Source organism: Bidens hawaiensis, unplaced genomic scaffold (assembly GCF_021521415.1).
Source record: "Bidens hawaiensis isolate Kalapana, Puna unplaced genomic scaffold, B.hawaiensis_p1.1 tig00419462_1, whole genome shotgun sequence".
NCBI lineage: Eukaryota > Viridiplantae > Streptophyta > Magnoliopsida > Asterales > Asteraceae > Bidens > Bidens hawaiensis.
In genome coordinates this window covers 1-72089 of record NW_027504870.1, presented here as the reverse complement: position 1 = coordinate 72089, position 72089 = coordinate 1, and the positions used below count along the sequence as shown (strand labels likewise).

At 39.4% G+C, this 72089-nt stretch overlaps 1 protein-coding gene and 1 pseudogene across 1 annotated transcript; one reads left to right on the top strand and one right to left on the bottom strand.

The window, feature by feature from the left end:
* Nucleotides 1-10184: 10184 nt before the first annotated feature.
* On the top strand, nt 10185-10754 carry LOC143608934 (uncharacterized; the record flags this gene model as incomplete). The annotated part of the gene is made up of 1 exon (XM_077083828.1): nt 10185-10754. A coding segment is annotated over one exon (531 nt), but the record flags the coding sequence as incomplete, so codon positions are not given.
* Nucleotides 10755-61796: 51042 nt separating this feature from the next.
* On the bottom strand, nt 61797-68495 carry LOC143608937 (pleiotropic drug resistance protein 3-like; annotated as a pseudogene).
* Nucleotides 68496-72089: the final 3594 nt, after the last annotated feature.

Sequence of the window (72089 nt, the reverse complement as noted above, 5' to 3'; positions counted from 1 at the left end):
TGCTCATTTCACAAGTTTCATGGAATTGTATGATTTTTACGTATTATATCAAACTGTGGGAATCTCACCAGCTATGTTCATAGCTGACTTTATTTTATATATATGCTACAGGTGCAGAGATATGAGGATGAAGGTTAGAAGACACATAGCATGCTTATAGGATATTCAAAGAATAACTTATCGTTTCGTTTATTTGTTTGTTTACAACTTGTATTATTTTATAAACTTGTGTTACATGATGATTTAAATGAAATAATGTTATTATGGTCACCTAATAGTGTCACATGTGTTTGAGCAATCTGTACGTCACACGCAGGCGTTTCCGCTTTAGCCAGTGTGTTACACTAGTCGCGACGGCAAGTATTTACAAAACTAGTCGTGACGACTAGTAGTTTACAAAACTGGTCAGCACAATTATTTTAGGCTAATAAAATTTCAGGGACGGGTATTTTGAAGCACTAAATTTGGTTTTACTAAAATTGTAACATTTCGGGTTTTTACCTATTCGTACTTGTATTCGTTTTATCGATTTGTGAACCTTTTTCGGATCTTAACTCTTAATAATATGAAGCATTTATAAGTATTAAAGTTTTGCATGTTCATTTTATACCTTTTACATTTTACTTGAGGTTCAATATTAGCCAAATATCAAACTATAAGGACCATAAGTGACAAAAATCAAAACCCTACCCCCTTGGTGCCAAAAAAGGCGTAACACAAAATTCGTAATTGTTTTCATCAATGACATTTTGATCTACTCAAAATCTGAAAACGATCACAAAGAGCATCTACATACTATCCTTGACCTTCTAAGGAAGGAATAGTTGTATGCCAAGTTTTCCAAGTGTGAGTTTTGGCTTAACTATGTTCAATTTTTGGGCCATATTGTTAACGACAAAGGTATCCATGTCAATCCCGCAAAGATTGAAGCCGTCAAGAATTGGAAAACACCGACTTCTCGTACTGAAGTTCACTCTTTTCTTGGTTTGGCAGGATATTACCATAGCTTTATTCGTAACTTCTCGAAGATTGCGTTGCCCCTCACTGCTTTAACTCATAAGGGCAAACCTTACGAGTGGGGGTCAAAGCAAGAAGAAGTCTTTCAAACCCTTAAGGACATGCTTTGCAATGCTCCTATTCTTTCTATTCCCGAAGGTAGTGAAGATTTCGTTGTTTTCTATGATGCTTCTAACCAAGGTCTCGTTGTGTTCTCATGCAACGAGGCAAGGTTATCGCGTACGCTTCGAGACAACTCAAGGTTCACGAAAAGAATTATACGATACATGATCTAGAGCTTGGTGCTGTCACATCGCTTTGAAGATTTGGAGACACTATCTCTATGGTACCAAATGCGTAGTGTTTACCGACCATAAGAGTCTCCAAAACATTTTTTATCAAAAGGAACTCAACATGAGATAACGTCGTTGCGCCGAGTTGCTTAGCGACTATGATTGCGAAATTGGCTACCATCCCGATAAAGCGAATGTCATGGCCGACGCTCTTAGCCGTAAGAAACAAGTTAAATCTGTATTGCTTACTTGTATTCTTGTTCAGAATGATCTCGAAGAGCCTATTCTTAACGCCCAACAAGAGTCCGTCACCGAAGGCAATATGTATGATGAGATGTCGTCTAGTGCGTAATCTTAATTGGAAACTAAACCCAATGGTTTGCTTTATTTTCTTAATCATTTATGGATTCCCGATCGTGATAATCTTCGCACATTTATTATGGATGAATCTCATAAATCACGATATTTTGTTCATCCCGATGCGGAAAATGCACGTTGATCTTCGTTCCATCTTTTGGTGGCCCGGAATGAAGAAAGACATTGCTCTCTACATTGCGAAATGTCTCACGTGTTCTAAAGTCAAAGTCGAGCATCATCGACCTTTTGGTTTGCTAGAACAACCTCCCGTTCCCGTATGGAAATGGGAAGATATTTCTATGGATTTCATTACTAAGCTTCCTTCTACCCAAAAGCAACACGATAGTATTTGGGTAATCATTGATCGTTTGACGAAATCTGCTCATTTCATTCCCATCAAGGAAGCATATTATGTGGATCAATTGGCACGCATTTATGTTGAAAAGATTGTTTGTCATCATGAGACTCAGTTAACCATTATCTCCGATAGAGATGGTCGTTTTACTTCTCGTTTTTGGAAGTCGCTTCAATTAGCCTTGGGAACTCGTTTGGACCTCAGTAATGCCTATCATCCGCAATCTGATTGTCAATCTGAGTGCACGATTCAAACTCTAGAAGATATGTTGAATCGTGAAGATATGCTTCGCTGATGTGTCCTCGATTTTGGGGGCAATTGGGATGTTCACTTGCCACTCATTGAGTTTTCGTATAACAATAGCTTTCACTTTGGCATTGGTATGGCACCTTTCGAAGCTCTTTATGGCCGCAAATGTTGATCTCCAATTTGTTGGAATGAAGTTAGAGAATCTCAAATTACTAATCCTGAGTTAGTTCAAGAAACGACTAATCATATTGCTCAAATTTTAGAATTTACTCGCTGCTCGTAGTCGTCAAAAGAGTTATGCAGATAAACGAGGGAAACCTCTCGAGTTTAATGTTGGTGATCGTGTTCTTCTTAAGGTATATCCAAGGAAAGGTTTGGTGAGATTTGGAAAGAAAGGAAAGGTATCCCCTCGATTCGTTGGTCCATTTGAAATTCTTGATCGTGTTGGTTCCGTTGCTTATAAGCTTAAACTTCCTTCTGAACTCTTGAATTTTCATTTGTTATTTCATGTATCGAATTTGAAAAAGTGTCTTGCCGAGGGTAATTTTCAAGTACCGCTCGATGAAGTTCGTATTGATGAGACCATGCATTTCATTGAAAGACCCATTGAGATTATGAACCACAAGGATAAAGTTATCAAACGAAGTCGCATACCGTTAGTCAAAGTTCGTTGGGAATCGAAGCAAGGAGCTGAGTTTACTTAGGAATGTGAAGATCAAATGAAGGAGAAATATCCTCATCTGTTCACTACATATAATTCTCTAATTTTCGGGACGAAATTCCCAAAAGTAGGGGATACTGTAACATTTCAGGTTTTACCATATTCGTACTTGTATTTGTTTTATCAAATTGCGAACCTTATTCGGATCTTAATTCTTAATAATATGAAGCATTTATAAGTATTAAATTTTTGCATGTTCATTTTATACCCTTAACATTTTACTTGATGTTCATTTCTTGTTTTAAGCAAAAAAGGTTCAATATTTAGCCAAATATCAAACTACAAGGACCATAAATGACAAAAATCAAAACCCTACCCCCTTGGTGCCGGGGCACCGCACGACGATAGCCACCATAGGTGGCCGCACAGCGCTATGACCTACTATACAGATTTGGTTCTTGTTATTCTTTCCTAGTTCGTTTTTAGCATTCAAATCGCTTATTTTTGCCATAAATCGAGTGAATTAAGGTCCAAGAAAAGGAACATAACTAAAATACATGTCCATATTCATAAACCCTTTATCAAGTACGAAATCTTCTGGTTATTATATTGATTTCATCATTAATTGCATATTCAATTGCTTAAACGAGTGAATTAACCATAATTGGTTCGTTTTAGTGTTCCCTATATAAACAACTCGTTATAACCTGCCACAAACTTCACCTAAACCCTAAGAGAGCATCCTCAGCTGTCACTCTCCTCTGTCCCTCATAAAACTCTTCGGTTTAGCCATTTTTCTTGAAGATACAAGCTTAATTGATTGACTTTGCTTATTTTTGAACCTTTGACTCTTTGTTTTGGTTGATTCTTCCACTTTCTGGGTAAGTTGTAAACTAAGAAATTGTTCATACATATTCCCTATTCAATAACCTTCAATCACTTTCCATGGTTGAAGGGTGTTGACTGGTCAATTTGATTAAAACCCGTCAAAGGGCAAAACAGTCAACAAGTTTAACTAACCGTTTTCTCATGCTTCTGGTAAAAACCGATGTTCGGTCCAGAAAACTTTTATTCTCATAACAAAATTTTAAGGTTACTGCCCAAAACTCGACTTCCGACTCGCTGTTTAGATTATGGTCAGTACCGACTCGTTTAAATTATTAAATTTAACATAACTAGAGTTCTACTCATCCGCTTGGATTGATTCCAGCGGCAATGAGTTTGTTTTTGCTTATAGTTTATAATCTCAAAGTTTCAGGTTCTGTTGGTTTATCTTGTTTAGCACGTTAACGGACGATCGCTTATTTTCATTCTTAATTTTATTTACTTGCCTTTGATTTAAGGTGAGTTTTGTCATTCTCCTATTTTACTATGTTTTCAAACATTTTTGGGGTGTATGTATACTTATTACTATTTCGTATTATATTTATATCTTAAACTAGCAAACATGATGTTGTGTGTGATTAACTGAATATACTTGTTACTTGATTACTTGTTTATTTTATGCATTCGAAGAGGTCCAACATATTCTCATTATAGTATGATCATACGATTATCATAGTAGCCGGCGCCCGATTTGCTTGGCAATGGTCAACTGACACTTTACTTGCTCATGGTTTGGTTATATTTACCGCAATTTATTACGTTTTGCTTATCTTTCATATTATTATATATCATTGCAAAACTGGTGATAAATCTCACTCAACTTTATGTTGACAACTCTATTTTATTTTCTACGCATATACAGGTATTCACTTGACTTGAAGATCGAAGTTGGACACTTAAAAAGACTTTAGGGTTTTAAACGAAGACAATTTATTTTAAGTTATTATTTGGATTAAAGTTGTTTGATTTTGGATTATTTGTTTTATTTGGATGATGTGTTCTTTTGAATGAAATAATTTACTTAATAGGTATTGTCACCTTTATTTATGATAGTACATTTGAGCTGTGAACAATCACGCTCACAGCCCTAGCATTTCCGCCTTATGTTGGGGTGTGACAAAAACCAAATACACCGTTGAGACGTGTTTTTTATCTACGTGTCGAAATAAATTTTATTCAAAACGGAGCAAGTAAAACAAAACCTCAATATAAATTTAACCCGCTAAAACTTATGTCCATACGTAGATAAAAAAAACGTCACAGCGGTATATTTGGATTTTAGTAAAACTTTATATTTTAAAAGTTATAAGAGAAAAAGTAAATGAGTAAAATTATATATAGTAATATAATATTAAGAAAGGTACAAAACATTTCACAAAAACCAGCCCGACTATTTATTTACCTAAAATAGTCGTCTCGACAAGTTCAGTGCTTCAAAATACTTGTCCCGACATCTTTAGAGCTTCAAAATACTTGCCCCTGAAATTTTCTTGTCCTAAAATAGTCGGCACGACCAGTTTTGTATACTACTCGTTGACACCAAGAATCTAGTCATCACGACTACTTTAAAATACCTATTTCTGTAATTCTTTGCAAATGATACCTAAAACTTGAAACTTGTATTTGAAAATATCTATTTAGGAATTTTTCTTTTTTTAAGCACTGGTGTATTACACGGTATATATCCTATATCCTAGTATAATAGTACAGTTAGATTGTGTAACTCGCCAATTTCGGACCCGAAAACCCAACACATTTAAAAAAAAATTTATTAATCGGACCCTCGATATTATTATAAGGACGAATTCTCATTGTTTATATTACCATGCCCTTATTATATGTATTTATGTTACGAGGAATGATAATTATCATAAACAAAATTTTAAAGTATTCATATGTGCACTTTCAGCCCCTAGACTATGGTTTTTATATCTTTTGAGCAAGCGGAATGACTAAGGACTAGTTTTCAAAAGTTTTAAAACTCCTTTTCCTCCCATTTCCCTCTTTCCCGATCGTTAAGCCCAAACACCCTCCTTCCTTTTGATTTTGACCCTCAAATCAAGCCAAGAATCACCGATTTAACCTCGTATAATCGTTAATTGATCAAGCATGCTTTCAATAAACGATTTAATTGTGTAAATGACAGCTAATTGACACCAATTACTCCTTAATATGAATCGCGGCTGTTTTGACCTCTAAACCCTATAAATACACAATAATAACTCAATTAACTCGTCATACACCATATCTACATCATTTCGAATCAAACCCCTAAATAAATTTTAATCCAGATGCTGTTTCAGATCAAGTTTAGGAATGTGTTCATGCCATAAGCCCTTAGTCCACGTTCTCCTTCGATTCGACTCCTTTCTGGTAATTTTTTTCTGCTTATTGATCGGAATCTTATGCTTAACGAAAGCCCTTTGTCAATTTAGATTGAAAAAGGGCAGTCGTGTTTAATTTGGGATTGAACTAAATTAGGGTTCTTATCGAATGGGTCGTCATGACTATGTGCATATGTATTATTATGATCGTTTACTTACTCAAGTTAGACACTGGCGAGATGTCTTGTGCAAAGTTTGTAAAAGCACAGAATAAGCCTAGGGCGCGAGTTCAACCCCCAGGCCCGGTTTTTTGATTTATTATTATTTATTTATCCTTTATTTCTTTTATTAATTTATAATCATATTACAAACATTTTTTATTCGTTTATCGAACCAAGCATCTTTATCGTGTAAACTTTTACGGGTATGAATACATGTACATATATATGTATGTATATATATGTTATATATATGTATATATAAATATACATATAATTCTCGATTAAACCTATTATAAATAAATAAATAAACTAAACTAGTTTTACGAACCGATGAATACTAAACTTTCAACATTAATTTTTCATTTAAACGTTTTAATATATATATATATATATATATATATATATTATACTTATAAATATATATTTTTGCTTTGCAACTAAATAAATAATCTAAGTTGTTTTTACTCGTTTGAATAAATCAATCATCCCCAAGCTTTTAAAAACGAGATCTTTGGTTTAATGTGTGTGTGCCTGTGTGTGTGTGCAATATTAAACTGACGATTGATTATTTTAAAAATCAATATATAACTTATAATAATATTTAAATTTTTTACGTCTTAACTCGACTTTTATAAAATATATTAAACGTCTTATCAATCCCAAATCCGTTATAAACTCTCACCTTTCATGTCTTGTTCATCGCACGTCGTTAGATTGTGTATTTAATTATAACTTTAAATTAGGACAAATCGTCAAGACTCATCGTGGAACTAACTAACCGCCTTCTCGTTACCGCTTGCCTTATTTTAAATGTAAGTAATCACATCCCATTTTTCCTATTTTTGTTTTGGGGGACTATGCGTACTAAGCTATTTACTATTATTATATTATTTCATTCAAACACAATTACATTATTTGCGTGGTTTTTATATTGCTCGATTAATTGTTAATTGCTATATGAATTATGTGTTTACTTCTTTTATGGTTGGTTGGTATCTCATCCTCATCCCCATCCTCATCCTCATAGTATGATCATATGCCGTCCGAGTAGACATGTCCGAATCTAATGGCATGTTCGAAAAAAACACATTTGTTTACTTTTATTTTTATGTTGTTTATTGGTTGCGAATTCGTCCAAGTAGACATGTTCGAATCTAATGGCATGATCGAAAAGACACTCATACTTGTTTATATTAATTGATGCTATTCACATACTAAAGGAATTATTTAGTTCTCATTATTATTATTATTATTATTATTATTATTATTATACTAAACCATGGTTACTCGCTCAACATGTATGGTTGAAAATTTATCTTTACGCATAATGCATGTTGTTATAGAAAGTTATTTGAAGTGAAGACGTAGATTTGGACTTTAGGCTAAAAATTATAAAAGTTTAAATGTTGTTGTAATTTCTCTTGTTTTAAATACTTTGTGTACTTTGATATGAATGAAATAAATTAGATATTGACACTTATTATTATTATTTTAGTGTCTTTGAGCTATGATACAAATTATGTTGCGCCGGCATATTCCGTCATAGGATGGGGTGTGATAGATTGATGGAACATACCTTCTTAAAATATAATGAGCGATTACATCAGTGGTGTAAAATATGACAAACTAGTAGTTGACCTGGCGTGTTGCGCCGGGCAGTTAGCAAATCCAAACATGCTAAGATTAGGTACTTAATTGAAGGTTAAGTGTCTTTGAGCAACAATATATGATTTTATAGTACTTTATTTCCGATAATTGTTACTAAAAAAGCTTGTGACTGGTAGGTTGTTGCAAAAGATGGTAATGCAAGCGCTCTATTCTGTGGCTGCAATAGACCGTCAGTTTTTTGACAATAATCCAGCGTGTAATATTACTTAAGTATTGACGCCAGTGACGATTGCGTGGTCATCACATTTATCGAAGTCCTTTGAAGCTCTGATATGTTTTTCTTCCTGTAATAAAACAAACATGATACATCAAAATAAACTCATAATCATTGAAATTATTTAAAACTAATCTAAGTCACTCTTACCTGAAAAATTGAGTCTATCCCATCTATATCAAGCTCTCTCATCAGCTAATCGATTCACATTTACCCATGATCTGAGAAAATAGAAGTCAGTTGCGAAATCAAACTGCTTGCTTTTGTTGCTTGGCTTTGTTTAAAAATTTCACTTTTCACAAAGAAAAAGAATTGTAAAATCAAACTCAAATGCATATGATTTTCCAAACATCTTGTGTCTTTAGGTGATAATGCAAACAACTATCATATTAAATAAAACCAAGACTAAACAAACTGATTCTAGCAACAGTCAACAATCAATCCAGTTTTCAACCAAAATAAACGCACAACTGCTCTGTAATAAATTGCAGCCCAAGCAACTTGTTTTACATATAATACGAAGTTTTGTTCAAATAACTTTCTTTATGATCTTACAGAAAACTCTTTAGGTCACTCCTATATTTTACATTAACTAGGCTTTCTTTTATTAAGTCAATTTTCATGTTTATGATACTTTCCAACATATAAATATCTTTAAATTTTTTACTATATTTGTAACATGCACCTAAAAATATTCATTTATTTAAAAAGGGAGTTGCTGTTCATACACCCACAAGAGTTTTAGAGAGGGTGTGTGTAAAAGAAAAATTGTATGTAAAAAAGGTGTATGAATAGCAAAAAGAGTGTTTGAATAGACATGTCTCGATTTTATAGTATATCTTTATATTCTTTAATTGAAATAAAAATATTATTTTTCCGACCCGTATATCACACACGTATCTAATCTAGTAGTATAAACACACATCATTATTTCCTCGTAAAATCACACATCATTTTAAATGTTAATGAAATAGATTGACAACATGTATGGTATTGGACGATTGATCTGAGTTTCCTTCTTTAAAAGATTTTGTGAAGAAGAAAAAAGGGATTTTGTTTAATCCAAATTCAATAATTCATAACTTTTTCTAGTAAATATACATTTAGTGCGGTGATTTTCCCAAAGACTTTTGACTACTTTATACGAGTCCTTTATTACATACTTTGCATCATCTTCTCTTTCATCCTCAAACTCACACAACACACCTTCTCTCTCTCTCTAAACTCAGTTGGCTGTTAATGGCGTCATGTGCTCTAAGAGTCTCTATACACTGTGAAGGTTGCAAGCGTAAAGTTCAAAAGATCCTTCAATCTATTCCAGGTATATATTCTATTCTTGTTTTTTTCTTTTTAAATATTTTTTGTGTGAATGTTTTATAATAGTTTGTTAAATGCTGGTTTTATTTATTACAGGGGTTCATGGTATTGAGATTGATAGAAAGTATCAACGAGTTGTGGTCACCGGAGATGTGTCGCCGGAGAGTTTAGTCAGGAAGTTGGTTAAATCAGGGAAGCATGCCGAGATATGGCCGGAAGAGATTCCTCGTCAGGGTGCCCTAAAAGTGGCCGCTCAGGAAGAACTTGCCGTCTCCGGGAACGAACTCAAGCCGCCGGCGAGTAAAACGGAGGTTCCGGTGGTAGATAACTCGAAAGCTGGTGTTTCTGTGGCCCAAGTTCTGGCGGGTAGTGGTGGCCGGAAAGTTATAAAAAATGGTGGTGGCAGCAGCGGTGGTGGTAAAGTTAAGGAAGGTGGCGAGAAAGTTATTAAGGAAGGTGTCGGGAAAGTTAATGACGGCGGTGGCGGTGAAGCCAATGGTAGCAGTGGTGGTGCCGAAAAAATTAACGGCGGCGGCGTTGGTGGTGAAGTTAAGGAAGGTGGCGGTGGGGGTGCCGGAAAAGTTAATGGCGGCGGCGGTAAAGTCAACGAAGGTGGCAGTGGTGGTGGCGGGAAACTTAACGGCGATGGTAAAGTCAAGGAAGGTGGTGGCGGGAAAACTGAAGAGAATAAACCGGAGACCAGATCAGCCGGTGATCCAGCTTCTCCGGTGGCGGCTGAAAAGAAGGAAAAAAAGACCGAGAATGACGGCGGCGGAGGTGGTGGTGAAAAGAAACAAAAGAAAAAGAAAAAGGAAGGGCAGAATAGTAATTTAAGTTTAAACAATATCGGAGAACCATCATCAAGTGCTCCGGCGGCGCAAACTACAACCAGATCTGCTAATCAAAGCCCTCCACGTCATCACGGTTATGGATATCCGGCACCATACCATCATCACATGCCGCCACCAGTGTACACGGTGAGCTACAACACGGCGCATCCTCCGGTAAACAGCTCCTATTATGCGGCTGCGCCACCGCAATATGCGTATTCGCATTTTGGTCCACCACCTCCGCCGGCAAGTGTACCGTCGGATTATGGTTCGTATACTCAACAACCAGTGGATTCGTTTGAGATGTTTAGTGATGAAAATCCAAACGGTTGTTTAGTCATGTGATTATGTTTAATGTTATGTGAGGATTAAATTTTGCAGTTATAAAACCAAATATTAAGTTTATGATTTAAAATGGTGTTTATTTTTTAAGTATACTTATAGACATATTTAATTGAGTTTTTAGTATTACGTTTAATGTGATGTGAGTAATATGATGGTAAGGTGTTGGTCTTATCTAGTAACAACTATGTTTCAAGCCCGTCGAAAATTTTTTCAAAAAGGTGTAATTTAAAAATAGAATTAGGTTAATGAGTTGGTAAAAAAAAAATAAAGGAAATAGGTTAATCCGCGATCCCTAATAGCGGTTTAGGGGAAGTGAAATATGTAATCCGTCATTGCAAAAACGGCTTATCTAACCAGCTCTAATCCGCCTGGAAACCCATTTCACCCCGTTAACCAGCGTTAGTTTTAACAAACCAAGCTAACCCTTTATCCTAGTGTTTTTAACTTATACTGAATTTTGAATAGTTTTATAAAAGTAGATGTTTTATAAATTGAAATGTAAAATACATGTTTTATAAAAGTAGTAATAATATTAAAAATATGAAATAAAATAAAATGAAAAACAGTAATAATATTAAAAACGTGAAACAAGGAATAAAATACACAGAAAAGCACTACTAATATTAAAAACATGAAATAAAACAAACAGAAACTTAAATACATGATAAAAAATACAATAATTTATTTGTCGGTTTGGACAACTGTTGATCTGTGACCTGTTGTTTTACAACCAGAACACCTACGACCCGTCCTTTCCTCAGCGTAGCTGGCGTCCATCTCGTTATGCATCCTCCTCGCACGCCATCTTCCCCTTACGATAGTTATCTTCGATCGGTCCCCATGAATTCGCCAACCGGCGTACATCCAATCTTGTTTATGAAGCATCGAAAAATACTTGTTGCTCTATTGTGCATGGTATGTTTCTGTATTAAACCTTGGATCATCAGTTTTTCTTGGACTTTCACGTATATGGTGGCAAACTGCAATTGTATGGCTACACGGGAACCGATAAATTTGCCACTTACCACACGAGCAGGTTCTTTCTTGGAATTCTACTGTATAAGGACTGTAGCCAGATTCTTCCGATGTTTATAGGGAGGTCTCCACCATGAACCTTTGATGGCGTGCTGAATAAGGGTATACTCTATGTTGTCGAGCCCTTATTTCACGATTATGGAAGATTGTCCACATGCGATGAGGAAAGTCCGTTGAACAATTATAAGCGGTTGTGTAGTGTATGGCGTATTGTTCAACTTCTCTTTTAAAGGTATATTCAATTAATGCCTTTATTGGGAGCATCCTGGCACCACGCAACACATTGTTCATGCTTTTCGATATGTTTGGTGAGGTTACCCAGCGTCGATTCCCACGGTTATACAGTGTCCATTTTGTTTTATCTATTCCACGGCGGTACCTCCACGCTTCTTTATTTGTTGCCTTAAGCTCATCCATCAGGCGATCATACTTTCTTTGTTGTGATGTGCTTCCGATCTCCCAACACATCCTTTTCTAGCTCACACTCTTGAACTTCGCCATGAAATTGCTTCTTACATGCCTCAGACAAAATCGATGGTAGGCGTGGGCTTGCTTCTAGGATTCTAAATTATCCATGGTATGTTTTATACCTGTATGCCTGTCAGAAATTACACACAACGTTCGACTTGCGGGGTCTTCAACGTTCTTAGCAAATTGTTGAAGAAACCACTTCCAGCTCTCGTTTGTTTCTTCATCCACCATTACGTACGCAATCGGCAAGATCATGTTGTTTGCATTTTTGGAAACCCCCATCAATATTTTTCCCTTGTAAGTGCCCCTTAGATGGGTGGCATCTACAGAGATCATAGGAATGCAAAAACTAAAGGCTTCAATAATTGGACGGAATGTAACATGCGAAAAATTTGAAGTAAAATAATAAAAGTAATAAACGTCGAATTATTGAGTCGATTAGTAGAATTGTAATATATGCAAAATGAAATCCTAAGACATCAAATATCAGATTAATATGTCAGATATTTTCAAGTTGGTAATTAGTAAAACCGATCAAATTATTTTTTTGTGTCGACCAACGGATTTGTTTATAATAACAATAAGTTGGATAATAGTTTTATATATAAGGTTTAAACAAACTAAAACTAAACTTCAAAGATTTAATTGTAATCATCAAATAAATATAAGAATAAGTTGGAGGGCTAGTTTTGCCAATTTGTAGAACTTGCTTTTGGTCTCACAACTTCTGCACGTCATGTCGTCTCCGGCGAAAACGGATGTCATTCTAATCCGATCGGACTTCGTGATTTTGAACCTACACGGTGCGTACCACTCAAATATATATATATAACAACAATTCTCCCATCTAAAACCCTACCGATTATCTCATCGAACTACAAGTTACGTTAATATCATCGCCTGTTGCCATCTCCGCCGTCGCCGCAGTTACCCACCGCTGCTGCTGTCGCACCTGTGATTCGGCTCTGTTCTAATACTAACCACATACCACGAAGTCCGATCACCAAATTTTTTTTTTTGGCTCCAAAAAGTTTTGTATAATCTTTAAAGACCTTTTGGATTACATCGAAACAGAAGGCAAGCGGGCAACAAGCTGCGCCGCTACCCATTTTTGAATCACCAAATTATATTCCAACTTGTCAATAGCCGTAAGAGTCCGTGCATCACCGTCTTTGCCGTCGTGTCTCTAAATTGTGTCTGCATATCCGTTAAGGTAAGGATTTTTATTCTGCATTTAAAGTCTAAAATCGATAGCCTCTGTACGATTCCAGCGTCTATGGCGTAATCTAAACATTTAACTTTGAAAGAAATTAATATAGCTTCTTGATTTATTTATTTTCTGCTCGTTTTGCATGGCCCTCTCTTTATTAAAGAATTTGTATAAGAGGTCATGAAAGTAATATTATTATTTTTGTTATTATTATTGTGGCTCATAACCAGTTTAATCTAGCATTTGGAATATATATGGCTGAAAGGTTTTGATTTGTTAAATTTGGATAAATGGATTCAATAAAATGAATAACTCTAAATTTGTTTATACAAAAGGCGTAGACTGATTACGAATTTGTTCTCTCAAAATATTAAATTAGGCATACCTTGGAATACGCCATGAGTCCAAAACATTAGTCGCCGGATATATCACATAACTTCAAGTTAGATAACACTAAGTTAAGTAATGTAATTTGGTTTATAAATAAATTATAGGTTCTTATACGTGTTAAGGAAGATCTTGCCAGTTTTGTTTTACTTGCTAAATTAAGGTATGGTTTCCGTTTTTGTTTTCTCTTAGTATTATTAATATGCCATTACTTCGTTGTACGGTTTCTGTTTTTGTTTCCTCTTAGTACTATTTATATTCCGTTACTTTGTGGTGCGGATTATGTTTTCGCTTACTCATAGTATTGACTCTAGTCCGTTACTTTGTAGTACGGACTTTCGGTATTTTATATTTTAGTATCACCAAGTTGTCTCTATCGATACGACCCACTTGGTCTTTGGACATTTTATACGTCGTCAACTTTTTATTTAGTTTTGTTCAACTATTTGTTTTGGTTACTAGTTTTGGTTAGAGAGATTGTAGCATGCAATAAATTTTATAAACTCGTACTCATTATTGCATGTTCCTATGGACAATAATATGAATTTCTGTTAATATGCTATATGCTAGGCAGTTATATTGCCTTTCAGGTTTATAACTCGATTACCCGAGCACAACACTTTTTGTGACAGTGTGTTTAAAAAGTTCACGGCGTCTCTAACTAGTACTTTGGTAGTACTTTGGCCGTTTAGGGGCGTATGGATCGATCCTAGTTCAGTTATATGTTACATGTTATATGTCACATGTTATATGTTACACGTCACAAGTTATATGTTACAAGTTATATGTTATATGTTTTGGCTCTGGGTACTCCTTTCAGTACGCGACTTATTTTTGCAGCATCACTTGTCGTGTAAGTCAGTCACCGTTATATGTTCAGTAATATGTTTTATATCAGTTTTTGTTCTGGTATGATATTGTCATAGGTTCTAAAAGTATCAGATTTCAGTATCATATTTATTTTCGTTATGATAGATTTTGGTTATTATTTTGCTTCCGTTCATTCGTCTTATCGTCATTACTATTGTTCTTTCAGTTACTGGGCAATTTTTAGCTCAGCTGTGTTTTCTTTGTCTGTGTTTTTCTTATTTGTTCACAGGTAATTCGGGAAATCATGGGAATTAGTGATGTGAGAGACTAATGACGTTCAAGATTTTATAAGTTAATTTTCATTGTGGTTTAATAATATGACTTAGGTTTCTTTGATTTATTGTAACTTGGATTGTGGCTTTGATTTGATATCTGTAATAGTGACACGTCAGCCTGTTCCAGGTTGGGGTGTTACAGTTATGGTATCAGAGACAAGGCTCTTTCCTGTAGAAAACTTAAACCTTAAAATCAAACTTGTGAGATAATGGATAGACGTTGGGTTAGGATTAATATTTTATATCAAATCTTCATGCCGATCTTTTGTGATTTTCGGTCTATTTGTTAGAGCCCTTTCTAGGCACCTGCTTTTCTCTATGACTTTTTGGATTTCATTTAGTTGAGTTAATTGTTCTTGTTTACACTATACTAATATGGAAACAACTTTCGAAGACAACGCTTGACAAAACTAAAGGATCGCGACTTTGACTTACCCCCTCTACGCTCGATTCAAACTTTGCTACCACGCACGCCTCTCACTCGACGTTTTCCGCAATTGTTATGCATTTGAATAAACATCATATCTTAATTATTATGTCATCACGTTACTCTTTTGTTATAAGCCAAGCCATGTTTTTAAGATGCATAATGGAAGGCGTGTTAGGACACAGTCGTAAGGTAACTTGACGATTATGGTCGCGAACATAATTGTGAATTTACAGGTACGCATGTGTGCTACCAAAATTCTGTTGTGCAGATTTTGTTCTTCTAATACTCAGTCCGATATGACCTCATCATAAGATTTTCACTTTATTGTTCTAGTGTTACGTGTTTATTAATTTATTTATTTATTTATTTGTATACGAGTAAAAAAAATGTAAACTTATAAAACGTGATTTTGAATTTGATATGTTTTGAGTTTTTTTTTTAATTTATGAAGGATCAAATTAGTTACCGTTTTTCTAGTCACCCGTTTCAGTTATCTGTTTTGTCTCGGTTACTAGTTATAGGATTCATTTTATAAGTTAATTCATTGTGGTTTAATAATATGACTTATGTTGCTTTGATTTATTGTAACTTGGATTTGATATCTGTAATAGTGACACGTCAGCCTGTTCCAGGTTGGGGTGTTACACGGAATGCCCAAAATACGTACTTGAATACTGAACAGTCACTTGGACTATAGGGATGATGTAACCACTGGACAACGGTACCAGGGTTTGCTTGTTGTAGTGCCATTATGTAGCTTGGTAAGTCATGGAAGTTTTCATCCCAGCTACCGTATATGTTTTCGACGGCTTTTTTCCTCGCAGCCCAAGCGTTGCCGTAAGTGATATCAACATTCAGTTTCTCTTTGATCAGAGACTGAATTTGTTTCACAGCTAACGATACATCTGCAAGAACTTGTTGTTGGATGGTGGGCTGCTACAACTTTTGATCTTAGGGCTCGGTTGTTGTTGCGAGAAACAGTGGTGAAGCATGAGTGAGCCGGTGTCCATGTTGTAATTTTGAAACAATTGGAATCTTTTAATTTTCTTGCCGTGCATGTCCAAAGACATGGTTGAGAAGTATCGTGCTGGTTGTTTGTTTCCTTGATACTTTTACATTTCGTTGTCAAGACTTTGGGTCGGGTTTCTGCCATAAATATCTCTCTGTTTTGGTTGATATTCCACATTCTAACGGCGTAATCAACTTGGCTTTTTGAAGTAAAATACATATTAAACGTATTTATGGATCTTTTTCGTCCCAAACTCCGTTTCATCTTCTGTAAAATTATCCATGGGAATATAGTCTTCATCCATTCCTCTACCAACAACATTAAGTTCAGGAAAATGGGTAAGTTCCTAACTTTGTTGTTGAGGCAAAGGAGGGACTGCTTCGTCATCCTCCGATTCATATTCAGAAAGAGATGGTTCACTCTCTGACGTGTCTTTAATTTCTTCAGCAGGAGAGTCTTACAAAAAAAAATTATGTATTAGCATTTACAACATATTATTGAGTATAAAAATAATTAAAAAGGAAGTAAAATAACCTTCATCGTAGTCTTCAATGATTGAGGAACTACCATGTTCATGTTGTTGCAAGTATTAGACCCTCCCCATAGTTGGGAGTCGGCCCTTCAAAATTTGAGGGACCCTCCCCATAGTTGCCTGTATGCCCTCCAAAATTTGTGAGACCCTCCCCATAGTTGTCTGTAGGCCCTCCAAAATTTGTGGGACCTCCCCCTCACCATCATCATCATGTACGAGGTCTACCCAAGTTCTTAGTCGACCACAACGCCCCCGACCACGCAGAGCCCGTTGGGGGAGAGTGTTATCCGGTACCAGATCTGGTTCATTAGTCTGTATATACGAAGGCTGTTCAATCTGGTTAACTGATCCAATCAGTTGAGAAGCCATGCCTTGGACCCCTCCAAATTTTTCAAAGTAATGATCATGGCCCATGTTCTGCATTCTAATTGCTTCTTGACCAATGAATCCTAATCCATCCATTTGAAAAACCAAAATAATTAAAACCTATACACATTAATTATTTATTAAATTTAATTCTACATTAGTAATTATACGAACCAAGTATCTTGCAGTTCCACCGTGATCATTGAATCCTGTATGGACAACACCTGGGACGTACCTCGGGTCCTTTATACATAATGTTATATGTCGATGGAACCCATCATTTTAAGTATGGTGTGCCGTAGGCATGTTGGTGGGCACACTTTCGACCACATTTTCATGTCTATGGTTCCAATTTTCGACATACGCTGCATGATGAACAGACCAGTCTGTGGCCAACCTCCCTTTTCGCATTTTTTTACGGAGTTTGTGAAGCACTTCACGTGAAAAAGGGAATGGGGAAGGGACCTCCTGAAGAAATCCAAACTGTCTCATGACCCTTCCACCGAATGATATTCAACAACGTTCCAATAGATTAGAAAATATTGTGACCTCAAACTTTGTATGCCTGTTCTCCACATTTCCTGGAGTCTTCGCATCACGTTCCGATAAGGCATCCAATCAAACTGTTAAAATAATAATCTGTTAATATTTAGTATTTACAATCGATTTATAAAACATTTATGCTAAAGAAAAAAATACATCGGCCTCTCGTAGATTTTGTAGTGTTGTTCGGTGGGCCTTTAGCATATGTGCAGGAGTCTCTGTGTTACTAATGGCATGGTCCGCCCACCTTCAGGAAGACAATAATAAGTATTAGAATATTAAAATTTATATAAATATTACAATAGTACGCAATTACCTTGCACCATATGGTTTTGTCCAATTTATTTGTTAATCTACAATTGTGGGTGTCAATCGTCGAATCCGGGTCCATGCCCATATCTGTAACAGTGACATTGGGCCACCTAATGCCTTTGTTTGTGGCTTGGTTCCCATATAGAGTTCTTTGTACAAAGACGCTAGGGCAGCAGCACCCCAACTCAGTTGCCCACTAAAAGTAAAGTCAGTTAAATGAGTTAATAAATGTAATGACGCGAACTCGTTATTCGTGTCTGCTAATACGTTGTTAGTTGCAAGTATTAAGCAAACACAACGTGCACGCTGAATACATTCCTCATTTGTTGATCCATCAGTTATTGGGTTTTCTAACATAAAAAATTGCATAGTACTGAGTTTTACCATATGATTTTTATAATCAAATGGTTGTGTATCAAAACTTAAGTAAGTTAGGCACATATGCCTGCGTTCATTGTATTCAAACGAACCCTTGAACCCAGTTAATACCTCGCCCTCAATGGGCAACCCCCATAGAACGTTAACATACTCCAAGGTTACAGTGGCCTCACAAAAAGGTAGGTGAAATGTGTTCCTTTCGAGCCGCCACCTTTCAACTAGTGCTTCTATCAACTCTCCTATAACCACATCGTAAGACACCGCCAAAACCAACTAAACTGATGTACCTCAAAACTCTACCCGGTAGAGTAATGCGTCCTTGATGAATTAGCTCCCAGAATGAACCGTCCCCACATTTAAAATCCACTGTACACATCTCCCCTTCTTGTGAATTCAGAAACAAATTTCGGGCACGGTGTTCGTCTCCTAGGTACAAGAGACTATCATCCCTTGGACCCGGGTTGAGATTCAAGTTCATATTTATTTTTTTGGTTGACTTAGGGTGAGGGTGGAATGAGAAATTTGAGATATTTTTTTTAAAGTGCATGAAGTAGTGTGGGATGAGAAAATACGATTTTGTGTAAAGTGAAGAAGAATGTATTTGCTATTTATAAAGGAAATATGTTTTTTTTTGGTCTTAAGGTAAACTTTTAATTTTAAATTAAAAAAAATACATTACATTACACACACCAATATAACACAAAAAAAAACATTACAAACTTTATTAAATATAATAACAAACTACTTATTAAAAATTATAGTACACACTTAATTCTAGTTTACTTCCAATGACAGTCGTCGTTTGACCATTTGGAATCCGATGAGTGCTCTCCAGGATATGGGTTATGGTAGTAATCTGGTTCAACTTCTTTCCCTTCGTTTTCATAAACACTCTTCAGTGCATCCGGGTCTTCTAACAAATCAGGGTTCAATTGGTCAAAAGTTAACTCCGGTGATGGTTGTTGCTTTGCTTCATGTAACGATTCCGACGAAACCAGGTATACCCTAACCGGTAGACAATAGTTACGTTATATTTAATGTCGGGTACATGAATTACCATAGTAATTATACGAGAATACATGGCTCACTGTATTGATTGTACGTGAATATATAATTCATCGTATTGAATATGCAATTAATCGATCGATAGTTATTGAAACCCGAACGAATCGAGGGTTCAATTATAGACGATATATATGATATTTAGTGATGTTTACGAAGTATTAAAGCTTCGGGATAATTGAATTAAAGCACATAAAAAGAATTTTCGATTTAATGGTACGTCGGTACGTTAAACGAAACTTTTAATACCAAACCAAGCAAGAGACGATCGATCAAGCCGAAAAAGATGCGCAATTATTAATAATATGATGTTTTAAGTTAATAAATGTCATGGTTTAAGTTTTTAAAGTTTTTAAATCGGTTTTATATAAATTTCATTTTTAAGCCGAAAACGACCGTTTTAGCCTCGTTTTAAGCCGAATTAAACATTTAACCGAAAAACGAACTGAACCAGATTATCCAAAACATTATCCGGATTTCAGAAATCCAAATGAGTGGCTAGAATTGGAGAAGTGGGTCCCACCCCACCTCCCCCCTTTAACCGATCGGACCAAGGGGGTGTTACCCCATTGTGTTGTTATTTTTTTTAACAAGCTTGGCCATGTTCTTCCTTCCTCTCCACAATATCATCTAAAAACCGAGATTTTAGCATGAAAACCGAGGTAAAAAGTCGAGTTATTTACGTTTCCATCTTCGTTTCTTGAGTTTATTTGCAAGAAAATGAGGTTCCAAAGATGAAAACCAATTCTTGCATGATCAAGTGATGTATACGGGTTATACAAGGGATCTTGGTCCAAGAAAGGAGTTAAACGAACCAAAAACGAATTTTTACGGTTTAAACTTTAGTTTTGAAACAATAACCGAAACTATAGTGTAAGAGGCTTGATTGTGAGTGTAACTTGCTTGGTATTGTGGTATGTTGGTTGTAGGTTCTGTATTTAGTGGTAGATAAGGCGGAAAGACGAGTTTGTAGCTTGTAGTGGCGGAAAACAAAAGATATATTCGGTTTATGTTCGGTTATGGGTTTTTGGACAGATTGTGGATGGTTTAGAGTTAGGTCATGAAATTTTACAGAGGTATTAGATACATGAAAATATGAGTTCTGTGAAAATTTGGTAATTTTTGGATAAAGGATGAATATTTGGTGAATTTAATGCTCGGTTTTGGCTAAAAATGGTGAAAAATAATTAAATATCATGATAAATTCTGGAAAATTCCAGATAAGCTTTTTATAACATGTAAAAGTCACACACAAAATGTTAGGTCAGTTGGAGAAGTCTAAGTAGGCTTTTCGGTTAAACGAGTTCTAGGGTTTTCTAGCTCGGTTTTAGTGAAAATGGCATGTAAAAAGATATTTTGGTTCTGGAAATATTACAAGGGACTATGTGGATGGCAAGGGTCATCCAGAAAAAATTTGGGGTTTTTCTAAGGTCGTTTGGTATTTACGACATATTTAGTGTTTAAATGGTGTTTAAAAATAGATAAATAAATTTTAAATATAAAAATTAATTATGGAAATGTTTTTATAAAATTCCTCACTGTCAAAAAGTGATTTTTGCAAAATTTCAAGATCCGAGATTAAACGGATAATTATTTGTGCTAAAGAAAATAAAAACAAACTTTTAAGGTTTAAAACGCGTAAACCAGTAAAGTTCGCCTAAACGAGCTGACCGGTGTATAAAAACCCTAAAAATGAACTGTTTTCATATAACTGTGTTAAACAAGTAAAAAATAAATCATCCGAAAATAATTCAGATGATTTGGGTAATTTTAATCGATTTAACAGTTTCCGATACACTAAAGACGGAAACGGGTCCCGCGGCCAATCGGGGGGTCTAAACCGAGCACTAATTTCACAACTTTAATTAAATTATCAGTCAACCACTATTTTCGGGTCGTGTGTGACCAAACTCATTTTTGAAACGTAAAAACGGATAACTGTGCTAGGCACGCAAAACTGGGAAAACAAACGAATAGTAACTTTGACTATCGAACTCTAAACGATATCACAATCTGAGTCCGGAGAAGTGTTTCTAGGTTAACATTGCCCCCGGAATGGGTACAGTACTGGGTTAACAGTGTCCCCAGATGTCCCTAGAAGTGTTTCTGGGTTAACATTGCCCCCGGAACGGGTACAGTACTGGGTTAACAGTGTCCCCAGATGTACCGGTTAACACGGTTAAGGATTATATAAACAATAATTGTATAATAACGATCGTAGGGATCATATTACAGATTGGACGTGTTAACTAATAATGACTGTTGTTACCCGCTTGCATGTGCTAAGGTGAGTTTCACGAGCCCCTTTTTCTGAATTGTTTTTAAATATTTTCTCGGGGCGGAAGCATGTTACTACTGAAATGTTTATATACATACTGAACGCATGGATTTGCGTGTATTTATATATATTTTATTGTACGGGAATCGTACGGAAATGTACTAAGATGGTAATTGTCTGAGTTGCTAACATTGTAAGGCCCCGCAACACGAGTTATTAACTGAAAGCCGATAGAGTGTGAATAGTACTATTGGTCTGACAAACCCAACTGGTCCGGCATGGATTTGCTGATGTTTCCCAGCCAGTTGCACATGTCTATTTTGTTGTTATTTATTTTGCTATGTAATGTTAGACATAGCGGGTTGGAGCAGGTTCGTGGGCGGAGTATGCCACGGGTTGTATGTGGATAGTCAGAGGTTTCACTTGCGGGCTCAGCATAACTACATTGATAATATTATATTTTGATATTGATTTATCATGGTTTACTCGAATTGTGAAACTCACCAACTATTCGTAGTTGACCCGTTTTCTCACATGCTTTTCAGGTACGACTAAGATGAAGTGATTGCTTACGTGCTAAGTGTTAGATGTGTGTAAGATTTACGTGCGGGATGTTATGATACATTATATTAAATAGAATTATGTATCGTATTGTATGATGTGTGTATCACCTAGACGGTAATGAAATATGAGATAATGTAATTTGAAGTATATTAATGTATTCCGTTTTCTTTATAAACAATGTGGTTGATATCAGAGGTGTCTGTTGCATCCCGTTTACGTTTTCGCTGCGGTTACGGGGTGTTACACCTCAGGCTGAGGAAGATCACATGATGCCTAAACAACCTCAAAAACATATAAGTAGTTACTCAAACAGAAAAAATATTGTATCATGAAACTAGATATATAAACACTTACACAATGTAGGATTCATGTTGTGCAAATCCAACGGTAGTAAGTAGGAGCACGACATAGGTGAGCACAACATAGGTAACATAACACCTTGGATATGTCGTTTGTTGGACTGCTAGCATATACAACAGTAGTAACTTGGGATGAACTGGGATTCCCCTCACTTTTGGTCGACCGAGAGAATGATGAATCCATTATAGTGGGTGGTGAATTAGCAAGTAGGAGAAAATATTATTATAGTGGGTGATGAACTGGGATTCACCTCATTGGCTTTTATAAACAAATAATTTATTAAATACTATTTAAATATGTTAATTATGTTTATTACACTTAAACATAGTTGCTAATATATATCCCTTCAACATTATGTTATGTTATGACCCACCTAAGCGCCATTCTAAATCCAGCTAAATTTTTTTTTTTTGGTCAACACACCTAAGCCGCTATTCATAATAGCGGATTACATGCACAAAAAATAAAAAATAAAAAATAAAAAAACACCTAAGCCGCTATTGTGAATAGCGGATTACACTTGCACAAATATTTTTTTATTACCTAAGCGCTATTGTTAATGGCGGCTTAGGAAATTTTTTTTTATTACACAAAAAATTTTTTTTTTATTAATTGTCACCGTCTTGTTCATCACGTGATGTTGAACCAGTTGATTTAATCAAACAAACCACAAAATACCAACCATTAACCCTCTCAAATTTATTGATTCAAAGAAATATGATGTGATTGATCATGCAGAAAATAAAAGCGTACCATGTGATGATTTAAAGACTGTGATCATGCAAAAAATAAAAGTTTACCATGTTACCATGTAATAATTAAAAGCCTACACATATGCAGAAAAAGCATACCATGTGATAATTAAAGGGGCATTTACATATATCCCCTCCCTAACTTTGCTTATTACATATTTCCCCAATGTTAAACCTTTAATTACATAATTTCTCTCTCTAAACCATATATATTATATATCTCCGCATTTAATTAAAATTAGCTTACTAAATGACCATTTTACCATTAATGAACTAATTTACATATATTCCCTCTTTAATATTAACAATTATATATATCCCAAATTTAAACCCAAATGGAGTCGGTTTTAAGATGAACATATGCAGATTATAACAAGATCAATTAGGGCTTGCAATCTCCATAAAAAATCATCAGGAAAAGTAGACATACTAGACAAAAAAATCGATAGAAAAAGAAACCCGACGTTTGGACGTTACTGCGATCCAACGCCAGAAGAATCGAAGTTGTCGATGTTTGTAAGTTACTGAGCGATGGAACGTCGGATGAATGGAAGCCGATGCCGTTGTTGCTATCAGATGTTTGGTTTTTTCATTAGGGTATTGTGAATTGAAAAGGGTAAAAGGGTAATTGCATATAACAAGGGGAAATATGTAAATAAATGTTTAGGCTTGGGGATATATGTAATAATGGAAGTTAGGAAGGGATATACGTAAAAATCCTATAATTAAATGCCTGTACACATGCAGAAAATAAAAGCCTACTATGTCATAATAATCATAGCCTGTACACATACAGAAAATAAAATCCTACCATGTGATAATAAACGATGTTCAAGAGTGTGAGCTTGAAAAGGATGTGTTGGGACATCGTAAGCACAACACAACGAAGAAAGTATGATCGCCTGATGGATGAGCTTAAAGCAACAAATAAAGAAGCGTGGCGGTACCTCCATGGAATATGTAAAACAAAATGGACAGTCCTGTATGACCGTGGGAATCGACGATGGGGTAACCTCACCATGAACATATTGGAAAGCATGAACAATGTGTTGCGTGGTGCCAGGATGCTCCCAATAAAGGCATTAATTGTCAAGACTACGATGAAGGTTATTTTACTTCCTTTTTAATTATTTTTATACTCAATAATATGTTGTAAATGCTAATACATAATTTTTTTTTGTAGGACTCTCCTGCTGAAGAAATTGAAGACACATCAGAGAGTGAACCATCTCTTTCTAAATATGAATCAGAGGATGACGAAGCAGTCCCTCCTTTGCCTTAACAAGAAAGTCAGGGACTTACCCATTTTTCCTGAACTTAATGTTGTTGGTAGAGGAATGGATGAAGACTATATTCCCATGGATAATTTTGCAGAAGATGAAATGGAGTTTGGGACGAAAAAGATCCATAAATACGTTTAAATATGTATTTCACTTCAAAAAGCCAAGTTGATTACGCCGTTAGAATGTGGAATATCAACCAAAACAGAGAGATATTTATGGCAGAAACCCGACCCAAAGTCTTGACAACGAAATGTAAAAGTATCAAGGAAACAAACAACCAGCACGATACCTCTCAACCATGTCTTTGGACATGCACGGCAAGAAAATTAAAAGATTCCAATTGTTTCAAAATTACAACATGGACACCGGCTCACTCATACTTCACCACTGTTTCTTGCAACAACAACCGAGCCCTAAGATCAAAAGTTGTAGCAGCCCACATCCAACAACAAGTTCTTGCAGATGTATCGTTAGCTGTGAAACAAATTCAGTCTCTGATCAAAGAGAAACTGAATGTTGATATCACTTACGGCAACGCTTAGGCTTCCAGGAAAAAAGCCGTCGAAAACATATACGGTAGCTGGGATGAAAAATTCCATGGCTTACCAAGCTACATAATGGCACTACAACAAGCAAACCCCGGTACCGTTGTCCAGTGGTTACATCATCCCTGTAGTCCAAGTGACTGCTTAGTGTTCAAGTATGTATTTTGGGCATTCCGTCCAAGTATTGAAACCTTTAGTTTTTGCATTCCTGTGATCTCTATAGATGCCACCCATCTAAGGGGCACTTACAATGGAAAAATATTAATGGCGGTTTCCAAAAATGCAAACAACATGATCTTGCCGATTGCGTACGTAATGGTGGATGAAGAAACAAACGAGAGCTGGAAGTGGTTTCTTCAACAATTTGCTAAGAACGTTGAAGACCCCGCAAGTCGAACGTTGTGTGTAATTTCTGACAGGCATGCGGGTATAAAACACACCATGGATAATTTAGAATCCTGGAAGCAACCCCACGCCTACCATCGATTTTGTCTAAGGCATGTAAGAAGCAATTTCATGGCGAAGTTCAAGAGTGTGAGCTTGAAAAGGATGTGTTGGGAGATCAGAAGCACATCACAACAAAGAAAGTATGATCGCCTGATGGATGAACTTAAGGAAACAAATAAAGAAGCGTGGAGGTACCGCCGTGGAATAGATAAAACAAAATGGACAGTCCTGTATGACCGTGGGAATCGACGATGGGGTAACCTCACCACGAACATATCGAAAAGCATGAACAATGTGTTGCGTGGTGCCAGGATGCTCCCAATAAAGGCATTAATTGAATATACCTTTAAAAGAGAAGTTGAACAATACGTCATACACTACACAACCGCTTATAATTGTTTAACGGACTTTCCTCATCGTATGTGGACAATCTTCCATAATCGTGAAATAAGGCTCGACAACATAGAGTATACCCTTATTCAGCACGCCATCAAAGGTTCATGGTGGAGACATCCCTATAAACATTGGACGAATCTGGCTACAGTCCTTATACAGTAGAATTCCAAGAAAGAACCTGCTCGTGTGGTTAGTGGCAAATTTATCGGTTCCCGTGTAGCCATGCAATTGCAATTTGCCACCACATACGTGAAAGTCCAAGAAAAACTGATGATCCAAGGTTTTATACATAAACATACCATGCACAATAGAGCAACAAGTATTTTTCGATGCCTCATAAACAAGATTGGATGTACGTCGGTTGGCGAATTCATGGGGACCGATCGAAGATAACTATAGTAAGGGGAAGACGGCGTGCGAGGAGGATGCATAACGAGATGGACGCCAGCTACGCTGAGGAAAGGACGGGTCGTAGGTGTTCTGGTTGTAAAACAACAGGTCACAGATCAACAATTGTCCAAACCGACAAATAAATTATTGTATTTTTTATCATGTATTTAAGTTTCTGTTTGTTTTATTTCATGTTTTTAATATTAGTAGTGCTTTTCTGTGTATTTTATTCCTTGTTTCACGTTTTTAATATTATTACTGTTTTTCATTTTATTTTATTTCATATTTTTAATATTATTACTACTTTTATAAAACATGTATTTTACATTTCAATTTATAAAACATCTACTTTTATAAAACTATTCAAAATGTAAGTTAAAAACGCTAGGATAAGGGGTTAGTTTGGCTTGTTAAAAAACTAACTGGGTTAACTTGGTTTGTTAAAACTAACGCCGGTTAACGGGATGAAATGGATTTCCTCTTAATCCGCTATTGGGAATGGTGGATTAGAGCTAGTCAGGTAAGCCGCTTTTTGCAATGACGGATTACATATTTCACTTCCTCCTAAACCGCTATTAGGGATAGCGGATTAACCTATTTCCTTTTTTTTACCAACCCATTAACCTAATTTTATTTCTAAAATACACCTTTTCGAAAAAAATTTCCAAGCCCGTCACAAGAGCCAAATAAGTGTGGAAAATACAAGGTAAAAAGGTGTGGAAAATAAAAATTAGCTCTTCAATATAATATTAACAATACCGTCATAAAATACAATAACAATACTGTCATAAAATACAAATAAAGTTAAAATTTTTTGATTGATTAACACTTTACAATATTTTAATTGAAAGTTTTAACACCTATTCATTTACGTATGTGGAGTTTAATGAAAAAACAAAATTAAATAAATAATAAAATCTCACCCGGATCAGAAGGCATAGTAAAAAGTGTTAACTTTATACTAGATCTTAGGTTTAAAACCTGACTCAAAATGATTTTTTATAACGATGATTTTTAATGAGTTAGGTTTTACATGAAAAATCAGTATAGACGGTTAACATTTTGTCTCAAAAAAAACTACCTTATATATTAGGGGTGGTTAAAAACCTTATTTAAAAAAATAGTATTTAAAAATAGTAAAGTAGGAAAATGGTAAAAGAAAAATACTAAAGTAGAAAACGTAGAGGTTATAAGTATTGAAAAGTTAAAACAAGAAACAATAAAGTTATAAGAATTATTATACTTTTAACAGTTATACCAAAAAGTTTCATGACCAGCATCTATAGCGAGAAAGGGCTAGGAGGTCATCTCCTTTTCTGAACAGCTAAAATTTTCCATTTATTTTATTCTTGTTTAAGTGAGACTAAGAGCATGTTTGGGATTGAGTTTGAAAGTCAATAAGTTAAAAGGTGTTTGACAATCAAAAAATCTTTTTTATTTTAACTTTTTGAAAAGGTTAAAAAATAATTTTCCAAAACTCAAAACCTGACTTTTCAAAATAACTTTTTGAAAAAACTAATAAATCAATAAGTATTTTTCAAACTCAACCCCAAATATGCTTGTTGCCCGCTTGTCTTCTGTTTCGATGTAATCTAAACTTTTATTCAACAATTTCAAGGAAATATAGAATAGATTGACCAAAAAAAAATGCTCTAAAACCATGGCTATTTAATTAAATGTTAGTCCCCACTGTGATATAGACAAGTCTCTTGTGGGTTTTAATATTCTAAGTAAACATGATTCTTTCCATTTATCAATCCTCAATCGTCAATACTTCATTGAACTTTCTCAGTTACTTTTTTTCCCCCGATTTGTTTTTAACTAGTGGGTTTACCCGCCGCGTTGCGACGGGGTCTAGCGTAATTTTTGTGTTTTCTTTGTATATGAAGGTTGGCAGCACAAAATGTCCTATATGCTTACATATATCTGACGAACATTTCATATATGTCTAGACCTATGTAGTTTGCATTTTAGATAATGTCCACAGCTATGGGACCTTTGTAGGCTGCATATAGAGTGGTTCACGATGATGATTGAAGAAACACTAACCAGACCCCGGGCAGATTACTGGTAACCTGGGGGTTGGAGAGATGTTTCCCACGAGGGGTTAGACCCTTGGAAGATGGTTCTTCTGATAACCGGACCCCGGGCAGATTACTGGTAACCTGGGGGTTGGAGAGATGTTTCCCACGAGGGGTTAGACCCTTGGAAGATGGTTCTTCTGATAACCTGCAAAACAGACACCGTGAGCTCGTCACTGAGAAGGGGGGGGTTCCTCCTTGTGACCACCCTCCGGCGTGAGAATCAGACTAGATTGCTCTTTAAATATAAAAGTATATTAAGAGATTGCTAGAGCAGATATCAGGTATATATGATGATAATGTAATAAGATATGATGATCATACCATTTGTGGTATTTATAGCCGAAGGTAGGTTTCCAAGGGGTTTAGCCGGCCCAACACGCTACCAACTGTAACCTATGCACGTGCCCTGCCTGTGAGTGGTGGATAGGTAGCGGCCGACACAGAGCAGGCGTGTCGTGCACTCTTCCTCTTCTGCCAACTACAGGCTAGGCACGTGGTATGGCAGGAGTTGGTGGGTAGGCGGCGGCTATTGGTCACAGTGCTGTGGCGTGCTGTCTGCCATGCTGCTGTCAGTGAGCTGTCGCATCTCTGATCAGATCTTTTGCCCATACCTCGTCAGGTACAGTAAAAGATCCTTCAGTATACGGACTGGCTTATTTGGGCGGGAGTATTCCCCCTCCCGCCTCTGTGCGGGATTGCTCCCGGCTTGGCTCATTCCTTCAGGTGACACTGAACGATTGAGAGCTAAGTGCCTTGTGCGTGTAGCCATGCTGCGCGGGTGGCCTTCCCTCATGGCTTGTATCCGAGGCTGCGGGAACAGGCGGAGTCCTTCACCATGGGAGGCATTTCCTGCGGGACCAGCTTGCATACTGCGCGTAAGGACGTCACTTCTCTGAGCATGGTTGGTCCTGCGGATCCAGTTGGTCTCTGCGCAGACGTCCCTGTTTAAGGTGAGTCTTGCGGGTCCAACTAGGCTCTGCTGGGACCTACCTCTTCAAGTCCCCCCAGTCCAATGTTCTTCTCATGAGTGTTTAATGAAGTGAGGTGAACTTTTGGACTTGAGCAAAGGGTTTTGAAAAGGGTTTTGTAAGGTTTTCCATGGGGATTCTTTCCGCGGAAGTCCTTGTCACTTGCAGAAATGCCCGAGTTTCCTGCTTGGTCTTTGGGTATGATGCGGGTAGGTCTGTAACCTCCTCGCAAGTCAGGAGCATTGAGTCCCAGTTGTATGTATTTTCCATGAGGTTTTGGTAGTTTTGAACATAGTGATCAATTATGTTAAGACCACCAATTCCATCCTGGAGCTTCAAACAACGTAGTTCTCGATGTTCCCGCTATGCGGGGATGCTATTTCCGTTTCCGCAAGCATTGCCCAGAAGATCCTTCTTGGTTTCAATTCCCAGCGGAGCGCTAGGTATGTGAAGGGTTTTGCCTTAACACTGTACCTGCGCTCGTCTTACGGTTACTTTACTCTCAAGGTATTCCTGGCGTCAATTCCCTGCGGGTGCTAGGTATGTGAAGGGTTTTGCCTTTACACTGTACCCGCACCTGTCTTATAGTTACTTGGTTGCCGAGGTACTTGGCTTCAATTCCCTGCGGGTGCTAGGTATGTGAAGGGTTTTGCGTTAACACTGTACCCGCATCCGTCTTATGGTTACTTGTTCGCCAAGGTTTTCTTGGCTTCAATTCCCTGCGGGTGCTAGGTATGTGAAGGGTTTTGCCTTAACACTGTACCCGCATCCGTCTTATGGTTACTTGTTCGCCAAGGTAAGGGGGTATTTTCCCGCTTCTTTTTAAATTTTGAATTTTGAAATTCGAAAGGTTGGTGAAAAGATAAGTCCAAACCTTTGAAACGTCGTGCGACGGTTTCTTCTGACTGTGTCAGGACGTGCAGGAAGTTATGGTGACGTGACAGAACATGGTCATTCCAGTCGCTTTTTCAGGCGCGTGGGAGCGATTTTTCGGGCGCGTGGCCGCGAAATTACTGGCACACGTCCTTTCAACAGCTGTTGCCAGCTTGCTTTTTGCCACGTGTCATAGTTTCATTGCCCATTTGATTTCTCTCTCCTCCGCATTAAATTCACCGCATTAATTGCGATTACTATATAAAGGGGGAGAGGGTTATTTGCAATTCACACTTTCCACTTTCATCTCTTCTTTTCAAGTAATTTCCGGCGAATTTTTCTGTTCAGTAAAGCTTTACCCTGAAATCTCTTTTCATCTTTCTTTCACCATGTCTTCTCATGATGCTGATGACCAGAAGACTGCTGGCGAATGCCAGTGCTCTCTTCCTGTCGATCTGTACCAGTATATCGTCAGGAAGTTCATGCTCGAGTCTCTCGAGCCTGAGTTTCCTGAACCCCACCATACTGTGTACGATGCCCCTAGTGGCAAGATCGGGGTTTATGCTGCATTCTTTGTCTACGGGAACCTTAGGTTTCCGTTGACAAAGTTTGTGTACCGTGTCCTAGAGAGGCACGGTGTGCACCTGACAGAGGTGCACCCCATGGCCATTGCCAAGGTCCGGCACTTTGAGTGGGTGTGCCGGATACTGGGCCTTGAGCCCCTCGTTGATCGCCTGATGACCTTCTATACATGGAGGTGCATCCAAGGGTGGTACACTCTTACAACCCGTATCAAGGGTTTAAAGATTTGTACCACCGAGCGGAGTCTTCGCTCATGGAGAAGAGAGTTCTTCTTCATATCCGCTCGCGCCATCCCCATCGCCATGAAGTTCAAGAATGGCCAGGCGCTTCCGAACCTTCCCGCCCTCAACTACGAGGAGGCGGAATGGTTCTCGAAGATTTCCCGGGTCCAGTCCCCGGTTTTCCGTTTTCCGGAGTCGGCGATGGTGATGTTGGGGATGAGCCGGGTGTGGAAGGCGGCGAATGCGGATAAGGTTCCGATCGTCCTTGAATATGGTTCGAACTCTGTCCCTTATGGTACGTCTTGTTTCATTTTGCTGACTTCGATTTTTACTAACTTTCTTGTTGATTTCAGAGGGGAACGATCTTCAGTCGCTCCTGAACCCGCGGGAGGAAGATGGTCCCGCGCGGATGGGTACTCGTGCTCTGGATGAGAACGAGTTGCCCATCTTAGAGCAGACCGCGGGTCGGTTCGTGGAGGTTTACCCGCCAGGCCAAGAGATCCTGAGCCACCGACGGCCAGGTAAGCCTATCTTCTACCCTGAACCTCTCAATGCTGTGCCTGCTGCTGGAGTTCATGACATTTCTTCTTCTGAGGAATCCGCAGAAGGTCCTCCACTGGTGCGGAAAAAAAAGGCTGCCGTCGGGAAGGGCAAGGAGAAGGTGGCCTCTACGGCCGACCCGGTAATCCTATCTGACTCGGAGTCAGATAATGCAGAGGTGGCGGGGAAACCCGGTGGTGAGGAGACCACCGCTCCGGAGGCTGCAGGTGTTACCTCCGGGGAGGCAGCGACGACGACGGTTACCGGTGTCAAGAGGCCGGCTCCATCGGGTTCGCCCCCGCTCGTCCGTGCGTTCAAGCTCAAGAAACCCCGTGAGTACCTCCATAATTCTTGTCTAGATTTGTTGTTTCAAATAAATTTTTCTAACACTTTTGCTTGTGCAGGTGTGGATGTTGACGCATTCCAGGGTGGAGTTGGAGCAAGTATTCCCCCGCCAATGACGGTAGGCTCGGTCAGCCTTCCCGAGGCGTCGACCCAGGCGTCTACGCCTGCTTCCGCTGGTTCCAGCCTTCCCAAGGCTGTTCCAGCTGAGGTGTCTCCGCCGGCCGTGAGTGCAATTTTTACAGCATCTTTCACGGAGCCGGCGGTTACTGTTGCTGAGAAGGTGGCGCCAAACATGGCTACCACAGCGGCTGCCACTATACCTGCGCCACCGCCACCGACGGCCGGACCATCAGGTATGCGCCAGGCTTCCCGCCGATCTATGCCACCTTCCCGTCTGCTTGACCTGTTGGATGGATTTCCTTTAGGTTCAGGTGATGGGTTTGGCGGCTATCGGCCTGTTATTGACCCTACAGGTACGTAGGGTTATTTTTTTCCCTTATATATTTTTATCATCTTTTCCTAACTGCCTTTGTTTCTTTTGCAGTGTCGGATTCCAATGAAGTGTATGTTCCAAGATGGAACATACGCCGAGGAACAACCCTTCGCACCCCTGTGGAGTGCGTGGACTGGGCTCGCCACGCTGCTCCTCATGGTGCGTTGGGGGAAGCCATGGCCAGCTACCAAGAGGGTAGGCTAACCAATGAGCTTCGGGTTCTCCAGGCCCGAACGCAGCCCCGCGTCGAGCTGCTTTGTCGTGAAAACGACAAGTTAAAAGCAGCTCGCGCCAAAGATGTATCTGAAGCGCGGGCTCTTCGGGAGGAGAACCGGCAGTTGGCCGCTGCCGCAGCCGAGAAGGAGAAGGCATTCAAGGCCCTCGAGGTTGAAGTCCAGGCGCGACTCGAGGCCCGCTCCAAGGCTGCCCAAGCTGTGAATGAACAGCTTCGGCTGGCCAAGGAGACTGCGCGAAACTCAACTGAGAGGGCTGCCAAGGCTGAAGCTGTTGCTGAGCCACTTCGCGAAGAGAATGAGCAGCTTAAATGCAAATTAAAGGCTCTTCAGCATGCTCATGATGCCTTGGCAATGGAAGACGCCAAGAAGCTGCAAGAGATTCTTGACCAGAGGGGGGTGCTTGACCAAACCGAGCGGAAGCTTAAGGGCGTCGAAGAGGCTGCCGCAAAGGAAGTATTACTTGCCAATCTGAACCAAAGCGAAGCCGAACGCGCCCGTGACGAAGTGCAAGCTACCCTCCAATGGCTACTTCGAGAAGCGTTGCCTCAGGTATCCTCTTTTTTTTCTCTCTTTTCTACTTGTAATTAGAAAATGTTCTAACTTGTAATTTTCTTTTGTAGGTTGTGCGTCGGGTCCTTTCAGAGACCTCTTACGACGATGCAATGAGCGCAGCCCTCAACGCTTCTCATGAGGATGGGGAGAAGACTGGTTTCCTGCTTGGTCTAGGGTTTGCTGAGAGAGGCTTTCCGCCCTCCAACTTCCCTTTATTCCATGTTAATACTGAAGTTGCTTATGACCAAGCTGTGAACCAGTATGCTGCCTTCCCGCATCCAGTGGTGGAGAAGGTGAATGAGGCTGCTGCTGCTGATGATGGGCTAAACATCCTTAAGGCTTTCCTTGGGCAGCCACGCTCAGACGGTGCTGGTCCAAGCGGAGGTGGCCCTGAAGCCTGATCCTGAAGATCTCTTCCCACCGTTAGGATAGACAGCTTTGTATAGATTTCTTTTAGGCGGGTAGTTACCCGGCTACTGTTGTAATACATCATTGAAATATTAATCTTTTTGCGTATAAGACTGTTATTTCCTTCTTTGGGTTCCTTGCTTTATAAACTTTATGACTTGCATACTTAGTTTAAATTAGCAATTTTCCAAGTGTTCAGAATAAGAACCTTTGAACGTGGTTGATAGTGGGTTAAAGTTTCGCTTCCTCCTTCGTGATTGTGCGGGTAGAACCGTCACTTGCACTTAGTAGGATGGCAGAACTTTACCCTTATCTGACCTGCGTGTAGGTTTCTCATCTTTTGAGGATAAGTTAACCTTTGAACGTGGTTGATAATAGGTGTGAAGTTTTGCTTCCTCTTTCGTGATTGTGCGGGTAGAACCGTCACTTGCACTTAGTAGGATGGCAGAACTTTACCCTTATCTGACCTGCGTGTAGGTTTTTCTCATCTTTTGAGGATAAGTTAACCTTTGAACGTGGTTGATAATAGGTGAAGTTTTGCTTCCTCTTTCGTGATTGTGCGGGTAGAACCGTCACTTGCACTTGGATGGCAGAACTTTACCCTTATCTGACCTGCGTGTAGGTTTTTCTCATCTTTTTAAGAATTTTGTTTTGAACCGTTCGACGCGCGGTTGTCGATAGGTTAGTGTTCATTTTCCTTTCATGATTCATGCGGATAGACCGGCACTTTCATTTAATGGGATGAACTCTTTCAACTGACCTGCGTGAAGGTTTGCCACGTTATTGGGTTCGTGCGGGTAAGACCGCCTTCCCACGCGACGACTTCACGTAATGTGAATGTCGTCACCAGTGTTGGATAGTTTTAACCGTTCGACGCGCGGTTGTTGACAGGTTATTATTCAGTTTCCTTAATGATTCATGCGGATAGACCGGCACTTTCATTTTTGGGTGCTGAACTTTTTCCCCTTCAACTGAGCTGCGTGAAGGTTTGTCACGTTATTGGGTTCGTGCGGGTAGGACCGCCTTCCCATGCAATGACTTCACGTAATTATGCGGTGGAAACCGGCATATTAGTGTTCAGAAAAGTATAAATGTAAAATCATCAGCTTCGATATTCTTAAAGAGAATCATTTCCATTAGAAGTGGCTCTTGGCCTTCTCTTTACAAATTGGAATTGATTACATGCAAACTGTGTAATTGAACTCCCTTCCATGTTGGGATGGGAGTGCCATCGAGCCGATACGCACCTGGTTCGGGATCTCGTTCTTTACGCAGCATGTAGTCTCGATTTTGAAGCTGAAATTGGTTCGTGTTTTCCCCAGCTGGGGTTCTATACGCACTCGCCTGCCTAGCTTTTATTTCGCCACGAGGTGCGCGAGCGTCCCATCTCTGACGAATGTTTCGACCATGTCTTTTACGTCTATGCATTCTTCGGTGTTGTGGCCTTTTGTTCTGTGATAATCACAGTACTTGCTCCGATCAGCATCGTGACGATGTCGGATTTCTGGAGGCTTTGGCCATGGGAGCTCTTCAGTAGCAAATATGTCAGTGACGCTTTTGGTAAGTGGCGTCCATCTGGGGTTCCGGTGCGGCTTTACATTATCCCTTTCACCCAATCGGTGTTGTAAGCCGGATGAGGTGTCAAAGTTTACCCTTGACTGCCAAATGCCTTGCTTCCGTTTTTTGTTCAACCGGGCGGTGAGGACGTTGTCCTCTCTCGTCCTCTGGGTGTAAAGGTTTGTGTTCTGCGGAAGGTCTCTACCCAGTTGCTTCTCCGTTTCCGCATAGCGTTTGGCTGCTGTCATGATGCCATCCCATGTGGATGGCATTCCATCTTTACCCGTTAGGGTGCGGATAAGCTCTGGGTCTTGCGCGCCCTGGATGAAGGCTGCGCGAACAAGATCCTCGCTGATATTGCCCAAACTTAACTTCTTTGAGTTGAAGCGAGTGATGAAGTTTGGCAGAGATTCATCTTCTTCCCGTGTGCATTTGAGGATTGTCCATTGCTCCTCGGTATACTTTCGCTGCTGGCTGAAGTGTTGGCTAAACTTCTGCTGGAAGTCTGCCCAGTCGTAAATGTGGTTAACCGGTAAACGATCGAACCAAGCCCTAGCAGCCCCCACCAGCGTCATTTGGAACATGTAACACCACGTGGGTTCCGTCCAATTGCTAACGGTTGCCCCCGCTATGAACCTGTTCAAATGATCGTCTGGATCAGATATGCCATCATATGTGCCTATGTTAGGCATTTGTTTAGCACTTTTCGGGGCGATTGCTTCAGCAATGTCCCTTGCAAATTTGGACGTTCCTGCATTTGTAACGTTTGGTCTGAACGTTTTAGAGAAGTCTCGTGGACCTCCATCTATGCTTCTTGGTTTGAAGGCTTGTCCAAAATGCCTTTTCGGTTGGATTTCCGTTTCTTTACGCTTCCCTTTTGCCTTATGACGAGGGTTCGCGTCGGAGTCGGATTCCTCCGAGTCATCCTCCCAGTATTCGAATTCGTCGGCCTGTTGCACGGAACGCAAGCGTTCGTTCAACTCAGCCTGGAATTCCTTTTGTCGTGCCTTCGCCCATGCCTTGACTTCGTCGAGAGTCTGGCGGGGGAGTCTTCGTTTTTCAAACTGGGTATCGGTGGATCCCAGTAGGCGGTCATTTACTGCACTTGCCCCTGCTTTAGTAAGTGGGGTAGTGTTCGTAAAATTTACTTCACTTGCTCCGGCTTCGGTAGCCGGAGTAGTGTTTGTAAAAACTGTGTTGCCGGTATTCCCCCCAATAGCTGGGGTTGTGGTTACCGGAATTTCTCTAACCATCTTTTGTATAAAGTTTTGAAAAAACTGGAGAAAATTGTAGTTCTAGCTTTATGCACGGATGGCGCCAATGAAGAAACACTAACCAGACCCCGGGCAGATTACTGGTAACCTGGGGGTTGGAGAGATGTTTCCCACGAGGGGTTAGACCCTTGGAAGATGGTTCTTCTGATAACCGGACCCCGGGCAGATTACTGGTAACCTGGGGGTTGGAGAGATGTTTCCCACGAGGGGTTAGACCCTTGGAAGATGGTTCTTCTGATAACCTGCAAAACAGACACCGTGAGCTCGTCACTGAGAAGGGGGGGGTTCCTCCTTGTGACCACCCTCCGGCGTGAGAATCAGACTAGATTGCTCTTTAAATATAAAAGTATATTAAGAGATTGCTAGAGCAGATATCAGGTATATATGATGATAATGTAATAAGATATGATGATCATACCATTTGTGGTATTTATAGCCGAAGGTAGGTTTCCAAGGGGTTTAGCCGGCCCAACACGCTACCAACTGTAACCTATGCACGTGCCCTGCCTGTGAGTGGTGGATAGGTAGCGGCCGACACAGAGCAGGCGTGTCGTGCACTCTTCCTCTTCTGCCAACTACAGGCTAGGCACGTGGTATGGCAGGAGTTGGTGGGTAGGCGGCGGCTATTGGTCACAGTGCTGTGGCGTGCTGTCTGCCATGCTGCTGTCAGTGAGCTGTCGCATCTCTGATCAGATCTTTTGCCCATACCTCGTCAGGTACAGTAAAAGATCCTTCAGTATACGGACTGGCTTATTTGGGCGGGAGTATTCCCCCTCCCGCCTCTGTGCGGGATTGCTCCCGGCTTGGCTCATTCCTTCAGGTGACACTGAACGATTGAGAGCTAAGTGCCTTGTGCGTGTAGCCATGCTGCGCGGGTGGCCTTCCCTCATGGCTTGTATCCGAGGCTGCGGGAACAGGCGGAGTCCACCATGGGAGGCATTTCCTGCGGGACCAGCTTGCATACTGCGCGTAAGGACGTCACTTCTCTGAGCATGGTTGGTCCTGCGGATCCAGTTGGTCTCTGCGCAGACGTCCCTGTTTAAGGTGAGTCTTGCGGGTCCAACTGGGCTCTGCTGGGACCTACCTCTTCAATGATCAACACAAACTGTCCAGTATACTTACATACGTTGGCTGCATAATTAACATTTTAGGTAATACCGATGTTGCCCTTTTTCACATCATATAGTAGGGTCTTTTGAGTTTTAGTAGACACCTTTTACAAAACAATGTCATTTTCATCTTCAATATGTGTTAGTCCTACAAAAATAATAGCCTTCTTGTTTGATGCCCTGGCTTGCTGTTGTAGCTGGTTGTTCCAAAGCCTGTAGAGCTGTGGTGTTCGTTACATCTTTTATTTCTTTGCTCATGAATCTGCCATTTATTGTGAATGTCAAGATATGTATGTCATAAGCAGCTTGTGTGGTTGTGTGCATTGTTTGGAAAAGACTTGTGAAAATTGAGTCGTTTGCTATAGTCTGGTGAGTTCAGGTTGTTTATGCAAGTTTGTAACCTCATTTTGGTTTTGTTTTCATTTTTCTTATTTTTTTTCTTTTTTCATTTTTTTTTGTATACATGTGTTTCACTCTCATCATGCTTTCACCGAACCCCGCCAGGTGAAAGAAAGGTACTTTCTCTTGTTTACGTCAAGTGTTATGTCAAGCGAAAGTTTGTTGTTTACATTTACCCTTATTACCTTAAGATGACATAGCAGTCTAAGTGTAACACTATAGTTATGTCTTTAGATTGAGTTGTGGCATTGTACCTTGTGTTTCTTGCATTGGCCTCTTGGATTTAGGATCTACTATTGGCGCTTGTAGGCCTGCTGATGCAAAAGCTAAGGTGGAATGTAAGAACTGACCTGCTACAATCATAGACAAAAGCCCGGATCAATAACAAAAACAAATGCATAGAAAAATTCCTGGAACATTATCAAAGAGCAAAATGCATAATGACACACAAACTTAATTATTTATATACGTAACACATTAAAAACTTGCAAAATGATAAAATAAAAGGTGCAAATCTTGATGCTGAACTCTGTTGTGACATTTGTTAGGCCTAAAACACAAAATATGAATAATCGAACTGTCATCCAGAAGGGAGGATGGAATAAGAATCAAATAGGTTGAAAGGCGAGCTTTTAAACTCTCAAGTATTGTTAAAAGATAGATTAAGAAATTAACTTTGGTTTGAATTACAAACATGACATGCTGCAAAAAATATTAACTGCATGACATAAGCCAAAAAAAAAGAGGCATTCCATTCCATATGTTCCCTTTTCCTTTATAATCAAGTTCAAAAGTCTATGCATGTCTTCATAGAGTGTGTCACCCTTAGTAACAAAACTCTCAAAATACATTGACCTCTACAAATGTGTAAACACATGCCAACATACAGTACACCTAACTTGTGTGATCCATTAAATGTCTGAGAAAACATCACACCACTCATACGGTTGACCCACCAAATGATATCAATTTACAAACCAAATTACCACATACTACGCAAAGAAACGGAAATGCAGTTTGGTTGTCAAGTGAAAGATGCGGTTTCACATTATCTATCTCAAGCACTTCATCAAGCAGTTGGCATGCATGTGAAGCACCAAAAACATTTCATCAACCATTTCAACAAAAACAAAGTCCCACAAAAAAATAATAAAAAAAAATAAAGGGCCTTTAGCTAATAAAGGAATGACAACAAAGTACAAACTATAGAAATTTGATCAAATAGGTTACACGCATGCAAATCATCAAAAGCAAAGTAAAGATTTCAAACCCAACTTTCACACACAATGACTGAACACAGAACATTCAATTTCACATACGACTGAAAATGAACATCGCGATGTCGTCTCCGCACAGCAAAAAAGAAAAAGTCTAAACTAATTATGAGTCGAAGATGGAATTAAGGGAGAGTAGAGTAGTGACAGTATCTTCACAAAAGACGAATTCCCCAAATCCCACCAGCATTGAACCAAAAACCGATTTTGAAGAAACACTAACCGGACCCCGGACAGATTACTGGTAACCTGGGGTTGGATAGCTGTTTCCCACGAGGGGTTAGACCCTTGGAAGATGGTTATTCTGATAACCTGCAAAACAGACACCGTGAGCTCGTCACTGAGAAGGGGGGGGGGGGGGTTCCTCCTTGTGACCACCCTCCGGCGTGAGAATCAGACTAGATTGCTCTTTAAATATAAAAGTATATTAAGAGATTGCTAGAGCCGATATCAGGTATATTATGATGATAGTGTGATAAGATATGATAAGATGAGATGGTCATACCATTTGTGGTATTTATAGCCGAAGGTAGGTTTCCAAGGAGGTATGGCCGGCTGCAACAGTGTTCCTGTTCCACCAACAGTAGCCTACGCACGTGCCCTGCTGGTAGTTGGTGGGTAGGTAGCGGCTGATAGAGACCAGGCCTACTGTATACTATTCCTTTTCCACCAACTGCTGGCTACGCACGTGGTATGACAAGAGTTGGTGAGTAGGCAGCGGCTAATAGTGACATACAGTGTAGGAGCATGCTGCTCGCCATACTGTTGTCCATAAGCTGTCGTCTCTTTAGTCAGATCTTTTTCCCATACCTCGTCAGGTACAGTACAGAAGATCTTCCCGTATCGTACGGACTGGCTTATTTGGGCGGGAGTATTCCCCCTCCCGCCCTTGTGCGGGATTGTTCCCGGCTTCGCTCATTCCTTCAGGTGACACTGAATGGTTGAGAGCTAAGTGCCTTGTGCGTGTAGCCTTGCTGCGCGGGTGGCCTTCCCTAATGGCTTGTATCCGAGGCTGCGGGGACAGGCGGAGTCCTTCACCATTGGGAGGCATTTCCTGCGGGACCAGCTTGCGTACTGCGCGTAAGGACGTCACGTCTCTGAGCATGGTTGGTCCTGCGGATCCAGTTGGTTTCTGCGCAGACGTCCCTGTTTAAGGTGAGTCTTGCGGGTCCAACTGGGTTCTGCTGGGACCTACCTCTTCAAGTCCCCCCAGTCCAATGTTCTTCTCATGCGTGTTTAATAAAGTGAGGTGAACTTTTGGACTTAAGCAAAGGGTTTTGAAGAGGGCTTAGTTTTAAGGTTTTCCATGGGGATTCCTCCCGCGGAAGTCCTTGTCACTTGCAGAAATTCCCGAGTTTTCTGCTTGGTCTTTGGGTATGATGCGGGTAGGTCTGTAACCTCCTCGCAAGTCAGGAGCGTTGAGTCCTACTTGTGTAGACTTTCCATGAGGTTTTGGTTGTTTTGAACATAGTGATCAATTATGTTAAAACCACCAATTCCATCCTGGAGTTTCCAACAACGTAGTTCTCGATGTTCCCGCTCTGCTGGGGTGTTATTTCCGTTTCCGCAAGCATTGCCCAGAAGATCCTTCCTGGTTTCAATTCCCAGCGGAGCGCTAGGTATGTGAAGGGTTTTGCCTTGACACTGTACCAGCGCTCGTCTTATGGTTACTTTACTTCCAAGGTATTCCTGGCGTCAATTCCCTGCGGGTGCTAAGTATGTGAATGGTTTTGCCTTTACACTGTACCCGCATCCGTCTTATAGTTACTTGGTTGCCGAGGAATATTTGGCTTCAATTCCCTGCGGGTGCTAGGTATGTGAAGGGTTTTGCCTTAACACTGTACCCGCATCCGTCTTACGGTTACTTGTTTGCCAAGGTTTTACTTGGCTTCAATTAACTGCGGGTGCAAGGTGCGTGAAGGGTTTTGCCTTTACACTGTACCCGCATCCGTCTTACGGTTACTTGTTTGCCAAGGTTTTACTTGGCTTCAATTCCCTGCGGGTGCTAGGTGCGTGAAGGGTTTTGCCTTTACACTGTACCCGCATCCGTCTTACGGTTACTTGTTTGCCAAGGTAAGGGGTATTTTCCTGCTTACTTTTTAATATTTTCAAATTTTGAATTTTTTGAAATTTGAAAGGTTGGTGGAAAGATAGGAACAGTCCAAAACCTCTGAAACGTCGTGCGACGTTTTCTTCTGACTGTGTCAGGACGTGCAGGAAGTTATGGTGACGTGACATTATATGGTCATTCCAGACGCTTTTTCAGGCGCGTGGGCGTGATTTTTCGGGCGCGTGGCCGCGAAAATACTGGCACACGTCCTTTCAACAGCTGTTTCCAGTTTGCTCTTTGCCACGTGTCATAGTTTCATTGCACCTTCGATTTCTCTCTCCTCCGCATTAAATTCACCGCATTAATTGCGATTACTATATAAAGGGGGGGAGGGTTCTTTGTAATCCATACTTTCACTTCTTCTCTTCATCTCTAAGGCGATTTCTGGTGAATACTCCCTTATTCAGTTGAGCATTCCTCCGAAATCGTTTCTTCTTCCTCTGCAATATGTCTTCCCATGATGCTGAAGCTGTAGCCGACGATAGGAGTACTGCTGGCGAGTGCCAGTGTGCTCTACCTGTCGATCAGTACCAGTATGTCGTCAGGAAATTCATGCTTGAGTCTCTTGAGCCTGAGTTTCCTGAACCCCACCAGACTATGTACGATGCCCCCAGTGGCAAGATCGGGGTATATGCTGCATTCTTTGTTTATGGGAACCTTAGGTTCCCATTGACAAAGTTTATGTACCGTGTCTTGGAGAGGCACGGTGTGCACCTGACCGAGGTGCATCCGATGGCGATTGCCAAGATCCGGCACTTCGAGTGGGTGTGCCGGATTCTGGGTATGGAGCCCTATGTGGACCGCCTGATGACCTTCTATACTTGGAGGTGCATCCAGGGGTGGTACACCCTGACAACCCGTATTAAGGGTTTGAAGATCTGCGTGACCGAGCGCAGTCTCCGATCGTGGAAGCGGGAGTTCTTCTACATTTCTGCCCGCGCCATCCCCATTGCCATGAAGTTCAAGAAGGGACAAGCGCTTCCGAGCCTTCACGCTTCCAGCTACCAGGAGGCGGAATGGTTCGCGAAGATATCCCGGGTCCAATCTCCGGTTTACCGGCTTGCGGAGTCCGGGATGGTGATGCTGGGGATGAGCCGGGTATGGAAGGATGCGTCCCGATTCCCCATCCTTCTCGAATATGGTTTGAACTCTATTCCTTATGGTATGTCTTGTCTTTCTTGCTAATTTGAGTTTGTCTTCTAACTGTTTCTTTTCTTTTAGAGGGGAACGATTTGGAGTCGCTCCTGTACCCGCGGGAAGCTGACGGTCCCGTGCGGGTGGGCACTCGTGCTCTAGACGAGAACGAGTTGCCCATCCTGGAGCAAACGGCGGATCGGTTTGTGGAGGTCTATCCGCTGGGCCACGAGATCCTGAGCCAACGGCGGCCAGGTAAGGCGATACTCTATCCTCAACCCCTCAATGCTGTACCCGCTGCCTGAATTCCTGACATCCTATCTTCTTCTGAGGAATCCGCAGATGGTCCTCCGCTGGTGCGGAAGAGGAAGGCTGCCGGCGGGAAAGGGAAGGAGAAGGTGGCCTCCACAGCTGATCCGGTGCTCCTATCTGACACTGAGTCAGATAGTGAAGAGGTGGCGGGGAACCCCGGTGGTGAGAAGACCACTGTTCCGGAGGCTACGACTGTTACCTCCGGAGAACCATTGACGACGACGGTGACTGGCATCAAGAGGCCGGCTCCATCGGGCTCGTCCCCGCCCGTCCGTACGTTAAGGCTCAAGAAAACCCGTAAGTACAAACATCCTTGTTTTTGTAGATTTATCATAATAAATTTATTGTTAACACTTATCTTCTTGTGCAGGCGTGGATGTTGACGCATTCCAGGGTGGAGCGCAGAGGAGTACCTCTCCGCCGATGACGGTAGGCTTGGTCAGCCTTCCTGAGGCGTCGACCCAGGCGCCTGCGCCTGCTCCCGCTGGTTCAGTTGCTCAGTCTGAGCCGACTGTTCCCGCCGAGATGACGTCACCGCCGGTGGTAAGTGCGATTTTTACAACATCTTTCACCGAGCCGCCGGTTACGATTGCTGCGGATTCTGCGGCAGCGACTGCGGCGGCTGCCACCATGCCCCCGCCACCGGCACCGACGGCCGGCCCATCAGGTACGCATGGGAGTACTCGCCAATCTTTGCCACCTTCCCATCTGCCTGACCTTTTGGATGGATTTCCTTTGGGTTCAGGTGATGGGTTCGGCGGCTATCGGCCTGTTATAGACCCTACAGGTGCGTAGGGTTCCTTTGGCCCTTTTTCACTTATATATATATTATATATTTTTTTTTTATATCATCTTTTCCTAACTGCTTTTTTGTTTTTTTTTGCAGTGTCGGATTCCAATGAAGTGTATGTTCCGCGATGGAACATACGCCGAGGAACAACCCTTCGTACCCCTGTGGAGTGCGTGGAATGGGCTCGCCACGCTGCTCCCCATGGTGCGTTGGGGGAAGCCATGGCTAGCTACCAGGAGGGTAGGCTAACCAATGAGCTTCGGGTTCTCCAGGCCCGGATGCAGCCGCGCGTCGAGCTGCTTTGTCGTGAAAACGACAAGTTGAAAGCAGCTCGCGCCAAGGAAGTATCTCAAGCGCGGGCTCTTCGGGAGGAGAACCAAAAGTTGACCGCAGCTGCTGCGGAGAAGGAGAAGGCATTCAAGGCCCTCGAGGTTGAGGTTCAAGCGCGACTCGAGGCCCGCTCCAAGGCTGCCCAAGCTGTTAACGAACAGCTTCGGCTGGCTAGGGAGACTGCGAGGAACGCAACCGAGAGGGCCACCAAGGCTGAAGCCGTTGCTGAGCCTTTACGCGTGGAGAACGAGGAGCTCAAGGCCAAATTAGAGGCTCTCCAACGTGCTCATGATGCTTTGGCAATGGAAGATGCCAAGAAACTCCAAGAGATCCTGGACCAGAGGGGCGTGCTTGATCACACCGAGCGGAAGCTTAAGGGCGTTGAAGAGGCTGCTGCAAAGGAAGTGCTACTTGCCAACCTCAACAAAAGCGAAGCTGAACGCGCCCGCACCCAAGCTCAAGCCGCCCTCCAAGAAGCTCTGGTTGCCAAGGAATGGCTTCTTCGAGAAGCGTTGCCTCAGGTATGTTTAGCTTTACGTCTTCACGCTTTCCTTTGTACGTAGAAAAGGTGTTTGACATTTGTATATTTTCTTTTGTAGGTTGTGCATCGGGTCTTTTCAGAGACATCCTACGACGATGCTATGAGCGCAGCCCTCAACGCTTCTCACGAGGATGGGGAACGGGCCGGCTTCCTGCTTGGTCTAGGGTTTGTTGAGAAAGGCTTCCCGCCTTCCAACTTCCTTTTGTACAATGTTGATACTGAAGCCATATATGACCAAGCAGTAAATCAATACGCCGCCTTCCCGCATCCAGTGGTGGAGAAGGTGAACCAAGTAGCTGCTGCTGATGATGGGTTAGCTATCCTTAAAGCCTTCCTCGAACCGCCCCGTTCCTCTGATGGAGCGGGTCCAAGTGGAAGCGGCCCTGAAGCTTGATCCTGAAGATCCCTTCCCATTGCTAGGATAGTCTTGTACAGATGTATTTATTCTTTTCGTAGGCGGGTAGTTACCCGGCCATTCTTGTAATAATTCGTTTGTGAAATATTAATCTTTTTGCGTATAAGATTGTTATTTCCTTCTTTGGGTTTCTTGCTTTATAAACTTATGACTTGCATACTTAGTTTAAATTAGCAATTTTCCAAGTGTAGAATAAGTTAACCTGTTGAACGTGGTTGATAATGGGTTAAAGTTTTGCTTCCTCTTTCGTGATTGTGCGGGTAGAACCGTCACTTGCACTTAGTAGGATGGCTAAACTTTAACCTTCATCTGACCTGCGTGTAGGTTTTCCTCATCTTTTGAGGATAAGTTAACCTTTGAACGTGGTTGATAATAGGTGTGAAGTTTTGCTTCCTCTTTTGTGATTGTGCGGGTAGAACCGTCACTTGCACTTAGTAGGTTGGCAAAACTTTACCCATATCTGACCTGCGTGTAGGTTTTCTTCATCCTTTGAGGATAAGTTAACCTTTGAACGTGGTTGATAATAGGTGTGAAGTTTTGCTTCCTCTTTCGTGATTGTGCGGGTAGAACCGTCACTTGCACTTAGTACGATGGCAAAACTTTACCCATATCTGACCTGCGTTTAGGTTTTCTTCATCCTGTTAAAGAATTTTGTTTTGAACCGTTCGACGCGCGGTTGTCAATAGGTAGTGTTCAGTTTCCTTTCATGATTCATGCGGATAGACCGGCACTTTCATTTAATGGGATAATTGAACTCCTCCTTCAACTGACCTGCGTGAAGGTTTGTCACGTTATTGGGTTTGTGCGGGTAGCACCGCCTTCCCACGCAACGACTTCACGTAATGTGAATGCCGTCACCAGTGTTGCATAGTCTAACCGTTCGACGCGCGGTTGTTGATAGGTTGTTCAGTTTCCTCATTATGATTCGTGCGGATAGACCGGCACTTTCATTTTTGGGTGTTGAACTTTTCCCCTTCAACTGACCTGCGTGAAGGTTTTTTCCTGTTATTGGGTTTGTGCGGGTAGGACCGCCTTCCCACGCAACGACTTCACGTAATGTGAATGCCGTCGCCAGTGTTCAGAAAAGTAAAATCATCAGCTTCGATGTTCTAAAGAGAATCATTTCCATTAGAAGTGGCTCTTGGCCTTTTCTTTACAAATTGGAATTGATTTACATGCAAACTGTGTAAATGAGCTCCCTTCCATTTTGTTGGGATGGGAGTGCCATCGAGCCGATACGCACCTGGTTCGGGATCTCGTTCTTTACGCAGCATGTAGTCTCGACATTGAAGCTGGGATTTTTATTCGTTTTTTCCCATCTGGGGTTTTACACGCACCCGCCTGCTCAGCCTTTATTGCGCCACGAGGTGCGCGAGCGTCCCATCTCTGACAAATGCTTCGACCATGTCTTTTACGTCTATGCATTCTTCAGTGTTGTGGCCTTTTGTCTTGTGAAAGTCACAGTATTTGCTTCGATCAGCATCGTGACGATGTCGGATTATTGGAGGCTTTGGCCACGGGAGCTCTTCAGTGGCGAATATCTCAGTGACGCTTTTGGTGAGTGGCGTCCATCTGGAGTTCCGGTGCGGCTGTACATTATCCCTTCCGCCCAATCGATGTTGCAAGCCGGATGAGGTGTCAAAGTTTACCCTTGACTGCCAAATGCCTAGCTTCCGCTTTTTATTTAGTCGGGCGGTGAGGACATTGTCTTCTCTCGTCTTCTGAGTGTAGAGGTTTGTGCTCTGTGGGAGATCTCTACCCAGTTGCTTCTCTGTTTCCGCATAGCGCTTTGCTGCTGTCATGACGGCATCCCATGTGGATGGCATGCCATCTTTACCCGTTAGGGTGCGGATGAGCTCTGGGTCATGCGCGCCCTGGATGAAGGCAGCGCGAACAAGATCTTCGCTGATATTGCCCAAACTTAGCTTCTTTGAGTTGAAGCGAGTGATGAAGTTTGGCAGAGATTCATCTTCTTCTCGTATGCATTTGAGGATTGTCCATTGCTCCTCGGTATACTTCCGTTGCTGGCTGAAGTGTTGGCTAAACTTCTGTTGGAAGTCTGCCCAGTCGCAGATGTGGTTGACCGGTAGACGATCAAACCAAGCTCTAGCAGCCCCAACAAGCGTCATTTGGAACATGTAGCACCACGTGGGTTCCGTCCAATTGCTGACGGTTGCCCCCGCTATGAACCTGTTCAAATGATCGTCTGGATCAGATAAACCGTCATATGTGCCTATGTTAGGCATTTGTTTGGCACTCTTTGGGGCGATTGCTTCCGCAATGTCCCTTGCAAACTTGGACGTTCCTGCATTTGCAGCGTTTGGTCTGAACGTTTTGGAGAAGTCTCGTGGACTTCCACCTGTGCTTTTTGGTTTGAAGGCTTGTCCAAAATGCCTTTTCGGTTGGGATTTCATTTCCTTACACTTCCCTTTTGCCCTATGGCGAGGGTTCGCGTCGGAGTCGGATTCCTCCGAGTCATCCTCCCAGTATTCGAATTCGTCGGCCTGTTGTATGGAACGCAAGCGTTCGTTCAACTCAGCCTGGAATTCTATTTGTCGTGCCTCCGCCCATGCCTTGACTTCATCGAGAGTTTGGCGGGGGAGTCTTCGTTTCTCAACCTGGGTATCAGTGGATCCCAGTAGGCGTTCATTTACTGCACTTGCCCCAGCATGAGTAACTGGGGTAGTGTTCGTAAAATTTACTTCACTTGCCCCGGCTTGGGTAACCGGGGTAGTGTTTGTAAAAACTGTGTTACCGGTATTCCCCCCAGTAGCTGGGGTTGTGGTTACCGGAATTTCTCTAACCATCTTTGTAGAAGTTTGAAAAAACTGGAGAAAAATGAAGTTCTAGCTTTATGCACGGATGGCGCCAATGAAGAAACACTAACCGGACCCCGGACAGATTACTGGTAACCTGGGGGTTGGATAGCTGTTTCCCACGAGGGGTTAGACCCTTGGAAGATGGTTCTTCTGATAACCTGCAAAACAGACACCGTGAGCTCGTCACTGAGAAGGGGGGGTTCCTCCTTGTGACCACCCTCCGGCGTGAGAATCAGACTAGATTGCTCTTTAAATATAAAAGTATATTAAGAGATTGCTAGAGCAGATATCAGGTATATTATGATGATAGTGTGATAAGATATGATAAGATGAGATGGTCATACCATTTGTGGTATTTATAGCCGAAGGTAGGTTTCCAAGGAGGTATGGCCGGCTGCAACAGTGTTCCTGTTCCACCAACAGTAGCCTACGCACGTGCCCTGCTGGTAGTTGGTGGGTAGGTAGCGGCTGATAGAGACCAGGCCTACTGTATACTATTCCTTTTCCACCAACTGCTGGCTACGCACGTGGTATGACAAGAGTTGGTGAGTAGGCAGCGGCTAATAGTGACATACAGTGTAGGAGCATGCTGCTCGCCATACTGTTGTCCATAAGCTGTCGTCTCTTTAGTCAGATCTTTTTCCCATACCTCGTCAGGTACAGTACAGAAGATCTTCCCGTATCGTACGGACTGGCTTATTTGGGCGGGAGTATTCCCCCTCCCGCCCTTGTGCGGGATTGTTCCCGGCTTCGCTCATTCCTTCAGGTGACACTAAATGGTTGAGAGCTAAGTGCCTTGTGCGTGTAGCCTTGCTGCGCGGGTGGCCTTCCCTAATGGCTTGTATCCGAGGCTGCGGGGACAGGCGGAGTCCTTCACCATTGGGAGGCATTTCCTGCGAGACCAGCTTGCGTACTGCGCGTAAGGACGTCACGTCTCTGAGCATGGTTGGTCCTGCGGATCCAGTTGGTTTCTGCGCAGACGTCCCTGTTTAAGGTGAGTCTTGCGGGTCCAACTGGGTTCTGCTGGGACCTACCTCTTCAGATTTAACCATAACAGATTAATTGAATTAACTAAAAGTCGGTTATCATTTTTTGTGCACTCGGTTAACCAAAGTTAATAATCAATATTTTCATGTATTTGTAGTGTTTATACATGTCTTAATAATCAATATTTTCATGTATTTGTAGTGTTTATACATGTCTTTCATGTTTTATATCTTCATTTCATGTATCTATACTTTCATTTATATATTTCTATACATAAATTTTAGCTCAAGTTTAGTTTTGATTATTAACCGAAACTAACCAAACTAAAAACTAACAAACTAGCTGAATAAACCAAACTTATTAACCGATAATTGATGGTTAATAAACTAGATTAACCGATGACTTTGATTTCAGTTAATAATTAAACCGAACCAAACCGTGTACACCCTACTTTTAACTTTCTATGTAACAAGAAAGTGTGTACATATCATACAAAATATGTGAATTTAATATGCTTATTCGGTTCCGAGATTTATAAATATATAAGAAACTAGTGTTTTACCTGGCGCGTTGCGCCGGGCAAGTCGATAAAACTCGGGCATTGATAAAACCCAAGCAATGTAGGTCCTGGCTTTGAGGCGGTAAGTCGATACAAAGTCGGTCGGCTTTGGTTATGGTATCGGAACTAAAACAAAAAAAAAACAAAACAATTTAAAAACTGGGAATTGGTAAAACCCAAGTGTTGTCAATCCCGGGCGTGGAGACAATGAGTCTATACAAATTTGGTCGGTCTTCGTTACGTTCGTTACGATACTGAAACTAAAAAAACATAAATAAAAAAAAAAGTTGATATTCGGTTAGTTTTCATTACTGTGTCTATACCGATACTAAAACAAAATACGGTGATTGTACGCAACTTTGATCGGTTTCACTTAACAACACAACTATCTGATCCACACCAAAGTTAATGTTGAAAGATGAAAAATAAACCATTCTAACATAGACAAAAACATAAATAACACATTTAAAAAAATGAAAGAAACATTTGCTGCATCAAAGAATCAAACTTGGGTTCCAAACTGGTACAAACTTTAACCATTACAAACCAAGGCATCCGGCTAACACCAACCAATACACTTAATATCAAAACCATTACATCTCAAAAACATAAATAAAATACTTTCTGATACCAAACTTCTTGTATAAATTAGATAATTTTCTCTCATAAAATAACATTTCAAGACTCTTTATCCCAAAGGTTAAAATAAAAAAAAAGTATTTAAATTATGCATAATAATAAGTTTCACAAAAGCAGTTTTAAAATACTAATTAAATAATATTAATAAAATTTATATTTATATTTTTAAACAAAGTATAAATAAATGTGGGCCTTTGTATCTTTTCTATCATCTTTACTTTGTTTTGATTTGAAGTAGTGGCGGACTCATCATTTCCTTGGACTTACATACAAAATTTTTGGTTGGACCTAGATGCCCTTAAAAAAAAGATGAAGTGTCGCACATTTATAGTAAAGTTAAGTACTTATTTAATTTGTCAATAATGATTTAACTAAAATAAAGCTTGTGTGATAGATGTATAATTAAAAAAATAAAACAAAAAAAGTTAAGTTTAATAATATATATAATAATATATCTTATGAATCTATACTAATTAAGAAAAAGATAAAATTAACATAAACTCATCATAGTTGAGTTGTTAAGCTACACTTTAAAAGCAATGTAGTGAATTGATGTCTACCAATAACATATTTTCATTTTATCATTCATTAAATGAAAATTATAAAAATGAAAACTTATGTGTAAATTATAATTTGAAAATTGTTAAGGTAAAATCCTATATGAATTTAGTTAAAGGCTATGTAGATATGTATTGCTTTAATATATTAGTTAGATTTAATGTATTTAATTTATATAATTAGTTTTCACTTTATAAAAGTATACAACATTAAAATATATCAACATATATGGCCCATCATACCAGACTTCTATTTTTATACCAAACTAGGTTAGAGCTCGTGTGATAAACAGGTGGTTAAAAAAATACAACGAAAAAAATTAAATTTAATAATATACATAATAACATATCTTATGAATTAATAAGATATAAATAATGATAAACAAAATTTTAGAATTCATAAATATCCAAAAACATCTTTAAATATAACATTGGATAGTGACCCGTGCAATTAAATGAAATGTTAAGATTATTTAAACATATTCAAAGCTTAACTTATAACATACTAATAAGATAGTTAACAAAATTGTATAAATATTCATTCATCTAGAATATTAATATAACTTATTTAATATTTATTTAAATTTCCAAATATAAAATAATTGATTGCCTTGATAAATTAAAAAACTGCTCACATGATATATCGTGGCATTCTATGTGAAGATCCTAAAATGATGTCATGTGAAAAAATCGTTTTGCTTTAATAGTATATTTATATATCTTGAGGCTTATTTGAATTAAACCAAACATATAAATTATTTTGTATCATGTTTATTGTTTATAAGCCAATATATTCTAATTAATCATTTATTGCTTGTATAGCTAATTGCATAAAAATCAACACAAATTTGAAATATTATAAGGCGATTACTACTTAAGAATAAGTAGGTATGATCATCGCCTTTAAATGATTTTCCAAGTAGTGGCCATGTCATTCCCTTGTGTAAAGTTGTTTCTTTAGATCACTCATTTTTGTGTCTAAATCATTTCAAAAAAGGAAAATGTAGTTTTTCTTTTGTTTAAAAACATACTATATTAAAACAAATCATTTTCCAACAAAATAAAAATGAGAATGATTATACTCAAATGAAAATAGAAATTAAAGTGGTTGCATACTCGAATGGTATCTTACGTAAACTAGAAGGATGGTGAGAATAGAAGAACGTGTGGGAAGACGAGAGCAATACGATGGAGATGATGGATGGACCAAGCAATTAAACGAGAGAAAAAATATGGATAGAAGTTAAAGATAAAGAAAGATCGACTTCTTCACGTTAATTAGTGAAGAGACATGGATTCAACTTCGGTCGGGTCAAATGAATGTTCTACGGTCTTCAAGATGATCGAACCCACACCTCAATCTTCTTCTCCAGTTTTGCTCGAGATCTACCATGGAAGAGTGGGGTGGTGGAGGACTGCTAAGAGTTCTTCTTGCTTATAAACACAAAATATATGAAGGCTAAGGGTCACTAAAATAAGAGGTGAGAACCCCTTATATAGTGAACTCCATGACCATTATCATGAAACCCTAATCTTTGTGGGTGTGACGTTCGTGACAAAATCGCTTACACTTTAGTATTCACATATCGAATAAGCGAGTAACCGCTTATTGCGTATCGAACAAACGAATAACCAAACGGGTCTGGTTATAACCCGGATATCCCAGGGGGCCATCTATAAGCGATATACGTTTAATATAAGCTATCATATTGGTATTATAGCCTTATTACAATAGCAAACCAGTTAGACGAAAATATACTCGTTTAACTAGCCGTTATGACGTTAAACGCGAAGGTTAGTTCTAAAACAAGCATTGTGTCATCTGTTAAGCCAAAAAAACTTACACAACACTTATATGGGATGTTTTAAGCGATCCGTGAAAATATTTTCGATTTTTATAAACAAATGGTATGTTTTTCTAAATTTACAAGAAATTGGCCGAAAAGCACTTGTTTTCGCACTGTTTGTCGTACACGATATATTTTCCGCGTCAAAAACCGAACCCGAAATAAATTTGGACTCAGCATTTCATGTTCGGGCACGCAAAACGAGGCATGTGGGCCAAAATGAGGCCCAAGAGGGGCCCACACATGGTAGCCCGCCAAAGAGGACCCCCTAGTTTTCTTTTTATTATATAATATACCCAAGATATTTTTAACAACAAAAATCATCACAAACTGGAAAAATATCTGTCCTACATCCCACACCCATGAACCTAAGGTAATTTCACCATTTTCAAGTCACTTTTAATTGCTTAACCATGTTTGATTATATATAAACATAGTTTGATTAATAAAAATCACTTTTAATCATGTAAAAACTCTAAAAATAGTTCAAAAAACATGTTTGATCCTACACATGGTTAAGAATCTATTTTGATAAGAGTTTTTTTTTTTTTTTGCCATAAACACGGATTAAGACTATCCACTATCACAATCCAACCCAACCCAACCCAACCCAACCCAACCATTTATTAAAAAACTAGTTTCTCTCTTTCACCTATACAACCCAACCCAATCCAATATTTTACTCACTATCACAACCCAACCTAAACCAATATTTTATTAAATAAAAATGCTTCATTTTTTTTATAAAATTTAGACAGAATTACAAATTTTGTCCTTTAAAAAAAGCCAAAAACCGGTTCGTGTCCTTTTCTAAGTTTCCTTGCAGGCGGTGTACTTTAAACTTTTTTTTTTCTACACGTTATGTCCTTTACGCTAACTGGGTTAGAAAAACTCAGTTAAGTATGACATGTGCCAGACATGTGATGGGCATTTTTGTCTTTTCGTCTACTGGTAGTTATTTATAATTAAAAAATAAATTAATATATTATAACAAAAATAAATAATAGATATTAAATATATACTCTCTCTCTCTCTTCCCGTCTTCTTCCTCTCTCTCTACTCTCTCCCTCCCTCTCACTACACCTCCCGTCTTCTTTATCTCCAGGCAGGTCAAGAAACCGGGCTCCCAAACCCGGTCGGAGTCAAAGCGGCTCACCCAACTCGGGCCTGCTCCGGAGAAGAAAAGGCAGCAGCCACCATGCGGGTCAACCCGAACCCGTTATGTCAAGATCCGGCAGCTTAAGGCCATTGGAAGCCCTGTCGCCGCTCCGGGAAGGTCCGGATCCGAATGACCCGGCGGCGGACTTCGCCGGAGACTCGTCGAAAGTGGAGAGGTGGGGCCACTGGATGAAGGGTCAGCTGTGTCGTGCTCCGGCGGGTGGTTCACATATGAAGAAATGAAGAAGATGAACACGATCTGGGTGTGGTGTGATGCTTCAATATATTAGAATATTGATTTTATTGATTTGATTTGTGAGAGGGGATTTGTGGGTTTCTGGGTTTCTGGGCGTCAGAACGAGGGGAGTCGACGTCGGAGATGGGAGTCGGCGTCGGAGATGGAGCGGTGGTTGGTGGCGGACCTGTGGTGGCGGTGGTGATGGTGTTTGAGGTCTGCAAGAATGGTGATGGTGATGGTGGTCTGCAAGAAGAAGAAGAAGAAAAAGAAGAAGAAGAAGAAGAAGAAGAAGAAGAAGAAGAAGTTGCAGGTAGACGAAAAGACAAAAATGCCCTCACATGCGTCTCACGTGAGGGCATTTAACTGACTTTTTCTAAACCAGTTAGCGTAAAGGACATAACGTGTAGAAAAAAAAAGTTTAAAGTACACCGCCTGCAAGGAAACTTAGAAAAGGACACGAACCGGTTTTTGGCTTTTTTTAAAGGACAAAATTTGTAATTCTGTCTAAAATTTATATCAAAATGTTCAATATTTTTTTATTAATAAAACCGTTTCGTTGCATTTTTTTTAAAAGGTTACAAGTTGTACTTTTCATGAAAAAACCAAGTTATATAAAAGTTTGGTTGCAAACTTAGATTGCTGGAACAACCTTGGTTGCAACCGGTTGTGGACAAAAAGAATTTCTAATTTTTTAATTAAAATGTTTTTTTGCCTTTTTGTGCCACCTTGCAACCGGTTGTGATAAATGGTCACCATAGTAGATAGTCTAAGGGGTTTAAATCGCGTTTTTATGGTTCAAAAGTTCCGTTTAAAGCCATAACCGAAACCCTAAGTTTCAAGGCTGTTTTTTTGATGATACAATATGCTTGGTTTATGATATAGGACATGTACCTACCTTAATTAGAAGCATAAGAAACCGGAAATTTGATTAAGAGAGCGAAACGAACGAAAACCGCAAAGGTAATGCCGAATTGCTCGTTTAGGGGCAGTTTAGGGTTAGATAGTGATGTGCATATTGTTATCTTGTAAATTTTTTCAGGGATATCAGAGACCATATGAATGAGTCCCTATCCAAATTTGATAATTTTTCGACCATCCGAGAATATTTGGCAAGTTTATTACCGATTAGGGATGTTTATTTGGGAAAAAAATACTTAAAATTCTTGAAGAATTATGAAATTTTGTGAGAAACTCAGATTTGGTGTAATATGATCACATGTGAAATTTGGGGTCATTTAGAAAACCGTATCTATGTTTTGTGGATTCGCGTTAATTCGGGGTTTTACAGTCGTTTTCGGTTCGAAAAGGTAATTTGGAAAAGTTGTTAAATTCTGGAAATTTACAGGTTATTTTGGGAAGTAGTTGGATCACTCAAGAATTTTATTGAATTTTTCGGAATTCGTTTGGTATAAACGGACGATTTTCGGGCTAAATATAGCATATAAAATGAAATTTTATGAATTATTAAATCAGTAAATAATTCAAAAAATATTTTTGAAGAATCTACATATTTTAATTGATAAGTTTCTAAATTTTCATAATTTAATGATAAACGGATAATTAATTGTGCTAAATTGAAGATTACACAAATTCAATTCTGATAAAAACCGACGAGTTCGTGATTAACAAACCTGTTGGAATATCAGAACATCAAGAGTGATCAAAAATCATATTTTTGTGTTAATTAAGTAAAACCAAACTTTTTGCGAGAAATCCGGACAACTTGGATGGATTGTGCGCGTTTTTCTCCAAACAAAACTGAATAAACGGAAATGAGCCTGGTAGCGAATCCAGACCCCTAAATTGTGGTCTTTCTTTATAACTTAATCATTTTATCAACCAACACATTTACCCAAGTTTACATACATGTTTTCTAAACGCATAAATGTAACATCCTAAAATTTTATTTATAAATAAAGAAAGTGATGTTTAGTGATTTCACGTTGTTAATTGTTTAATGTCGAGTAAGGAGGGAGTTGGGCTTAGATTGCGTAAGATGGGTTAAATGAGAATGGGCCTCGGGTCCGTGGGCTTAGAGGGATATAAATATCCCATCCCAAACCCAATCTTTCATTTCCACCTTCTTTCTTCACACACTCAAAACACAAACATTCTAACCGATCAAGATTCGAAGCCGAGACCCGAGATTTTGTTGATAGATCTGAGTTGGTAAGGTAAGAACAAATCCACCAAAGCTAATATTACTGAAAATGGTTAGGATTGGATGGGTTAACCGGACCCGAAACCCAAACTGCCCAAATCGGACCGCTAAAACGTCGATTTTAGGCCGATTTGATGGTTGGGATTTGTAGGCGCCGATCATACGATTCCGTGGGTACCAAAATCGAGTTATTTGGCTAAGAAACGAAGGATTTATGGGCAAACAGATCTGCAGCGCGATAACTTCGCCTGCAAGATTAAGTTCGCCTGATGAACTTCGCCTTCAAGCGTAACTTCGCCTTCAAGCGTAACTTCGCCTAAGGATAACTTCGCCTACGGCCAAGTTCACCTAAGGTTTAACTTCGCCTGAAGCCAAGTTCGCCTAAGGTTTAACTTCGCCTGAAGCCAAGTTCGCCTAAGGTTTAACTTCGCCTGAAGCCAAGTTCGCCTAAGGATTAACTTCGCCTGAAGCCAAGTTCGCCTAAGGTTTAACTTCGCCTGAAGCCAAGTTCGCCTAAGGTTTAACTTCGCCTGAAGCCAAGTTCGCCTAAGGATTAACTTCGCCTGAAGCCAAGTTCGCCTAAGGATTAACTTCGCCTGAAGCCAAGTTCGCCTAAGGTTTAACTTCGCCTGAAGCCAAGTTCGCCCGAGGTTTAACTTCGCCTGAAGTGAAGTTCGTTTAGAAAATAAATTAAAAACCTAATGGAAAATGTGTTAAGGCAGTTATCGAAAATAAAATTTTTCCAAGCTGACCTGGCAGCTTAACCCCAGCCAGGGGCTCTGCCCCTTGGACCCCGCTAGGGGCTGCCGCCCCTAGAACCCCGCTGCCAGGGGCGTTGCCCCCGGACCCCCGTTTGTTGTGGGTCATTTATAGATAGAAATACAAAACGAGTAGTAGTAGTTAATTGATATGTGTAAATATTATACAGTTAGCCGAGCCCAGTTAAAGAAAGGAATTACGATCAACGGCGAGCGTAACAGGATCCAGGTGAGTTTCTAGCCCCATTCCTTGTTATGTTTTCGGGGCTGTGTGCATACTTGATGTGTTGTTAATACATTTATCCTAAGTGATAAGTGTATGCCATATGTGATATATGTGATATGTATGAATGATTGCTCGATGGTACGTGAACGATCTTCGGACATTGCACGTACTGTCAGGTTGTAACGTTATAAATATGGTAAGTATGATATGTATGTTTATGTGTATGAACGTAATAAAGTTAATAAAAGAAGGAAAGGACGGTTGTATGGTTGTATGGTTACGAAAAGGGTACCGAGCCCTAATAATACTCGAGGTATGATGTATGGTTGTATGGTAACGAAGAGGGAATCGAACCCTACTAATATTCGAAAACAAGGGACCAGACCCTTATAATATCTGTGATGTTAGGGACCAGACCCTTATAATATCTGTGATGTTAGGGACCAGACCCTTATAATATCTGTGATGTTAGGGACCAGACCCTTACAATATCTGTGAGGATAGGGACCAGACCCTCATAATATCTGTGATGTTAGGGACCAGACCCTTATAATATCTGTGATGTTAGGGACCAGACCCTTATAATATCTGTGAGGTTATAGGGCGAAAGGCTCTTTAAAACGTATGATTATGAATGTAAAGAAAGTATGTAAGTAAGAAAGAAAGTATGTAAGTAAGAATGAAGGTATGAGTACTTATGTGTGTATGAAAGAAAGTCATGAGGTTAAGTACGTATGTATGTAATAAGGTATTGTATGGTATTGTATGATTAACTAGAACTCACTCAGCGTAGCTGACTTTTAGTATGCACGCAGGTGAGTAAGATGAGACAGCTGGCTTGAGTGGAGGACACATGGCAGAAGACTAAAGCCTGGCATCTGAAGATCTGATATGTTTTTATAAGTTATGTTTTGATTTTGAAAGACAAGAGGAATGTTTTAAGACATGATTATGAATTGATATGTAATGTTTTATGAAAGTTTTATATTCCGCGTAAAGTTTTTAATTAACTCTGATATTTAGAACTGTGTTTATGAGTAAATCCAACACGAAAGTAGGGTTACCGGTGACGGGGCCTTACAATAAACAATCAACTTGGTCCAGCTGGTAAAACAGGGAAACTGAGCCAAGTTCGATTTTAAATATTAGACATTGAGCAACGTCACAATCTAAGCCAACTGACACTTTCTGGACATGACAGCTATGCCCAGACTAGCTATACAGCCCAGTTTAGTATTAGTATGATAATAATATTAAAATATTAATATTATTATAATATTGATTATATGGAGTAAGTAATAGCAAGGGAAATGAATCCCGAGCTGAGATTGCACAGAGTACCTACTAAACAGTGAGTTTCATGACCCCTCTTTTCAAATTGTTTACGAACTTTTGGGGTAAAAAGCATGTTTATATACTTTTATCTATCTGAAAATGGTTCAAGATATGAATCATTTAAATGTTCATATATGGAAAGTACCCACAAACATAATGGTTGACTACGTGTTGATGAAAGGTGAATAGTATTGTTGATTGATATATTAAGTGGAGATAGTACGAATGCCAAAACATAATGAAATTACACGTGACAATATGTTTATACTAACACGTTAGGTAATGTTAAACATAACGAATTGTGGAAATAACGTGGTCTGTAATGGCCATGGGGATATCGTGGTCTGTAATGGTCATGGGGATAACGTGATCTGTGACGGCCATGAGAACAACGTGGGCAGTGGAGTAACCTAATTAGTATTTTTGATGTTATAATCCTTTTATCAGTGCCCCAATAACTTTAATAGAATAGGAACTTGAGAATCTAGCTTCCAGTTAGTAATGGCAGCTGTAGCACACAACATTAGTGAGTGGTTAGACAGACTGACAACGATGACCAATTGTGAATAAAGCACAACCCTTATGTATGAGACCTATTAAGACAACATTTGTCAAATTAGATATGTTTAGCCTCATCTACACCCGCCTTAGTCTCCAGACGAGTGTGGCAAGTAACAGAAAAGTAAAGTAACTTTAAGTTAATAGTTGAACTATTAAGTTACTAATTTTGGAAAATCAAATTTAGTTTGATTTTGCAAAAACATAATTGGTTAATAAATTTATTTTAAAATATTTAGTATTAGGTTGGTGATGTTATAACTAATTATAATATAGCAAGTAATCACAATAGCAAATAAGAATATGTAAACCTTAAATGGTCAAGATTAATAATTGATCTTGCTAGAGCCTATTAGCAAGATCAATCGGATCAAAGGGTCACAACACAAAACAACCACAAAGATGAACTCTTGGTGCATCCTGTCATCTTTAGTATCTCCCACTGACTTCAAGAACTCCATATCCTTGTCCGTGGTTTTTCCTTCGGGTCTTTCTCAATACAATATTCAACCAATACAAATAAGGAAAGGCAAAACCCTACTTATTACAATTTTGAACCATAAACATAAAAACCGAAAGTAAATAAACTTTTGAACCATCCATATGACCAAAACCAAAATTAATCAACCAAACACACAAGGTCGGACCAGATTTACATATTAAACAAAATAAAGAAGATCAGGCAATCCTTTTGGTCAAATAAAATAAAAAAAAGTTTGACCAAAACAATGTTGCCCTAAATTTTTACCTAAATAATAAACTTCAACAACCTTGAAGTTTGTGATATAGAACCAGTCAAAATACCGGATTCGACTTATATGTTGTAACCAAATCTCTGATACCACTGTTGGGTTCCAGTGTGATTATTCAACGGTTTAACGATTAAACCCGGTTTTAATAAAAGTTTCATAATTATTAATCTCATTAATTATTATCTACGCAACGAAATAAATATAAACGAGTGATCATCACTTTTATGGAACCTGATAGGATCCGGTTACAAACAATACAAGTAGAAATCAAAACAACCAACTTAAATACAAGTCAAAGTCGACAATCTTTAATTTTACCCCGGTTAATGATTAACTAGTTGAGACACCGAGGGATAACGAGTTTCGCTAGGTGACTAAATGAACAAGACAAAGCCCCGAAGATGGCGGTGCATAGTGTCAACGACAACAGCGGTGACTGGTCAACGGCGGTGGCGGCGGCAACAGCGACGGTCTCTGGCGGGCAGGAGGGAGGTGGCCGGCGGTGGAGTTAGAGGGAGAGAAGAAATGGAGAACCCTTTTGGTGGCTAGGTTAACTTAATCTCTTGATTAGGTTATTCCTTAACTAACTAGTTATAAAACACTTGTTAGTTCAACCAGGCCCCCAAGTTCATAAAAGCCCATCTCTCGCTTTTAGCCGGATCCGTTATTTATTATAATCTCGTTAACAATAGTCAATACCGGTTAACTAGTTTAAGCGGTTTCATTATGCTCGTTACCTAAGGTGTAACTCTCACGGATCATAACTCGGTCGGCTGCGTCAACTTAACCGAACCGGTCCATAAAATCCAACAATAGGGTGGCAATCTTGACCCAAACCATTACAAATGGATCAATTTGGGTTGTTTTAAAAGTTAAATGGGTTGGTTTGGGTTGGAGATTTTAACTAAATGTGTCATTTGAAATTTCATCTTGTAATTTTCCGGTCAAATTGGGTCGCTATATTCAAAGAAATGGGTTGATGTGGGTAAGTGTTCAAAGGAAATGTGGCAGATTTCAGATCGGAACGAATTTCCACACGAGACAGGTTTCGGCACGAAACGGGTTTGAGATTGGAATGGGTTCGGTTCAAGTTTCAAGCCAACACGAGTTTTCACACAGGATGGGTAGGGTTTTGGTTTCTTTTTGGTCGATTCCGGACTCGTTTTTGGTTTTTTGTTTTGTTTTTGTCCGTTTTATTAGTTTCATTTTTGTTCGGTTTTAGTTTCTTTAGTTTCGTTTTGATCAATTTTTTGATTTTGATTGATTTGGTTCGGTTTTGGCTTTTCGTTTCATTTTCGTCGACTTTTGGTTTCGGTTCAGATTTCTCGGTGGTTTTTTTTTTTTTTTTTTTTTTTTAATATATGGAACGAGGACAACGGAGGATACATTTTAGGTTTTTTACTCTTTTTGTTTTTGATTTATATTTTAAGTTATGATTTTTTTATTATTATTTTTGAATATTTTTTTGAAGGGTTTTTATTCTTAATAGGAAACCCCTTAGAAAAAATATTCAAAGAAAAAAAAGTAATAAAAAATTCATAACTCAAAATATAAATAAAAAACAAAAAATCTAAAAATACTAAAATGTTTTCGTTGCTATTCTCGTTAAAAAAAAATTGAAACCCATTTTGACTCGTTCCAACCATAACCTATTATGACCCAAACCAGAAAAACCCTTTTTTTGGTTGACCTATTCTGACCCTAACCCATTCAGACCCAAACCCGTTCTAACCCAAACCCATTTCAACCCATGACTAGTTCGACCCAACCCAACCCATTTACCACCTCTAATATATATATATATATATAGACACACACGTTGTGCTTTTTAAATATGTTTATATAGGATCCTTTTTAAATCCGTCTATTTTTATACGTTGTGCTTGCTAAGTCAATATCGTCGAACAACATAACAAAAGATACGTATGCCATTTGATCAACAACCACGGCTGGAACAAGATATCTAACCAGACAGACACCTGATTATTCACTTTATTATAATTTACTAGTTCATATATGTACATGCTTGACTTCAACTTCAAATGCTACCTTCTTTGGAAGTTCAGTTTTGCTATACAATATGAAAACAGAATAGCGAGAACGATCGGCCATAGAGTAAGAATAACAAACACGAGTGGTAACTGTTCATGATCATACCCGAAATAATCTCTTAAGAAGTCTTCAACGGATTTAATTTCCTCAAAAACAACAATTTTCATCTCACGTCCCCAAATTGAGAAGTAAGCATTGCATTAAGTGACCATGAAGTAGGAGTCATATAGTACAACCATAACCATAAAATTGGGAATTTTCTGCAAGAAATAACAAGTAAATAATAAATAAAAAATATATTAAAGGGTCAACCAGACTTACCGGTCTGGGAATTAAAAATCCCGAAAATAAGTTAAATATTGTGTAAAAAGCAGATTGTAAAATAGCAGCAACTGGAAAGCTTGGCGTGATGGCAACAAGCAACATTCCCAAATAGGTGAAGTACATTAATGTGCACAAGAATGCATAAAAGTAGGAGAAAATCTTGTACGCTGACCAAGAATATCCGATCATTGGATACGTTATGCAAACGAAAGCAAGTGATTGCACTAAGAGAGATGGAAACTCAACTGCCACCTTCAGGATCAAATAAAACAGAACTACTTTCAGTGGGTATAACATGGTTCAAAATACATAGATATTTGTCTTTGTGATTTCCAACTATCAGAGCAAAATAAGCAAGTTGGACGGGTTGACCCAAAATGGGTTCAAGGCAAAATGCTACCCTAATTCTTTTATTTTATATTTTGTATTTTAAATGTTTTAATGTTACATATGATATATAATTTATGCCGTTTGAATCATAAGATAACTTCTTTTAAGTAAAAACGTTAATGGATATTGCAAACATTAATTTGAATACAAGATAACCGGTTTTGACCTATTCTACTAGGCTTCATTTTTAGCTAGCTAGCTAGTTTCAATGTTTGACCCATTATTAATCAGCTATAAATGGATTGAAATTGCCACCTTTACTAACATCTTAGGTTGAATCTAAGATAAAATTAAACTAGTTTTTGAAGTAACTTATGTTAATCCTGACCCATAGAAAAATAAGAAAGAATGATGTTTTAATACCTGTGCGAGTGCATAAGTCCATGATGCATACATACCAGAAAATCTTTCTCTATAGAGAACAGTTCGCTCCATGGAAACATGTGGAATAACCGAAGAACAGTTATTTATGCCACTGAAAAGTACAGCAGAGTAGATGGATCCAAGTATATTGAATAGACTTTGGGGGCTATTTCTGTAACATGGAAGGAAGGGCATATAATATCACATGATTCGAGAGTTGATCTCTAACTATGCAACAAGAATGCAAGAACCTCTCGAAATGCATGAGTATTTATTTAAACTTACATTTTCCTCCCTTGATCCCAGAAGAGTAGCCCGAAGATAAACGATGCAAAAAGCACATGCAAGGTACGCATCAAGTTGTAGGAAGGACTTCTCCAATATGACAACCGTTGTTTCCAAAGGCAGGCCTTGAACTGACTCCAACCAGTTTGCGGGAAACGTGTTGGAAAGCGCAAATCTTTTGAATCAGGAGGTGGTTTACTTAATGAGTTCACCAGGTCTTTAGTGCTCCTAACATAGTAGAAAAACACACATTGTGTCCAATGAAAACATTATTAACTAAATACACCTTATAAATAACAGGCTACAATTGTTCAATTTCGTTAAAAAGATGGCGTTTCAAGGTTTCACTTACTGATTTAGAGTTGAAGCAGAATAGATTTGTCCAAAATCAACTCCAAGTTCAGCTTCCATTGATGATGAAGTAACCTCTAACATCCATGTTGCTGGATTGTAGTTGTCTCTAATCTTTGGCACCCCTGAGATGCCCTGTAGTAAAGCATTTCAAAAGAGCATAAGATATACCAGTGCTATATATAATTTTCTTAGTAAGATATATGAACTTTCTAAATCATGCTAGTTTTGAGGTCTACTAACCTCAAAGTATTCAATGACTTTACTTGAATTGCAACCTAGTGGCCCATAGTAGATCATTCTCCCTCCATTTTTCAACAAGATTAACTGCATGAACATGGATAAGGAAATATATGATATCTTTGAAGAAAGGAAAATTTTTAAATATCTCAATTTACCTCATCAAAGGCCTCAAATATGTCAATACTTGGTTGGTGAATTGTACAGACAATTGTTCGTCCTGTTTCAACAATATTCTTCACCGCCCGCATGACGATGGCAGCTGACCTGGCATCCAGTCCAGTAGTGGGCTCATTCATGAAAATTATAGAGGGGTTAGCCACAACCTCAACAGCAATCGTGAGCCGCTTGCGTTGCTCTGTTGATAGACCATTAATTCCTGGAATGCCAACCAAGGCATCTTTTATGTCATTAAGTTCAACTGTTTCCATGATTTCGTCTATGAATCTCTGTACATGCCACAAGAAAAAAATAGGTGTGATGGTTGGAAAAGATATTGACAAACCTATGCCTGAAAAAATTCTATAAATATATCTCATACATATTTAGTTTTTGAATCAATTCCAGGATGAAGACGGAGCCAAGCGGAAAAGATAACTGATTCTTCAACTGTAATTTGCGGAGAGTGTATATCAACTTGCTCACAGTAACCTGAAATTCTAGCAAAGGTCTCTTGAACTTTGGGATACCCCCCAATCTTTATCTCTCCTTCAACAAAGCCACTCGTTTTCCTTCCGGAAAGAACATCAAGAAGTGTTGTTTTTCCAGCACCACTTATACCCATTAACGCTGTAAGAACACCGGGTCTAAAAGCCCCTGTTATATCATGAAGTAAGGGAAGTCTTGTTCCAGTGAAACCATGCTCTCTCATTTCCTGACAGAACGATGGCCTATTAACCTGAACAACATCTGTTTAATATCTAAGATTTAAGTATGATTGTTTTGGCCAATTACCGTTGGGGGCTCAACATGGTACTGCAGATTTTGAAAGGTAAGTGTTAGTGGTTCAAAAGGTAAAACCAACTTTCCTGTAACATAAGAGAATTAAGAAGTGTTCATTTAAGGCATAATCAACTTGGTAAAAAAATGATATAACATGTCCGATATATGAATATACTGGTTAGTTCTAGAAATTAGGCTCTAACTGTGAAAGCAAGGGAGCATTTGATAAAGAAGGGAAACCGTGATATATAAGCCATGCATCATTGAAAACATATATACAAAAGCAGCATATAAAAGAGAGAATTCTGACCTTCATAAGGCGTTGAGACAGAAGTAGCAGAACTTTTAGTTGTTTTATCCTTATGGGTCTGGTGTTTGGATACTTCACTTCCATGTTCTTGGAATAGTGCTTCATTTGAAATAATGGCGCGAGTTCCAGGAGCTGTAGCATTAGATAACATGATTTATTATAAAAACGGCATTCTAAAGTTGGCATTGTTAAGCGAGAATATGAAAGTACCCTTAAAGTAGCTCAAAGCCATGATGAAACCTACGTTAAATAGTAGTGCAAAACCAAACAAGGCACCAAGTGATATCCAAAAATAGTACCCATCAAAATCTAGTCCATGGCTTTGAAGTGTTTTTAGCCCTACGGTTGTGTTTGTAGACATGATCTGCTTTTAAAAGTTTTAGGAAAATGAATATTGTTAAGTTGTTTTAAAATCTGATGAATGTTCTACTAATTTACCTTGTTCCATCTAGGTGAAAGAAATTCATTCACTGTAAGACCTATTTCACCATACGAAAGCGGACATGCCCAAAATCCCCACTTTAGCCATGCTGGCATTGTATCTATAATTCCAATCTCACTTCTGTAAGTCTTCACAGCTCTATATATTAAATAGGAAAATATTTGCAAGGAACTTACTGTATGGTAAAATGAAGCCACCAAATGATAATAGAAACAATAATGATATACTGCCCGCAGTTGTAGAAGCAATTTCAGTTCGAAATACTGATGCAAAAAACCGGAACATGGATATTGAGGTGAAATGCATCGCAAAATTTAGCACTAGCTGGCGTGAGAACCTATAAAGCACACACCACTAAATAGTTTGAAGGAACCATTTGAAGTATCTTTATTTTAGAGGAAGAGATACTTTCATATACACTCAAAACTTGGTATGGTATCATATTTATCCATACCTCAATTGATATTAATCTTTTTTGTTGCGTAAATATGATATAAGGTATGTACATAAATGAAAACACACATGTTTATAAGATGGTTACCTCTCTGGTTCAGGGCTATATCCAATAACATAATAAGTGAGACATGTCCAAATAATGGCTACGAACATTGATAGGGGAATTTTAAGAAGGGATGCAGGAATTGCATATGCCCAAGCAGGGTAGAAGTACATATCTCTTTGTTTATAGAAAACCGGAAGTCTGGCAACTGTCATGGATAATTCTGGGAATCCATCAACTAGAAGAATTGCAAGTGCAAAAAACAGTGAACCAAGATAATAATTTGCATAGATGGCGTCAACCTTCAACTTAGTTCGGATAAATACAGTCATTGTGATTATTGCAATAATTAAAAGCTGCAGACAAGTAACTCTAATAGATTAGAAATTTTGTAAATAAGGATAGTAATAATAATAACATACAAAATAAAAAAGAAAATTGAACCTGGATGAACTTGAAGATGTATAAAAAAGAATTCCTCCTCATGAGAAGAATCTCCCTAGACATGCAAACTCTGAAAAGGTCCCATTTAGAAAGTGAATATTTGTGGAAGGACATTGCATTCTCATGGCTTTGCATTCTTGTTAAGGGTTGGGAGATACTTTCATTTACTTCTTTTCTCAAATAAGATTCTTTAAATCTCATGCTTAATGTAGGCACTGAGACGTAATTATATGCTTGGTCAGTTCGGCACCAATACTTCTCTTGATCTTTTCTTGAACAAACCTGCATACCAGTCTTTATTATCTTGCTAAAAAAGCAAGTACATGATATTCTAAAAAGAGCCACTTTTGATTCTGAAAGTAGCAAATTTTAAAGAGATGGAGGCATTACTTCTTGGAGAAAGTCAGCTACGCCTTTCCTCTCGGGGCACTTAAAACCAAGACCCTCAAAATACTCTAAAACGTTACTTCGGGGCCCATGATACACAATCATACCTTCCGCCATTAACATAATGTCATCAAAAAGATCAAATGCTTCTGGAGATGGCTGAAGAAGTGAAATGAGTATAGAAGCATCTGTTATATGTGCTAACTGCTGAAGACAAACGATTATCTGATACGTAGTGGAGCTGTCTAATCCATTTGATATTTCGTCCATGAATAAAGCTTTTGCAGGACCAACAATCATCTCCCCTGCAAACAACCAAACAAGTTAAGTGTATTTACATGAAAATTAATTTTACTCAATGAATTGGTAGACTGTTATTATGGAGATATAACCTGTAGTCAATCTTTTCCTCTGACCACCAGAGATTCCCCTCCTCATGGCATCTCCAAACATTGTATCAGCACATATATCAAGTCCAAGAATCTGGCATAACAAGATAATGGTGGAAAATCAACAATTATACAAAGCATTATATACCACACTCGCATTAGGTAAAAAAAAAAGTACCACCTTCAGTATGTAGTTTGTCTGAAGAGTGGTTTTTTGTCCTTCAATGGAAATTGCCTATTAAAACAAAATTAACTTGTTTAAATATTACATTAAATAACACCAACTTCAAGTATCTCATTATTACAACAACCAGAATTACATAAAAAGAAATTCCACAATAATAACTGAACATGATTCGCACAAAGTTATTTTACATTCAGAAAGAGTGAAAATGAGTTGTAACTGGCGGGGTTCTAAGATGATCTCAGTATGCCATAAGTTTCAAGAAGTTTGGCTGAAGATTAAATAAATTGGTTTCTTGTGCACTTCAACAAAGACTAAAACTTTACCTTAATGAAAGTGTCAAGATCAGGATCTGGAATGATCCCTGCTTCTTTCTCCCTTCTGTTAATCTCATGCATAATCTCTTTACCCGAACAAAAACGATTGTGAATTAGCTACTGAATCATCCTTGGAAAGGAATAAACAACTATACGGTGTTTGTTAGGCTAATAGGCATACCTGAACGGCTTCCAGTACCCTGACAACAGGATGAAAAATCAAGTGTTTCCCTCACAGTCATCTCAGGAATATGCAAATCATCTTGGCTTATAAATGCCGAAGTTTTCTGGGGGACAAATTCTTTTTGTTTGTATCCTTTGTAAGAGATTTCACCAGTGATCTGCTTTAATTATGAAGAACCATTAGGGAGTGAAAGCAGCTTACAGGTAGTACCTCTATACATATATAGTAGTCAAGTGCATAAAGCACCTCAAGCGTATGCACGCGAAAAAAAAACACACTATTGTTTTTACCACAGATATAAAGACAGTCACGTTATTGCATTTGTTGGTATGAATATATCATTCATATATTAATCAGGTACAAGGGAAGTCTAAAACCTTGAGAGATTTGTTTAGGTTCCCTGAAAGTGCTTTCAACAAAGAGGTTTTCCCACATCCAGGAGGACCAAGAAGCAAAGTCATCCTGAAAAACATTTAAAATTAATAAATAAATATTGAATAAAGACGGCTTGAGGACTTCCACAGGAGGTTGAATAGGTTGATAAGATAGTATTTCTACCTTCCTGGCTTGATGACACCACTGACATCATTTAAGACGGTTATCTTTGCGCGTTTAGACTTCAAACCAGGTATCATGACCATCCTCTTTTAGAGAAGAATACAAAGAATTTAATATTAGTAAAAACAAGGAAGATAACATAAAAAGACTAGATTTGAGAATTGATCGTCCAGATTAATTTAGTTTATGGATAATATTGGTATCTACATAAAGTGACACAATTAGTTAAGACCTTAATTCTTTGTTAATTTGATTCTGATCATGGTAGCATTTACACTTTTATATGTTTTGACACAATAATCCCCCCTAGCTGTCCATAGGCTGCATCCTTCATCTTAGTGGCATGATAATGCAAACAAATTAAAAACACAACGTTTGAATTTTGATCAAAAAGACTCAAAATAGCTTAACTTTTTTTTGGCACATATAAAAATCAGATACATGAACTTCAAACTTGAAGGGTTAATCTTGATAAGTTGTGAGGGTAATTATTGGCTAAAGAAGCTTAACAGAGTCAAAGGGTACCTTTCAGTTTATTTTAAATAGTTTATTTGAGTGATTTATTTGGAGTTTGAGTTAGAATAGGTTTATTTAGTTGGTTTAGTTAATTATTAACAGGGTTTGAGTCAATGATTAGATTTACGTTACTTATTCATCAAGTTTCTATAGTTTAATAGAGGTTTTAGGGTGCGGTTTTTGTTATCCGTTTCATAATTATATTAAACATTATCTTGGGATTTTCCACAAATATATCTGTATGTTTTTCGTGTCAGATATATGATTATGGACAGCAAAAACAAGCCGAATCACACAAATTTTATTAATACTATTCTTCTATCAAGATAGTTGATTAAGAAATGAGTGGTTGTGACTAGGACTTTGCTGAATTACAAATTGACTTTGACCCAATAAAATTCCACCTGCTCCCGGTTAATATAAGTTGATATTCTGTCTATAGCTAAGATTTCTTTAGCAATAGTAACATAATTCTTCTGACTTTTATTCCATTTTCCTGAATGGAATCTAACAAGAAATTCTTTCTTATCAATTGGAGATATTTGTTTTAATATGCCACCGTAACCTATTTCACTGGCATCTGTTTCAACAACTTTTTCCCATTCTGGGTTAGCTAACATTAAACATGGTAGGTTTTTTACTTGATGTTTAATTTTTTGGACTGCCTTAGTATGATATTTAGTCCAAGGAGGAGGATTATTTTTTAATCTATCACAGGCCACGCCCTAGAAACGCCTTTAATCAACACGGCAACAAACGGGCTACCATAATTCGACCACGATATTAATATTATGCCTGTTTTAATATATAACCAACCTGCTCCCGGTTAATATAAGTTGATATCTATAATTCACTAATAAATTGATCTGACCCATGCCATGACTAAACAAGTAAACATATACATTTTGATCTAACCCATCAAATTATCAATCATAAGCACCCATCATGACTGACCCTACCAAATATAAATATTTTACATAAAACTAGTCCTTTATGTTTGTATGGATTTTCAATCATTGTCTTTTAACAAACTTATTGACAGAAATCATCCTTAATATTTAAAAACCCTATTACGTTATGTCCTTTGACGCTAAGCTAGTTAACTTTTCTAGTTAAGAAAAATAGATATATTAAAAAAAAAATAGAAACCTCTCTTAATTTCTTGTCTCTCCTCTCTAAACTCTGTGCAAAGAACCCAATTTATAAGCACCACGACCAATATATCACCTATCACAAGCAAAGAATATTTTGAACAATGCCAATCCTAACCCTTTTGAAGAAACACTAACCGGACCCCGGGCAGATTACTGGTAACCTGGGGGTTAGATAGATGTTTCCCACGAGGGGTTAGACCCTTGGAAGATGGTTCTTCTGATAACCTGCAAAACAGACACCGTGAGCTCGTCACTGAGAAGGGGGGGGGGGGGTTCCTCCTTGTGACCACCCTCCGGCGTGAGAATCAGACTAGATTGCTCTTTAAATATAAAAGTATATTAAGAGATTGCTAGAGCAGATATCAGGTATATTATGATGATAATATGATAATGTAATGTTATTGGATAATACCAGATAAGATCAGATGGTCATACCATTTGGGGTATTTATAGCCGAAGGTAGGTTTCCAAGGAGGTATGGCCGGCTGCAACAGTGTTCCTGTTCACCAACAGTAGCCTACGCACGTGCCCTGCTGGTAGTTGGTGGGTAGGCAGTGGCTGATAGTGACCAGGCCTGCTGCACACTATTCCCTTTCCACCAACTGCCGGCTACGCACGTGGTATGACAGTAGTTGGTGAGTAGGCAGCGGCTAATAGTGATACAGTACAGGAGCATGCTGCTCGCCATACTGTATCAGTGAGCTGTCGTATCTCTGATCAGATCTTTCGCCCATACCTCGTCAGGTATAGTAAAAGATCCTTCAGTATAACGGACTGGCTTGGCGGGAGTATTCCCCCTCCCGCCTCTGTGCGGGATTGCTCCCGGCTTGGCTCATTCCTTCAGGTGACACTGAAGGATCGAGAGCTAAGTGCCTTGTGCGTGTAGCCATGCTGCGCGGGTGGCCTTCCCCTAATGGCTTGTATCCGAGGCTGCGGGAACAGGCGGAGTCCTTCACCATTGGGAGGCATTTCCTGCGGGACCAGCTTGCGTACTGCGCGTAAGGACGTCACGTCTCTGAGCATGGTTGGTCCTGCGGGTGCGGTTGGTCTCTGCGCAGACGTCCCTGTTTAAGGTGAGTCTTGCGGGTCCAACTGGGCTCTGCTGGGACCTACCTCTTCAAGTCCCCCCCAGTCCAATGTTCTTCTCATGCGTGTTTAATAAAGTGAGGTGAACTTTTGGACTTAAGCAAAGGGTTTTGAAAAGGGTTTTGTAAGGTTTTCCATGGGGATTCTTTCCGCGGAAGTCCTTGTCACTTGCAGAAATGCCCGAGTTTCCTGCTTGATCTTTGGGTATGATGCGGGTAGGTCTGTAACCTCCTCGCAAGTCAGGAGCATCGAGTTCCAGTTGTATGGATTTTCCATGAGGTTTTGGTAGGTTTGAACATAGTGATCAATTATGTTTAGACCACCAATTCCGTCCTGGAGCTTCAAACAACGTAGTTCTCGACGTTCCTGTTATGCGGGGATGTTATTTCCGTTTCCGCAAGCATTGCCCAGAAGATCCTTCTTGGTTTCAATTCTCAGCGGAGCACTAGGTATGTGAAGGGTTTTGCCTTAACACTGTACCTGCGCTCGTCTTACGGTTACTTTACTTCCAAGGTATTCCTGGCGTCAATTCCCTGCGGGTGCTAGGTATGTGAAGGGTTTTGCCTTAACATTGTACCCGCAGCCGTCTTATAGTTACTTGATTGCCGAGGTACTTGGCTTCAATTCCCTGCGGGTGCTAGGTATGTGAAGGGTTTTGCCTTAACACTGTACCCGCATCCGTCTTACGGTTACTTGTTCACCAAGGTTTACTTGGCTTCAATTCCCTGCGGGTGCTAGGTATGTGAAGGGTTTTGCCTTAACACTGTACCCGCATCCGTCTTATAGTTACTTGATTGCCGAGGTACTTGGCTTCAATTCCCTGCGGGTGCTAGGTATGTGAAGGGTTTTGCCTTAACACTGTACCCGCATCCGTCTTACGGTTACTTGTTCACCAAGGTTTACTTGGCTTCAATTCCCTGC